Genomic DNA, 72089 nt, shown 5'->3' with positions numbered 1-72089 from the left:
TGTCAAACACAGACAGGGGTGGGGGTCCTAGACAAAGGGTTGGTATCCGCCCAAGGATGAGCTGCTCAGATGTTTTTGGCAGGAAGCTTATGATGCGATTAGGGATGCCTAGAATCTGCCTTTCAAAGTTAGATTGATTAGGAGATTCCATTCGGAAGTCTTGGCATAAGGAGATTAGGAGATTTTAACCTTATTCAAGGTTCCTTATGGTGGGTAGATTAGTGCCGGTCCCCACAAGTAACTAAAATAAAGTAACTGTAAAGATTTGCTATTTATGGGATATATAATATGAATATTTAAAGTTATATAGGGCTCGAACTGGTTTTGAAACACCCGAGTGAGGAAATTCCTTTACTTTATGGAAGGCATTGTCTTCTTCTGAACTTAAACTATGGAAAGTTGGGCAACTGAGAGGACATAACTTACTTAGGGTCACACAGTCAAACGGTGCCAGATACAGGGCTCAAAGTCTGGTTTTGAAACAATTTCCTTTGCAGGAACAAACCAAGATAAATGGTCAGTATTTAATGGGTGGGGTGTACACACACACACACACACACACACACACACACACAAACAGGAATGTGGGAGAGACCTAATTTTTGAGCATTTTCTTGCTTTTATATCTATTTTATTCCCCCTTTTGATACACATTCACTGATTCTAAGAATATATATTTCTACATACATTCTTATGGTTTAGAGGTTGCTAAAAAGTAGTATAGTTATGTTAGATTAAAATAATGCAAAAAAAAATTACAGTTTAACCCAAAGACCCTAAAACATTTTACCAACATTATCTCCTAACTTCTAACTAGACCCTGCAGAAAGAGATAACAGAAAAGAAGGACCTAACAATGCAGTCCTAAGATGTTCCTTTGGGTGGAGAAAAAGGAAGGAGAGGCGGGGAAGGGGGCGGAGGGAAGAGGGTGAGGAGTGGGGCAGAAAGCTGGCTCTTCATTATGAATACTTTGAGATTATTTTGTGTATTACTGTATACTTGCAGTAAGCACTGACTTTCTCTCAGCAGTGGCCAGAATTCCAAATCCCTTCCTCTGTTGCCCCCTCCTTCCTGCTCTGCTCTTTTGCATTGCACATATGCAGATTTCCTTTTCTATTTATCTTCTGACATAATAAAACCTGACTGCAAATATATTTATATATAACATAGATAAATTAATAAATGAATTAATAACTGAATAAATGAATAAAAGGATGAATTAATTAATTGGTTAATTGATTAAATAATTAATGAGTTATCCTCTCTCTTTCCTGGGTATAAAAATCTGGTGAATTATTTTCCCTACTAAAAAAATGAAGGGAACTAAGTATTCTAATGTATGCAACAACAAATATAATTGAAAACAAACAGTTTCACTTTTCAAGAGAGATGATGGGACTGGCAGAATAGAACTTTGTTTTCTTAACTTTGCATATTTGCTACAAGGGTTTTACCTTGGGTTGTTTTGTTAATAGAAGGGGTGGGGTGGGGAGCTAGGGAATTGAAGGAATTGCTAGGAAAGGTTTAGAATGCTTAGTATTATTTTAAGTATATAACTGTCAGATACTACGTCAGACTCTGCCCAGAGTCTTGCTTATGCTCTGCCAGGATCATACATTTGGAGTCAGAAGGGAACTTAAAAATATTCTTGTCCATTCCCTTTGTTCTACATATAAAGAAACTAAAACCTAGTGAATGACTTGCCTAAAATCACACCAAGATTCAAATCTAAGTCTCAAGAGTTCGAGTTCTGCATTATTCCCACTACACATTGGTTTCCTTACCCCTGAGGGAAAAAAACAAAGGTATTGCTAAATGTAGTATGGTACAATTCCAGAGACAGAAATCCTTGTTCAGTTATTTATTACCTATGGGTAATTTATTTCATCTTTCTGGCTTCAGTTTTCTCCTCTATCAAATAAAGGGATTATGATTAGCTAAGATGACAGGAAAAAATAATAATGATAGTTGGAGGGGAGGCGGGAAAACTGGGACACTGATACATTTTTGGTGGAGTTGTGAACGAATCCAACCATTCTGGAGAGCAGTTTGGAACTATGCTCAAAAAGTTATCAAACTGTGCATACCCTTTGATCCATCAGTGTTACTACTGGGCTTATATCCCAAAGATATCATAAAGAAGGGAAAGTGACCTGTATGTGCACGAATGTTTGTGGCAGCCCTCTTTGTAGTGGCTAGAAACTGGAAACTGAATGGATGTCCATCAGTTGGAGAATGGCTGAATAAACTGTGGTATATGAATATTATGGAATATTATTGTTCTGTAAGAAATGACCAACAGGATGATTTCAGAAAGGCCTGGAGAGACTTACACAAACTGATGCTGAGTGAAACAAGCAGGACCAGGAGATCATTATATACTTCAACAACAATACTATATGATAACCAATTCTGATGGACTTGGCCATCCTCAGGAATGAGATCAACCAAATCATTTCCAAAGGAGCAGTAATGAACTGAACCAGCTACGCCCAGAGAAAGAACTCTGGGGGCTGATTAAAAACCATTACATTGAATTCCCAATCCCTATATTTTTTCCCACCTGCATTTTTGATTGCCTTCACAAGCTAATTGTACAATATTTCAGTCTGATTCTTTTTGTACAGCAAAATAACAGTTTGGTCATGTATACTTATTATGTATCTAATTTATATTTTAATATATTTAACATCTACTGGTCATCCTGCCATCTGGGGGAGAGGGTAGCGGGTAAGAGTTGAAAAATTCGAACAAAAGGTTTGGCAATTGTTAATGCTGCAAAGTTACCCATACATATACCCTGTAAATAAAAGGCTATTAAATAAAAAATAAAATAAAATAAAGGGATTGCACTAGATAACTGCTCAAAGCCATTTCAGTTCTTCATTTTTTTATCCTGGGAGGCACTTATTTATTATATATCTATGCAATCAAAAGCATCCTCAAAACAAATTCCAAATAATTTAAAGCTAGAGAAGGCTTCCTAAGATTGCTTCATCTCTTCTGGTCCTAAAAAACTGTTTTCAGTTTACATAGACACATATAGACACTATAGAGCAAATGAAAGGGGAATTTTCCTTCTTATAACAAGCTGTCTCTCAGGAAGCAAGAGACTCAATGCTTCAAATTCAATCCTTGAAGCCAAAATACAAGCAGTTCTGCTGATTCATACTATTAACCACACTCTAACAGCTGAATTCTGCTTAAAACTCAATGAATTGAAAAGAGAGAGAAACAAAGGCCCTTCTTGTTTTAGAGAGGAATTCTTTTTAAAAACAAAAAAACTAAATAGTAGGAAAAGTGCCCCAAGAGTTTAGCATTGGCCACCAAGTTAACAGTGAGTTTTAGCCCAAGTTTTCTCTGATCCAGAAAAGGAAAAGATTTAGGGAGGGTTTTATATTTATATCCTCTCCCCTGCCCCATGCCATGCATATATAAAGCATAAAAACTGTATATCTAAGTGTATGTGTATGCACATATATATATATGCATGTATTTATATATGACTATGACTTGGTAGGTTTTCTTGTTTGACTCTTTAATTTCAAGAATGGACCCTAATTTTGAGATCATCCCCTGTGTTTTGAAGGGAAACATATTTTTGAACACTATTTTTCCCCAATTGCATGCCAAGAAAAAATTTAGCATTCATTTTATAAGATTTTGAGTTCCAAATTTTTTTCCCTCTCTTACCCTCCCAAAGATGGTAGGCATTTTGATATAGTTTATACATATGCTATCATGTAAAATATATTTCCATATTAGTCCAAGTTGTAAAAGAAACAAATCAAAAGGAAATAAAAAACATGAGAAAGAAAAAAATGGGCAAAAATATGCTTCAGTCTGCATACTGAGTCCATTGGTTCTTTATCTGGCTGTGTATAGCATTTTCCTTCATGAGCCCTTTGTATTTGTCTTGGATCATGGTGGTGTTTAGAAAAGCTGACTCAACCATAATTGATCATCACACAGTGTTATTGATACTGTGCACAATGTTGTCTTGGTTCTGCTCATTTCAATTTGTATCAGTTCATATGAGTCTTTCTAGGTTTTTTCTGAAATCTGCCTATTCATTATTTCTTATTGCACATTTGCATTCCTTTGCATTCATTTATTGTAGCTTGTTCAACCATTTTTCAATTGAGGAGCACAAGGGGAAAATTATTAAAGAAGGACCCTATAATTTATGATTGGGAACACCTTGCATAAATATCTGAAACTAGGAAAGAAAATATAACCCTATTATTGTAATGCCAAAGTTCTCTTTTAATGGGGTGACCAGTTCCTCCATTTGTCCTATTTCGTAATTCTGCCTTAATGTTATGACAGTCCCCCTTAATGGTTGAGATAAAGGTGTTATAGACATTCTTTAATGTCATTAGAATATCAGTAACCTCCATCTATGAGGTTATACCCACCTCGGTCTCTGCATTATATCATTGTTCTTGTTATTCCATAAAAGGCTTGCTGTCCTGATACTTGGGGCTAGACTCTTTGAGATGATAGTCTCCTCTAGCCCTGGAATCCATTGGTCCCAATATTTCTCTCCATTTAATAAACTATTGAATTGGTCTCTAATCTGTCTTGCTCAATTTCTTTTGGCATTACATTTGGAGGCCCCGGTGAGATACTTAGAAAATGAGCAGGATTGAAGATGAGACTTTTGGGTCTCTGCCTTGGGTGGGGTGGCTGCAAATCTGAACTCTTGGCCTGGAGAGGTGGGGCCCTCCTGGATTTCTTTCCAGAGCCTCTGGAAAAGAGAGCAGTTTCCAGCCACAATAGCCTGATGGTAGACAACTCCATTTCGGCCACAGGAGAGTAAGTTTGTCTGGGTACCTTTTGGGGTACCATGTGGTTATGTCTTAAGATTTGTTTTGTTTGTTTGGTTTGGTTGATGAATAACCGGACTCACCGGGTTGCATGGTTGTACGGTTGTCACTTTTGGGTGCCCTTGGGGTACCATTGGTTTGGTTGATTAGTGAATAACCGGACGCAGTTGTCACTTGGGGTGCCCTTTTTGGGGGTGCCATTTGCTTAGTTGATGAGTGGCCTACTGGATGCAGGGGGGTCACTACTGGAGTGTGAAATATGGAATTTTGGACAAGTTAAAAAACTTTTTCTTTCCTTATCTTGTTTGGAGTTCTTGGGAGCTCTGGCACAATTCTTTAGGAATTGCTGGGGCTCTATCTCTAAAAAGAGATACACGGGAGGCTGCAAAGGTTGGGAAAAGTAAGTTTTTACTTGTCTGCAATCTAGACACTCCGCCACCTCAAAACTGTTTTCCTGGAGCAGATGCTTTGCTTGAGGAAACTCTTTCTGTCCAATTCTTTTCCAGAGACAAAGACCTGTCCTTTGCATTTCTAAGAGAGGTCCTCCCACTTCTTCCATCGAGTGGGAAGTATATACATTTGAAAACGGGACTCGGTTTCCCTGATTTGGTCATCCTGTTAGATGGAGTAATGCCGGCCCCTCCCGCTTTTGCATGCTCAGCGGGCTATCTACAAAGACTGGGGGTTTTCAAAACGCCATTTGGTCTGGCTTTAATGTTAGTGTCCTACTAAATGTTGTAATTGTTCAGTCTAAATGTGATCAGTGTTCTGTATGTCTTGTATGTTATTGGACAGTCTAGTTGTGCTCTGTGTTCCGTGTGATTTTTGTGAAATTGTTTGTAATTTGTTTGTCTGTTTTGGTAACTTAAGAGGTCTGTTAAATTTAAGAACAATGATCAAATTTGGGAATTGGTTATTTTAATACTGAACTCCAGCTGGTGGAAACATTTGATAAGGAATTTAAAGATGATTCTAAATTTGGGAAATGAATTGGTTTTCCTTAAGTATAAGATCTTAAAGGAACAATAACTTGTTAAAGAAGTTCTGTTAACTTGCCTGAAAGAGGTCATGTGCCTCTAATTTTACCTTAAGTATGTAACAAGGACTTTTCTGAAAGCTTCATCCCTGGCCAAGCTGGGCTTAGGAGAAGTCTATTGGGAATAATGGCCACATGGGGCCAGAAGGAGAGAAAGAAACTATGTTGTTTTATTATTTGAAATGAGATAGAAATGGATTATATGCTTTATATATCCAGCTTTGCTGGACATGTAGGTTTTATGGGATTCCCCCACCCACCCACTGATTTCTGCTACTTTAAATGTTGGGTGGGGTAGGGATCTTTTGTAAAGATTTAAACTCAATTCCCCCCATTCCCACCCCCCATGCTACTTCAGCTATAGGAGCATTTAGTTAGCTTGGAGTGACTTCCCTCCCATCCTTGTGGAGTTGGGGGAAGGATAGTCACATGGAATTCTATTCTCCCCCCTTCCTCTAAACTGTTCCAGATATTTTAAAAGCAGCAAACTGATAAGGTTATGGTAAATATCTGTTTAGGATTTGTTACTAGAGGTAAAATATCTTGGGTTTATAGTTAATATGCACTGCATTTTTTCCCTCCTGTAACTGATTTCTATAATGGTCAATAAGAAATTGTTAATTCAATTATGTCATAACTTGCTGTTTCCATTCTGGTTATGTATAATCACTATATCCTAAATACTTGAGCAAATAAGTATTTAGTCTGATCATCTATTGGTTACCAGATATTGTGCATGGATATTCAAGTTTTTTTTTAAGGTTTTTAACTAATGAGAGGCTACATCTTTTTACAATCCTTGTGGACCGGTCTTTCTGTCTCAGACTGTTCTAACTTTGTTAGATTTGTTTTTATTTCTAGATTTGGTCAAATTGCAGATATATTGACTTGCTTCTGGGACCTAGATCAAACCTTTGTTTGTCACCTCGCCACACTACAGACCCATCCCCCTCGTGGACTGAGCATCGTCCCTAGCATCGTCCCTGTTCAGCTTGAAGAAGCAAATGACAGCCATCACCCACTTTTCCTGATGTAATTCGGACCGATGGGGGGGGAGTGGGAAAGTGGTTGACTTGTTAGAATTTTCACTGTATTATTGTGCTGTGTTTAAGACTTGGGATGAAATTGTTAAACTTTTGTAACTATTGCTATTAGGTTTGATCTGTTATGTATATACATACGTGTATGATTTGTATGTGGGATGGTCATTTGATAATTCCTTTCCAAAAAAAAAAAAGGGAGGAGAAGAAATAGGAAATTGGGAAAACTAGTATCTTGCTAGTTCAGATTTAATTGGAAGTTGGGAAAACTAGTATCTTGCTAGTTCAGATTTAATTGGAAGTCCTTTTCCTTGCTTAAATTTAGTAGACTACAATTTGCTGGTTGTGCTTTAACTTGGAAATCCCTTATTCTGTTGGAATTGCCGTGGCAGACTCGGTTTTTGGGATTATTTTTTAGAAACAACCAGAAATTGGATACCTGTCTTGGAACTGGCAGTCTCTCTGAGCTGTTTCTCCACTCCTGTTACCCCAGATCCTTAATTAGTAGTTCAGTGTACTTAAAAGGACCTTGTTGATATCAAGGCCTCTAAAAATTTGGGGTTGCCTACCTTGGTCTAACTGTGCATAATCTGCTCAGAAATCTGTATTCTAGTAGCAGCCCTGTTTTTTCCTCTGGGCGGGACAGGTGGGGCTACGCCAAGTCTCACCCTTCTCTCCTGGAGCTGGCCCTCTGAATGGGCAACACAACTGCCTTGAGCCTGGTGCTCTCTGTAAGCAGAGGCCGAGTCATGCACAAATGACCACAGCTGTCCATATGCTTTCCAACTGCAGAGGATCTGACAATTGATTGTCAGAAATAATTGAAATAAGGAACTTTGTGTATTGCTGATTAATTCTGGGGTTATCAGGGAGAAACTTGTCCTTGCATTGGTCTAGCTTTATTTTGATTTTTATTTACTTCACATAGGGTTGTTCAAATTATAGTGCAAAGGCCTTCTAGAGGAATGTAATTCAAAGATTTGAATAGTTCCAAGAGAAAAAGGAGGGAATGTAATGCCAAAGTTCTCTTTTAATGAGGTGACCAGTTCCTCCATTTATCCTATTTCGTAATCCTGCCTTAAGGTTATGACTGTCCCCTCTTAATGGTTGAGATAAAGGTGTTATAGACATTCCTTAATGTCATTAGAATATCAGTCACCTCCATCTGTAGGTTATCCCCACCTAGGTCTCTGCATTATGGCATTGTTCTTGTTATTCCATAAAAGGCTTGCTGTCCTGATACTCAGGGCTAGATTCTTTGAGATGATAGTCTCCTCTAGCCCTGGGATCCATTGGTCCCAGTATTTCTCTCCATTTAATAAACTATTGAATTGTTCTCTAATCTCTATCTTGTTCAGTTTCTTTTGTCATTACATTATGTCCATTTTGTAAATTTCCCCAAGAGTGCTTCAGTGTTTTTCTCAGGCTAATGATGCCTGGGTTTTGAAGATGCTCTTAATTATCTAAACTTGCTATCACTAACTGTTAAGCATGGGGTTCTTTTCATTTTAACCGCATAAGTAGTTCCTAATACTATAAGAATGATCTAAAATCTTTCAGTTCCAAATCTTCTAATTAGATTTCTTTCTTGTCATGGGGGTAAGGAGTAGCCACTGAATAAGTGACATATTTTCCTTTTTTACCACATGAGTCTTATTTATCAGACAGACAGCTGGTCAGTCAGTATGTACAGTATATGTGTCAGGCATTCTGCTAAGGTTTTTTGAGGGGGAAAGAAATGCAAAAACATAATCCCTAACCTCCAAGGGCTCACCTTCTAATGGGAGAGACAACATGAAAATATAAATGCACTATAAATGGGAGGTAGTTTCAGAAGGAGGATACTAACTCTGGGGTAGATTGAAAAAGCCCTCCTTTTAAAAAAAAGAAAAGTGAGATTTGAGCTGAGCCTTAGGTAATCTTTGTGGGAAAATATTAAGATTGAAGAAACCTGGGAAAGGCTTTATCAAGAAGATGAAACTCTAGCTGAAACTTGAAAGAAGTCAGGGAAACCAGGAACTGGGGATGAAGAAAGAGCATTTCAGACATGGGGGACAACCAGAGAAAAGACCTGGGGTCAGAAAATGAAATATCCAATTATAAGAACAGCAAGAAAGCTATTGTCACTGGATTACAGAATAGTATAGGACGGTTCTCATAGGGAATCAATACAATTTTTTAAAAAAGCATTTGTAACTAGTTATCGAGAACCTTTTGCCTTTAGCACTGATCTCAGAAGTTTCTTTTCTAAGAAACCGAGTCCCCTACCTTGAAAATATGGAACCAAAGTCCAAGATAGCATACATGTAATAAAGGATTATAAAAAACACTCCATTTGCTGACTTATATCATCTCCATTTATATCTTGTAATAAAGCTGATTAGGAAAAAAAAGAAATGGAGCCAGTTTACATATTGAAAAGCAATAATAATAGCAATTAATTTAAAGAAAAAAATTCTATACATCCATGTATAATTTATTTATATGGCATAGGAAAACATTCCTAGTGATTAATTTCACTCCTTCCCTCCTTTCTTTCCAGGCACAAGAAATTGCAATCTTCAGGCCCTTTCTGACCATAGGGGATGAGCACTCTGTTCTTTTGAGATGGCTCTTCTCTCTCTTCATATTCCAGAGATCACAACGTGCTTCTGAGTCAGTATCATCTGTTCTCAGAGGACAAAGCCTTACAAATCCAAGAAGTACTGTTCTCCCATCAGCTAGGCTTTAGCCTTCCCTCATGATGTCTGTTCCTGAATCAATACCAACTATCTTTTGTTGCTCAGCTGATATGACCACCAATCCAGAACTCAGAATTTAAATTTTTTGAACCCCTCTTTAACCAATTATCCCCATTCCCTCTCATGTAACATTTTCCACTTAGATCTCATATATGTTGTACTTCTCTGAAACAGTTTTTCTTGGTGGGGAGTGTGTGGGACAGATGCTTGACCCCTTTTCCCAAATTAACTAATCAGAGACATCTTCAGGTACAAAGAGAAAGCATTTATTGAATCCCAGCGGGGAGAGGCCTAGACACACACTGGGAGCTATTCCAGCTCCCACCATGGGCTCAGGAACTGGGACCAGCTGGAACTAGAACACCTGGTTAAATAGGAAAAGAACCAAAAGGACACAATCATCCTGACCAATGGTCACCAATGTTGTCCGCCTCCCACAGGCCACATCACTTCCTGCAACTTCCCCTCACCTTCTACAATGGTGGGTCTGACCCTCCAGAGATCACGTGACCCCTTATGGTTTCTCCAGGACCCAGAGTCCAAGGCCAGATCTCCCAGCTATGGGAATAGGGATCTAAACTGAGAAAGCTTCATCCAATCAGTTCCATTCAGGAGGAAAGAGAGAAGGGATAAGGACAAGAGGATTTCATTCAGCTTTGAAACTCATTTTGGAAAATCCTTCTGGTAAGAATGTCAAAGAAATGAGAGATGACAGCTTGTCAAAAAAATCAATATATGAAGTAATTATTATTGAGAAGAAGAGAATAAGCATATTGTGCTAAGTGCTTTATACATATCTTATTTGATCCTCACAACAGCTCTGGGATAGAGACATAGATTATTGCTATTTGTTTAGGATAACATCTATAGTTGAAAAAATCTACACGTCATCTAATCCAGCTCCTTCTTTTTAGTTTTTCACTTTGTACTTGGAAATTGAGGTAGAAGATCTCATTTCTCCTTTAAAACTTTACTTTGCTCAATAAATTCAATATAATAGCATTTACACAATGAATTTAATAGGTATATAAAAGGACAAGACAGTGTAGTAGAAACTAAGGATGCAAAGATAATTCACTTTAAAAAACTTACAGTATACCAGGTAGTGGGTAAGATGCATATACAAATAACTATAAGCTACCAGAAAATGAGCAAGTATATAAGAAAGTCAAACAGAGTGGCCTGATAGATTGAGGTATGAGGAATCACTTCTGGCTGGAAAAACTGAGACTTGGGGGAAAAACTATAGGAGAGGAAGGGGTAGAGGAAAAGTATTGAATTAGTCCATGAAGAGTAAGAGTCCAAACCAGGTATTACTTGAGACCTGCTCCGCCCATTAGAGCAGCAATTCAAACTATTGGCTCACTATCTCCCTAACAATGAATTAAAGACATAATTGAGAAATATTTAGGTTAATCTTGATAGAGAATGCATTTGACAGGAACTAGGCATTTCAATTGTACTATTTACCCCTTAACAATGAATTAAGGACATACCTGAGGTAAATATATTAGTATGCTAATTTCTGCTATCTACTACTGTTTTGACTAGTACTGTGATAAGGAAAAACATCACAACTATTTAAAATTCTCTTGGTATTGATGAGAATCATAACTATGCTATTTATAATTTTTCATTGATAAGTACCTTGGTATTAATAGTTAAGGTGGTTACTGAAATGTCAAAGTATGGTTTGTGTATAAACCCTGGAAAGTATACGTTGTGACCTGAAGGTAGCTAGCGATAATGTAACACTAGTCTAAAGGCAACAGGAAAGCATTGAAGGTGACTCTGAAAGAAGAAAAGGATTTCAGCAGTGGAAAGAAAGAGCCCATCTGGAGATGGGTTGTACAAATGTATGAAAATGGAAGATGACAGTGAACATTAAGGGAAACATTGTTGTGTATATTAAGAAATATAGTATGAAATTATGAAAGGCTGATTGGAGTCATATAGTGGTGAAACTTGAATACCAGGCTAAAAAATGTCATTGTTATTTTGTAGACATTAAGGAATAAATAAATGTTGTGTAGTATGGAAACAAGTAGTTGGACCTGTCCTATGAGAAGATTAGTATATATGGAAATATGTGTCAAATGTTTGTACATGTATAACCTAATCATACTGCTTGCTCTATTAGGAAGGCATGAAGTAAACAAAGGAGAAAAAAAATTGAGACTCAAAACCTTTCAAAAATGAATATTGAAAACTAAATAAATGTGTATCTAATTTATACTTTAATATATTTAACATCTACTGGTCATCCTGCCATCTAGGGGAGGGGGTAGGGAGGGGGAAGGAGGGGAAAATTTGGAACCAAAGGTTTGGCAATTGTCGATGCTGTAAAATTATCCATACATATAACTTGTAAATAAAAGCTATTAAAAAAAAGAAAAGAAAAAGAAAAAGAAGAAAAATAAAAATATTTTTTAAATGTTAAAAAGAAGATTGTTATAGAAGTCCTATAAAAGGCTGGAAAGCAAAGAAATTGGAGGCAGGAAAGGAGGCTAGCCTTAATGAGGCAGGTGACCCAGTGAGTGGAAAAGAAAAGATAGAGAAAAAAGATAGTGCTAATATGGATGGATTCAAAAACACTTGGTAACTGATTGAAAATAGGGACTGAAGAGAAAAGCAGCATTTATGGTGATCTGATAATATGAGACAGAGTGAAGAACGGGGGAAAAAAGAAAATGAAGAAGAACAGGTTTGGTGAAGAAGATTAATTCATTTGAGACATATTGAGTTTAAAGTGATAATGGAATATCAGGTGAAGACTTCCTGTAGTTATGGAGTATTAGAAGTATGGGAAAAAGTCAAAACATGATATAGGATTAGCTAAAGTCCTCAGGAACAATTGAAACCTTATATCCATTGGGTCTTTTTTTTAAAAAAATGTGTTCATATTGTCTATGATCAATGGGATTAGGAGATTGGAGATCTGTACCAGGAATATGACAAAGGCTAATTTTTCTTTAGAGTTCTCCAATTGGTAAAACTATAGGTGACTAGACTTTAGTTAAAGTTATTTGTAAGGGCTAGATTAGTGTTATCTCTTTACTTACCCAAGCACAGAGATATAACCTTTAGTTGACTTAAGACATATCAGGGTTATCTCCCTTGAAGCCTTCCTTTCCTGACTCATGGCAGTCCCAACTAATCTTTCCTATATGTTCTCTAGTGCCCCATTAATTCTTTACCAACTTGCTCTTGCTTATGTTCTCCAATTATATCACTTAGCTATATCCCATTTCCTCTAGTCAGCTGTAAAAATTCCTTGAGTATGATTTTTTTGTGTCCTTCACATTATCTGATGGTCACATGGTGACCAAACTCTCCCTCAAGTCTGGAATGCTCTTCCCCCTCCTCTCTAACTCCTACCTTCTCTTGGTTCCTTCAAGTTTCAGCTAAAGTCCTACTTTTTGCAAATAGCCTTCTTAATGCTAGTGCTAACCCTTTAGAATGATATGCAATTTATCTTGTATATATCCTGTTTTTTACATAGTAGTTTGAGTGTTGTCTCTTCACTCCCACTCCTCTATTAAATGGTAAGCCCTTGAGAACCATAAGTGTTTTTGCCTTTCTTTGTATCCCAATACTTAGCATATTGTCTGGCATACAATAGGTGCTTAATATATGATTGTTGGTAGATGCTTGATAAATATTTTATAGTATTACAAACTCCCAAAATGTTAGAGCTTATCCAACCCCTTCCTTTTGCAATTCAAGAGACTGGGGCCCAGAGGGTGAAAATGAACTGCATGAGAAAGCTGCATGAAATCATAGAGAAATCACAGCTACTAGAATAGGGAGAGCCTTAAGTACTACCTTTGAATGCTTATTTATTATATGATCAATGGCCACTCAGTCTCTGAGCTTTAATTAGCTCATCTGTGAAATGAGCATAATACCCTTAGTACTGAACCTCACATGAACCAATACTTTTCTACCCTTAAGGTGATATATAAATTTCATTCTGTGTTATTGCTTAAGGTCATGAAACTAAGAGGCAGCAGAGCCAGAAGTCACTCATATCTTTTGTCTCCAGAGCAAGGAACCTTCCCATTCTACCACACTAAGGGGAATAAATTGAAATGGGTGAGTTCCAGTCCACCTGTAGTTTGAGCTATTGATAAACTAGCTCCATTACAATATCTAGTGTACATCTCAGCAAGAAGTGCTTTCAACTCTGAAGCTAAGCAAGGAGTTTTTCAAATGGGGAGAAATGCACAAGTGGAGCTTCCAAGATTCAAAATGAATAAGAAAATAGAGTAAATGTCTTTTTTCCCCTACTAATATGGATAGACTTTCTTCAAGCTAGTTGTTAGGTGTGTCCAAACTTATATGTCATTTCCCAATTGCACCCCTTATAACTGAATAAAAGAGAATTAGTTAGCTTAATATCAGTAGCACAACCTGGTTTCAAATACTCTGGAGAATGTGTGATGCAATGGAAAACACACTACATTGGGAGTCAGGAGACACAGTTTCAAATCCTAGATGGGCTTCTTACCATCTCTGTGAATTCAGGCTTCCCATGACAAATGAAGATATTGGACTTGGTAACTTATTAAGATCATTTCTGATTCAAGTCACCTACCATCTCAGTTGATTGATCTTCTTAAGCAGAGTCATGGATGGTAGCTGTATCTTACTAAAACTGATATGGTTATTTATAATTCTGTGAGGTTCAGAAAAGTGACTTGCCTGAAATCAAATTGCCAATAAAAGATCGTGAAAGAGCTAGAAACCAGGGCTTCTTACACCAAGACTAATACTACATACTATTTTGTGTACCCTACTACAAGATAATGCAAGATCTGGACTTCTGTACTAGAAGAAAAGGCTAGAAAATATATGCTAAGCTTCTAAAAAGGGAAACATAATATGATCCTGAATACTTGGGTAGGATGGGACAGAGAATAAACTGTAATGGGACATAGAAAAGAAACATTAAAATATATGTAGTTTTGCCCTCCCGCCTAAAATCATCCCATTCAGATTTGGAGATTTAATGTTAGGCTATCAGGGTCAACAGGTTCTATCAGCGTTTCTTGATAAATCATTTTTCTCTTAAAATGCCCTTGAATTAGTCACAGTGAGTTTAATCATTTATGAAGAATAAAAAGACCATATCTTCTACCAAACGTCCTTGTAATCACTTGGGTAAATAGTCTGGAACCATTTGCCATACACATAATAGGATAATGAGTTTAAAGTTATAAAATCTAGAAATATTTTACTACAAGAATGCTGCTCTCTGCAATTCTCACAGCATATTACCTTTGTCTGTATCCTCAGAAGTTTCCTCTAAATCAAGAACCTATACAGATTCAGTGATGATGTATATTTGAACGTACTGACTTTGAGTCAGTAGGGTTGGGTTTGAATTCTGGCTCTGATGCGTCATAACTGTGTGACTTCAGACAAGTTGCTTTACTTTTCTAAGCCTATAAAAGAGTCTATAATAATCATACCTGGCATAGTGGTTGGCTAAGCAACTGCCTGATTGAAGCCACAGGGCTATTCTAATTGCTATCCTTAACCTGGCTTCAAAGTTTGCCCTGGATTGAATTGCTCTATTCCCCAATAGGGAAATTACCCTCCCCAGTTCTCAATTTAATTGTTTCCTCCTCCCCACACCAGTTATTCTTGGGGAATTGATTATGTGATCTAGTGTTTCCTCCCCCTCCTCAAAAGGGGAGATAAAAAGGGGAGATTAAACGTAAAAATAAGGCATGGAACTAATAGTTTATTCCCACACAGAAAAAAGTAATGCTAAGCAATGAAGAATCACAGAATGATTAGAATAGAATTCAACAAATTATAGCTCCTTGTACAATCAGTTGAAAGCCTTGTAGGGATATAATTTCTTTACAAAGTTGCTCATTAATGGTAATTGCAGAAATATGTATAGAAGATTGTGCATGTTTAACATATGGGGGGAGGAAAGGAAGGGAGTAAAAAATTTGGAATAGAAGGTTTTGCAATGCTGAAAATTATCTAAGCGTATATTTTGGGGAAAAAAAGCTTTAATAAAAAAAAAAAACATAAAAAAATCAAAGTTGCCAGTTAGCCACTTTTTATTTCAACTCCTCTGAGTACAGGCCAATCAAACACTAAGCAGGTTTGTCTTTCTGGAATTTCTCTTTCTTTTCTGATACTAATGTTATCCTTAGTGAAAACCTAATCTTAAGACTGAAGTTGTCATTGAAACTATTCTGACAGATGCTACCCTTGAAAATCACCAGCACCAGCATTGTCTTTTGATGATTACAAGGTTTATGCTAGTAGAAAGGAAACATAAATGGAGAGGCAAGGCAGGCTAAGGCTTCAATACAAACCCAGCTTCTTAGACAAATGCTCTATGTGAGGAACAGGTTCTTAGAAACCCCTGACCCTGCCATTTTGGCAGGACAAAAAAGGATCTTTGAGTCGTCTATCACCAACTAATGTTACATCTCTTCTCAGTGACTTCCACCAAGTAATCTCTCAACCGGAAGTCATCTCCTCTCTCCCACTGTGATACCCCACTTCCTAGTTAGCAACTAACTGGAGAGACTCAATTCAGTAATGAGCAATCACTTGGAAGCAACTGGAAGCAGGCAGAATATACTTATACATGCTCATTTACACAGAATACCTAGAAGTAGAGGATATCTGCATGATCCAATATGAGAAAGTCTGAACTCTTGACTAGAATGCTCTAAGGGGTGAAGTAGTATCAATAGAGAATATACCATAAAATACAAAATCATTTTCAATAAAAATTCTTTGCAAAGAATCATTAATATAAGTTGCTAAATGGTATAAATGTATGCTATTGTTTGGTTATTTCTGCAACTTGGCCAAATGTTAAAGGTTTCTTTAACAATTTTTTAAGGCTCAAATTCAATTCACATGAACAAACCTACTGTATGTGGATAACTATACTGAGTGATGGGGATACACAGACAAGACAAAACAATCTCTAGTCTTACAATCTTGAGGAAAAACACATGCACACTTAAGCACAAAATATAAGATCAATTTGTTTAAAAAGAACAAAGTTTCCAGGGGGTACAATTAGAGTATAAGATAGAGTGGACTAATGGTACCATGTGATAGAACTGACTTGGATAGGTATGAGGGAGTAAGAACGCTAGTGAAGTCATTCAGTTAAGGTAGCCAACAACTCAGAATTGTGGGAAATCTGAATAAAGATACAGGACAGTAAATTGCCATGCCCATCATACTAGCAGTAGTTATAATGATTTGATTTTTAATCCCTGAGAGAGGTAAAAAGGGAAGATGTCCAGTCCATAATCCTGTTAGATGGTCAAGAAAATGTTTTATGGAGACCTGGGGTCAAGCTGCTTATAAAGGGAGTGAAGGATTCTTGAGAATTCATTAGATCAACCTTGCCCTAGTACTTATTCACTATGAAGCAGATTATCACCTCCAATATGTCTCAGAAAAAGAGAGATAAGATTTGGCTTATGGGATAATCAGCATTCCATCTGCTATGATCATGTTTGCTATACTCTTCTAAGTCAAAAATTATTTTTTTTTCAATTTCAATTGTAAGTAATTTCAATTAGGAAAGCATTGTCCATATTCACGAGGTTCTTCAGCTTCAAGACTCAAGGCAAATTACACCTCCTGGTCTCTCTCTATCCCTTCTACCCACCCCATTGGTCTCCCATCTTGGACTTTCTTCCATGTATCTTGTACATATTTATTAAAATTGAGCTCCTTGAGGACAAGAGGATGTTTTTTACTTTTCTTTGTATTTCCATCACTTAGCACAGTGCCTAGAATGTAGTAAGAGCTTATTATAGACTTGTTAATTGACTGACCAACTACCAATTCTAACAATTAGGGGAAAAAAAGAAGAACATTTATAACAATTAGAAAAATCTACAAGAGAAATAAGCTGATTTTAAAGGTGATAAGTTAATCCTCATTGGAGATCTTCACTCAGAGGCCAATGATGATAAATACTTGTTTATGACATTATAGGGAGGGTTGTGGGGTTTTTTTTGTTTTGTTTTGTTTTGTTTTTGTCTAGCTTGGATTAGATGGCTTCTGCTGTCCTTTCCTACTCCCAAATTATGCCATTTTGGGAAAATCTAAACAAAGGCATGGAAATGGAAGATGGAATGTTGTATGACAGGAAGAATTAGTAGATCAGAAGAGTTTTTTTTTTGTTTGTTTGTTTTTTTTTTAATTTGATGTCCTCACATCTGTGGGCTTTTTTTTTTTTTAATAGCTTTTTATTTACAAATATATGCATAGGTAATTTTTCAGTACTGACAGTTGCAAATCCTTTTGTTCCAACTTTTTCCCGTCTTCCCCCACCCCTTCCCCCAGATGGCAGGTTGACCAATACATGTTAAATATGTTAAAGTATAGATTAAATACAATATAAGAATACATGTCCAAACAGTTATTTTGCTGTATAAAAAGAGTTGGACTTCGAAATAGTGTATAATTAGCCTGTGAAAGAAATAAAAAATGCAGGCAGACAAAAATAGAGGGATTGGGAATTCTATGTAGTGGTTTATAGTCATCTCCCAGAGTTCTTTCCCTGGGTGTAGCTGATTCATTTCATTACTGCTCTATTGGAACTGATTTGGTTCATCTCATTGTTGAAGAGAGCCACGTCCATCAGAATTGATCATCACATAGTATTGTTGTTGAAGTAAATAATGATCTTCTGGTTCTGCTCATTTCACTCAGCAATCTGTGGGCTTTATGAGGCAGCAATTGTCAGTCCAATTTTGTAAATAGATAATGGACATGGATAAAAGTACCTAACTAAAGTCAGAATATTAACTAATAGCATCCACCAACAAATAAAACTGTGTATAAAGAATCATGTTAGGCACTGAGGAAAATATAAAGGACCTTGCATTCTAGACTGAAATGAATGAAAAGGTACTTATAAAGTTATAATTATTTTTAATTGAATACATTAAAAGAAAAATAAAAGTATATTCATTTTACAGCAGAAAAGAACACCGACTCTAGAATCAGAGGTGGCTGCTGTTGTTCAGTCATGTTTGACTTTTCTCGATTCATGGACCATAGCACTCCAAGCCTTCTTGTTCTCTGTATGGGTCAAAGTCTATCCTAATTCAAGTTCATTGTTTCCACTGAATAAGACTATAGGGATTTGAATTCCACCTCTGATTCTTATTACCTATTTGACCTTGATGTTCATTACCCATTACCTTAAATGAGCAATTAATCTTCCTGGGTCACTATTACCTTGTTTGTAAAAATAAGGAGTTGGCTATATCAGATGGTTTGCTATCTTGGGGAGGAGTAAGAAAGGAAGAAAAATTTGGAACAAAATCTTACAAAAATGAATGTTAAAAACTATCTTTACATGTATTTGGAAAAATAAAATACCATTGAGAAAAAAAGATAAAGAGTTGGACCAAATGGCCTCCAGAGTCCCTTCCTTCTTGAAATCTATGGCGCTATGAATTGATGAAACCAAAGAGTTGTGACAGTTTTGAGTTTCTTTGGAGGAAAAGAAGATTATTTTGCAACTAGAAGAGATCAGGACAGACTTCACAGAAGAAGTGGTATTAAAGCTGTACCTAGAAATTCAAGTATATTTAAATAGTCATAGATAACAGGGAGAACATTCCAAGTGAAGGGAACATCATGAAAAGAGGCAGATTCTGCTTATGAAATGATGAGCAGTCCAATCTGTCTAGAACACAGAGCCCATGGAGGGGAGCAAGGTTAGATCCATTGGGGAAAAAAAGGATCAGACATTTAGATCAAGAAGGGGTCTAAGAAGGCAATTAGTCCATTCCCCTCATTTTTACCTCTGATCCCTGAGGAAACTGAAGCCTAGAAAAGTTAAATGACAAGATCATATAGGTATAACAAGTGTCAGAGACAGGATTTGAACTAAAGTCTCCTAATTATAAATCCCATGGATTGGTATCTATTTATTTGTTTTTGCTGCTTCTTTCCTTCTTCCTTCCTTTTCTTCCTCTCTCTTGTTCTCTTTCTTTTTTCTTTCCTTCTTTCCTTCCTTCCTTCCTTCCTCCCTCTTTTCTCTCCCTTTTTTCTTCCTTCCTCTCTCCCTCCCTCTCTCTTTCCTTCCTTCCTTTATCCATCCCTCCTTCTTTCTTCCTTTCTTCTTTCCTTTTATTTTTTCTTTATTCTTTTTATTCTTCTTATTTTACAGATGAGGAAACTGAGTAAGGCAGACAGAGGGTCAGTGATTTACTTAGGACTACACAACTCGTTATTACTTTGAAGTTGAATGATGAACTTTGGTCTTTCAGAATGCAGATCTGATTCCCTATTTCACTGTACCACTAAAAAATTTGTTGTTTTCAAAAAGAAGACAATTCAGTCTATATAAAGATTATATCCATGAACTTTTGTCTCTTTGGCAGTTCCTGTTACAATCCATCATTTATAACAGGGCTATTAGGAATACCAATGATTGATTTTCTAGAATTTGAAATAAAAAGATAAGCAAAGCAATTAATAACTACTATATTTGTCTACTTCCAATGTGCAATGTGCTACTGGAAATCAACAACTATGTCATTGCCCTATGATTCAGTGAGCTTTCAACACAGAGTTGGAAGGGACAACCTCAAAGATCATGTAGGTCAGACATGTTATATTCAAATAGAAATGGGGTCCACTAAACCATAATCAAGGATCCCTGAGGCCTACCCATTGACTTGGAAAACCACATATTAATATTATCTATGTTCTATTATACTTTTACTTATTTTGTTAAATGTTTCCCTATTATATTTTAATCTGATTTAGCCGCATTCAAAATTATTGTTGGTCACATGTTCTACATCTCTGTTCTAAATCAACTCTTTTCCCAGTGCATACATGAAAGTATGAAAAAGAATTTTTAACATCTTTCATTCAATTTTTTATTCCAAATATAACACTAAATACAGTGTTCATTTCCATATATGAGATAGAATAGAAAAAAAGCATCATGCATAAAACTACAAATCTCTATTAAACATTGCTTGCTTTTCATGTCATATATATAATGAATTCAACATGCAATATTCAAAGCTGGTCTACTTGGCTTTATTTCTTTCTGGCTTTCCTTCTGTTCTGTTTAATGTTTTGTTTTGTTTAAACATAATAAATGTTTCAATTGCTAGTACTTGTCTGTAACAGCCCTGAGAAAAGATGCATTCAGCCTCTGTTGGAAGATGTGTAATATCCTCTCTTAGACTATAAGGTCACTGAAAGTGGGAACCTCTTGTTTCTGCCCTCTACTGCCAGCAGAATAAATTTAATTCCACTTCCACATGTCAGCTCTTCAAATAATTGAAAACAGTCATTAAGTCCTCAACTTAAGTCTTCCTTCTGCAGGTTAAAAAGCTTGAGTTTCTAGCCAGAATTTTGCATATGGTTTTTAGAAGTCATTATGGCTAAAAAAAAAAAAAAAAAAAAATTATTCCCTCTGTAGGGGGCATAGTGATGTGCCTCCCTAGTCTTAACTAGGCTTTTCTTCAATTGGCAAACATATCATCCACTTCTGGGTCAATACTTAAAGTCTTTCCAACTTAATAGTACCTGCCAATACCTTTATAACCCAGGGTCACGAAGACTCCTCCCAACTATCATTACTTTTTAAAATTAAATATTTTTCCCAATTACATATAAAAATAATTTTTAATATTCATTTTTTAAAATTTCACATTCCTAATTCTCTCACTCCCTCTCTTTCTCCACCTCATTGAAAAAAACAAGCAATTTGATAAAGGTTACATATGTGGAGTCATGCAAAACATTTCTATGTTAGTTATATTGTAAAAGAAACAAATCAAAACAAAAACATAAAATAAGAAAAATAAAGTAAAAGAAAAGTTTTCTTCAAGGAGGGAAGGAAGGAAGGAAAACAGAAGGAGGGAAGGAAGGAAGAAGGAAGAAGAGAGGGAGAGAGGGAAGGAAGGAGGGAAGAAAGGAGGGAGGAAGGGAAGGAAGGAAAGAAGGAAGGAAGGAAGAGGAAAGGAAAAGAGGGAAGTGTTAAAAGGCTGAAACTTTGAATAGGTGCACTTGAATCAGATAACCAACCGCTTAAGGCTAATTACCAATTTGAAATAAGACAATGACTATTAGTATATGTTTGGATAAATGGCTCTTCTCACCATTGATGCTGGCTCAATATTTGGTGTAAAGATAATTGCAGGCAAGGATTAGAGGGTGAGGTGACAGAGGCCAGAACTCACTAGGAAAGAGGACTAGGAGGAGAAAGGTAGGGATTCTGGATTCTAGAATTGAGGAGAAATCCTTTGCAAAACTCCTGGCAATTTTGTACATTTCCTTCACTTCTCCCCCTAAAGATTAAGGACTTTTGCTTATGCTGACTGGCTGATTGTGAGGCCTCAAGGGATCTAATCTGGACTTTACAGGGAAGGAAGGAAGGAAGGAAGGAAGGAAGGAAGGAAGGAAGGAAGGAAGGAAGGAAGGGAAGGAGAGAGGGAGGAAGGAAGAAAAAAAGGAAGGAAGGAAGAGAGGAAGGGAGGGAAGGAGAGAGGGAGGAAGGAAGAAAAAAAGGAAGGAAGGAAGGAAAGAAGGAAGAAGAAAGGAAAAGAGGGAAGGAAAAAGGGAAGAAGTGGAGGAAGAAGAAAGGGAGGGAAGAGAGGGAGGAAGGAAGGAAAGAAGGAAGGAAGGAAGAGAGGAAGGAAGGAAGAAGAAAGGAAAAAGGGAAGAAGTGGAGGAAGAAGAAAGGGAGGGAAGAAAGAAAAAAAATTATTTTTGTCATGATCATTTAATTATCTGATTAACTGACTATGGCCTTTGGAAAACTACAATTAGAATGTACCATCTTTACTACACCTTTGTAGGAAAAATATACTTTTATCTATATTGAAGCTAACGAGCATTTATTAAGCATTTACTTTGCTAGATGTGAGATAGATAGGTATAGCTATAAATAGATATATATAATGTGTGTGTGTTTATATGTGTATGCGTATATGTAGAAAATGAAATCTGAATTCTTAAAGAACTTGTGACTTGGATGAAGAGAAAAGACTTCAGACTACATTAGGATTTTTTTCTTCAGAATTCCCAAATAAAGCAATTCCTTAAATGCCCTGGAACGATTAGGACCTTGTATAAATATACAGAACAGGTGGAAAATATACATAAGAAAACAAAAAGATCCTTGTAGGGTCTAAAAACATTTTTTAAAAATTTCAAATCCATATATAGACTAGCCAGAGTTTACAAAATTAACAGTCTCACAAATATATGCTCAGCTAGCTTTGGTGTTAATGTCTGTGGTTTTTAGATTAGAGCCTCTGCTACATGAAAGAAAGGCCAGTAGTAGAGAAGTCAGAGGGAGTCAAAGCAACACAGGGGTTAATGGCTTATCAAGTTAAAAAGGAGGTACAAGCATCAGCTTGAAGCTTAAAAATATGGAATAGATTTGGATATGATGAGTCAAGCCCACTGCAACTGGAGAGCAGAGATAGGAAGTTTATACCTCCAGATGGCAGTTGTACAACTTAGGAATCAGAGATAACCACTATCAAAACTTTCTTCTCAATATTGTACTGAACCAGAACCCTGTAACAAATCTACTACTGCCTCATGATGATGTATAATTCCTGTTTTTATAGATTTCTAGTATTGTGGGCAGAATTCGAGCACTCCAATAGAATCACAGAATGGTAAGGATAGAAGTAAGTTTAGCAAATTATCTATTTCAACACTTTCATTTTACAGATGAGTAAAATCTCTTAGAGAAAAGAAGTGACTTTCATGAGACCACATATCTAATTTAAAGAAAAACCAAGACCTCAGATTTCCTGACTCATATTCTAATTATTTCCGCCACATTATGGAAAACAAATGGATATAGAATATAACTGAATAACTGATTGAGACAACAATATATTTGAGTTGCAAGCCACTGAGGTAATTGGCCTATTAGATAAGATCTGTCCATTCCTTCTTATTTAACAATAGCATTAAAGGGGTAGGGAATTTCCCTTTCAAGGATGTCCTATGTGATCTGGAAAAAGATCATAGATAAATGCTGGGTCGAATTCCAGAAGTTTTCCTTTCTCTGAAAGTGCCCATCACCTGCAAAGCATTTAAGAAATTCTAGTAATATTTGCCTTGCAGCAGGAAATTTATATCCTACAGACAACCTACAGATAGCACAGATGCCCTTCTGCTTGACTTGACTCATTTTTCCCTCAAGAATTTATATCTACAAGATAGGGGTGAGGAGGATAGAGAGAGATGGAGACAAAGAGACAGGGACAGAGATAGAGAACATGATGGAGATAAAAGGCAGACCCAAAGAAAGATGAAGACAAAAAGAAAAATAATAAAATTGTAGACAGATATGTTTGTTATTCCCTCTCTCTGCTATAGGCCCTCCTGTTTATTGAAATCTACACTTGTCTAAGGGTGATTTCAATGTCTCCATTGCATTTGAAGAATATGTCTGCTCTTCCTCCTCTCAAACCTTAATGTGGCTGAAGAGGGAAATGTGTCTCCAATCCGTTTATGTAGATCCAAACTTCTCCTAGGACCTTTATCCTTGAAAACTACTCTAGGATTTAGTGAATGCCTTGTTGACTTGTTGAAAATGGAGGAGGTGGGGGAGGCGGGGGGGAAATAGGTGATTTAGACATTAGAGAGAAAGCACCAGCCTCAAAATCAGGAAAACATGAGGTCCAATATAACAGACACTTACTAGCTTGTAATCATGGACAAGTCACTTAACCCTGATTGCCTGCAAAAGAAAAGAGGAAAGCTAAAATTATAACATTGAAAGGACAGGGAGCAAAGGGTCATCAGGATTAGAAGAATTTGGCAATTTCATTGCCATTTGCTATAATAGATCAGTTTTCCATGGTCAAAGGATATGAACAGACAATTCTCAGATGAAGAAATTGAAACTATTTCTAGTCATATGAAAAGATGCTCCAAGTCATTATTAATCAGAGAAATGCAAATTAAGACAACTCTAAGATACCACTACACACCTGTCAGATTGGCTAAGATGACAGGAAAAATAATGATGATTGTTGGAGGGGATGCGGGAAAACTGGGACATTGATGCATTGTTGGTGGAGTTGTGGACGAATCCAACCATTCTGGAGAGTAGTTTGGAACTATGCTCAAAAAGTTATCAAACTGTGCATACCCTTTGATCCAGCAGTGTTACTACTGGGATTATATCCCAAAGAGATTATAAAGAAGGGAAAGGGACCTGTATGTGCACGAATGTTTGTGGCAGCCCTTTTGTAGTGGCTAAAAACTGGAAACTGAATGGATGTCCATCAGTTGGAGAATGGCTGAATAAATTGAGGTATATGAATATTATGGAATATTATTGTTCTGTAAGAAATGACCAACAGGATGATTTCAGAAAGGCCTGGAGAGACTTACACGAACTGATGCTGAGTGAAATGAGCAGGACCAGGAGATCATTATATACTTCAACAACAATACTATATGATGACCAGTTCTGATGGACCTGGCCATCCTCAGCAACGAGATCAGCCAAATCAGTTCTAATGGAGCAGTAATGAACTGAACTAGCTATGCCCAGAAAAAGAACTCTGGGAGATGACTAAAAACCATTACATTGAATTCCCAATCCCTATATTTATGCACACCTGCATTTTTGATTTCCTTCACAAGCTAATTGTACAATATTTCAGAGTCTGATTCTTTTTCTACAGCAAAATAACGTTTTGGTCAGGTATACTTATTGTGCATCTAATTTATATTTTAATATATTTAACATCTACTGGTCATCCTGCCATCTAGGGAGGGGGGGGGGGTAAGAGGGGAAAAATTGGAACAAGAGGTTTGGCAATTGTTAATGCTGTAAAGTTACCCATGTATATATCCTGTAAATAAAAGGCTATTAAAAAAAAAAAAGAAGAAGAACAAATACAGAACAAGATTATCATGTAAAAAAAAATAATAATAATAATAGATCAGTTTTCCAAGATTAGCCCTTACCAAAAGGGAAAAGAACTCATCTACCAGATTTATAGAGATGCAAATTTTCAGCTAATCTCTTTTTACATGGTAAAAGAGAAAATCAAATTCTTTCTGGTTACTCTATAATCCATATGCACTCATTGTTGGGGGAGGGGTAAGGAAGTTGTCCTTCAGCTTCAGATTCCCACTATCTTCAAACTGGATTCACTGAATTTAAGAGGAAAGGAATCAAAAATGACACCTAGAGAACGAGTGTCCTCTTGTCCACACTTCCTCCATTTAACTGCCGTCTCTCCATCTTGTTCACAAGCATAGCATGAAAGCCTTTGCTGAAATCCAGCAACCCATGATATATCAATCTGGTTTTGCTTTTTTAAATTTATTTTGGTTTGATTTTGATCCAAATATTTAATGGAAATGATGCTACCGGACCTCGGTTTGAATTCTGTCTGAAATTCTTGGGATTTTGACTAAGTTTTTGACCAAGACATTCTGGGTCTGCTTTTTCATTCATTAAAAAAAAAAAAAGGAGGTAAGATTAGATAGTGTCTAAGATCCTAACTCTACATCTTTAGCTAACTCTTTTCTCTTTTCATCAATTTGGAAGTTCTCTTCATTTAGAACATAAACAACTCATCTGTATGTAGCTTACAGATTCAAAGAGTTGCCTGGGTCATTGAGAAAGTTGTCTTCCCCATTTAGACTTATCCATGTCAAGTCTTCCTAACTTCAGTGTTGGCCTTTTTACAATATACCAGGTTGTCAAAAAGGAAAATGAAGTTGAATCAGTATTTATTTCTTGATGAAAACTGTCTCTTGGTGATCTCTACATGCTGTACTTTCTCAACCAGTAAACTCTAAAATTCACAGGGTAGTATTAAAGAACTAAGAATATTCAAACATTCAGACTTATCAGTACCCAGGTCTTTCTAAATAAAATCTCAACACATTCCTAAAGTGCTTTGAAATTGCTATGAAGCATTATACACATGAGGGATTGATGATGAGCAAAACAATTAAAAATAAAGAGCTTTTTAATTCTTGTATTTGATTAGATGCCCTGTAGTGTATAGATATGTCCTCATGTGTGTGTATGTGCATGTGAGCTGGTGTGGACATATATGAACTGCACTTGAAAGAATATAAACAATGCTAAAATATTGATAATCTTAAGGAGTAGCTGAGCAATTGGATTACTATAGTAACTATCATGGATAGCACCAACTCAGTCATCTCAAAAAGCTTGCATCCACAAACACATCTTAGTTCTGTTTTTATTTTAAAAAATACATTTTTATTGTAGCACCATTAAACATCCACCACTTTAAAAAAAAATACACATTAATGCATATAAATTATTGGGAAATTTCACATGCAGGTTAATAACAAGTTATCAAACCTTAGCATTGGAGAGATTTATAGAAAACTTCTCCCTAATGTCAGTTACATTTTGGAAGAATAAAAACTTTTAGGCAACAAAACTCCACAATACTGTAACAAAAGCTCACAATTTCACTAAGATTTCCTTCTCCCCCCCACTCCCCACCCTGCCTTGGAAAAATATTATACTGTTCAGATGGGCCTCCACCACAAATCACAGCCCAGGAACAATTTCTGGGTATCATTTCTGATTCCTCTCTTAGGAGGATAAAATCTTCTGGACCAGAATAAAATACCCGACCTATCAAACACTAAACATATATCCTGCATTAATGAGACTTTAGCATAATCCAAATTTTTAAATGCTACAGGAATGTTTACAGTTTGACCATGGTTTTGTCTGTCAGTAGTTCCCCCATCCTATCCTACTTGAAAGGCACAAATACATGGAATAGCTCAGATAGAAGGCACAGAAGCACTATGGACCTGCAGAAAAACATACGCAGGGATCGACTGATCACATGCCTGGGGAAAAAAAAAAATCTAAGAAATTTTTCCCTACTTTGAAATTTTGATTCAACAGAAGATAATATAGATACTGAATATTTGAAAATAAAAGAATGGGGAAAAGGATAAAGTTAAACAAATAACTGGGAAGTTTTTTGTTTTATTTTATAAGATAGCAAAATTGGATGTTTCTTCGATATCTTACAAAAATAGACAATAAGATTAATTATTTTTCTGTCTTTAGTTGGGCTAAATTGACCAGACAGACAATATTGAATTTAAGTTATTGATCATGAAGCACTGAGGTAATTAGCTGAATTCTTCATGTCTATGAAATAGATGTGTGTATTTTGTCAACTTCTAGCTTTTTGTTTCAGTGCTTAAATAAAACAGATAAGAGCATGATCAAAATCAAAAGGTTACTTCACAATAAAAACATTTTTGAAAATTAAATTCTCCAGAACAATGATTATTTTTTTTAAAAAGAATCTGTTCATTTCATAAAATCAGATCATCAGAATCGAAGGGACTTTGTGTCATTTAATTCCAATGATTTGGTGCAGATATTTCCAACACACTACCAAGTTTCTACTTGAACACTCCTAGTGACAGAGGCACTATTATAAGACAGGCCATTATATGTGAACATCTCTAATTGTCATAATTTTTTTTATATTAGGTCAAAATCTGCCTCATGTGTTTACTCCTTACTGGTCTTAGCCCCACAAATTTTCCTAATTCCTATGTCTCTTGATTTATTAAGAAATAGTTTTTTTTTAATCAGGGAAGAAAACATGATGGTAAATATATAGACATTATAAAGTTTGTGACACAAGATATCAACAGGATCATTCAGTAAAATACTTTTCATCTTCCTCCTATTTTATAGATAAGAAAAATAGGTCCCAGAGAGGATGCAATTTGTCCAAGGTCAATCCCAAATTCCAAACCAAGCTCTCTTTCCACTATGTCAGGTTGCTTTTACTTAGTTACCTAATTTTGAATTGATCATTTTCTAGAACTGGATGCAATACAGGCCATCTCTTTCCTAATATATTTGCTTAAATAATTTGTCTCCTTTTTGGATAGACATTTTATTAATAACATGGGAAAGAGTATGATGTAATAAAATTGCTTTGATAGAAGTGAAGCACAATGGTACTAATTCTGTATCTTAACATTTATTTAATAAAGAGCCACCTATCATTAGGGATCTTGTCTTTAGTCTACAGGCAGCACAAAATACATACAAGAATACTCCCAAAGCTCTTAAATCAGATTACTGACATTCAAATCTGCCTCAGCCCAGGAGGCAGAGAGTGTGGATCCTGGAAGAAAAGAGATAAGGAAACTGGGACAGAGGACAGAGAAGAATGGAAGCAAGACAAAACAATCTGATCAAGCCTCGTTTAATTAGTGCAATAGTACAGATATATGTCACACCAGCGTAGCAAGAACTTAATACAGGGTGGGGGTCCTAGGCAAAGGATTGGTTTCTCGCCCAAGGATGAGCTGATCAGGTGTCTTTGGTCACTTAGGAAGCTCCAGGATGTGATTAGGAAATGTATTATCTGCCTATTCAAGGTTAAGGTGGTCTTTGGTCATGTAGGAAACTCCATGACGTGAATAAGAGATTCCTATTCAAGGTTAGGGCAGTCTTTTGGAATGTGCCCTTAAGTGGCCTTAGATTAGTGCCAGCTACCCACACAAATCCTGCCTATAATTAATTACAACTTGTGTGATCTTGATCATAGGAAGTCATAGAACTTCCTGTTTCCTCAACTACTAGATGATGGGGATTGAACTAGATGGTTTCATAAAAACCTTTGCAGTACTACATCTCTTCTTATTCTAAAAATAAAGTTTGAAGATAAAAGCAGACTATTTTTTTGAACTGGTGCCAAAATAATGTAAAGGGTATTTTTTCTCGTGTTAAGTCTGATGCATGATTATTAAGTTTCTGCTTGAATACTCTCAAACAGAGGCAGTCCATTCTGCTTGTAAATATCTCCTTTTGTCATAAAAATTGTCATGTTAAAACAAAATCTGCTTCATATAATCCCTCAGTATTGGTCCTAACTCCACAGATTTTCTTGCTTCTTGTACTTCCCGATTTATATTGACTATGCTTGACTAAGCCAAGCCATGAGCATTTTAATAAGCACCTACTATGTGTCAGGCACTATGCTAAGGGCTAAATGTAACCCACCAGATAGCTGTAAGATATGAAATAATGCTATACTCTTATTGTATGACAAACAGCGTGATAATAGCAGCTAACCTCTAATTAACCCACATCAAAGATTCTTACAGAGTTTATGAAAATCATTTGCCTTTAAAAAACAAAATCATTTTCAGGTATCCCCCTAGACAAGAAAAAAAAAAAATCAAACTGAGAGATATTTGCCTGGCTTTAATTTTGTTGCTGTTGACAGGGATAGTTCAGCAGATGGAAGTAGGATGGGGAAGTGTCAAGATTAGAGGGAAATTCTCCTACATATAAAGGCAGAGGTACAAAGTGGAGAAGGGGAAAGTCAGACAAATAGAGAAATGTTAAGTGCAATGTTTTACCACATCAGAAAAAAAATCTATTTAACCAGAAATGTAAAAGAATGTATTTCATTATTGTCCAACTATTTAGCATTCTTGATGGTATCAACCAATGTGTCAAACTGAATAGAAGCAGTGCATTAATATTTGTTAATAAATTCTTTAATTTTACTAGTAGGAACGGGAGATATTTTCTTAGGATGTCCTTAACTATCTTGGAGATAGTTTCCCCTTACATTTCAAAATAGGTTTCCCACAGAATTTAAAAATATATATCTACATATCTATATATCTATATACACACATATATATGCACACACACACATAAACACACGTATATATATGTATATACACACATATAATTTTAAAAACTATTTGGATGCAAGCCAAAATACAATATATTAATACAGTTTTCACATAAAACTATGCCACATCAGTGTTGACAGAATGTTGGAAATGTTAAATTCTTATTGAAATTAGTAAGAAAAGCCCAGTTGTTTCTTTGGTTGCAGGCTTGCCACTCTTGTGAATAATATTTAAAGTAGTAGAATGTGTCCAAAATATTCGCACTATTAACTTCATATGGTTTCCCTAGTTTGTATCCATTTCTATCATGCCCTTACATTTTTTTAAAAGTTCAACTGTGCTAAAGAAACTTTTTGAAAGCTATAAAGTGCATATTGCAATCTCTACCAAAAGGGTAGAAATACTCTTTGGAGGATAAAAACCCATGCAGACAGTTTTCAATTTATCTCTCTCATGACAGAAGACGTGAGAAAATAAGATATATTTTTCAAGAAGTAACAAGTGGGCAATTCCATTATTTTATCTGCACTAGTGTAATTGTTCCTGCCTCTAAAACTCACTAAGAGAATAGGAAATATGCTATATTAAATTGGAAAAGCTATTACCTTTACCAACTTTGCATTACAGGAGTCTTTTTGTGCATAGTAAGAGAACTCATTTAAATTCCCTAAAGACGTTTTATCTTTCATCTAGCCTGTCATCTGTCCTGGGAAGCTGTAAGTTTATCTAATTCCTAAAACTTTAGTGAAACACTGTCCTTATCTTTATACCCCATAAAAATACTGATATTTGAATAATAATTAACACCTTGGAGTGGCCTTCAACAATAATAAAATTGGAATCCTACTTTAATTGTGTCTATTTCAATTGGATTGGAGGTTCAGAAACAAAAGAAAATTTCAAACCCCTCAGAATATATTCAAAATTGAAATTAATATATCTGAATTTTCCCTTCTAACATAAGTTTCTATCAAATTGCCAAAATAGGAAGTTAAAATAAATATATGAAAATGTGTAATTATAGGAAAAACAATCATCTGAACTGGGCATGAAAGTACAAAGTAGCTTATTTATTCAGTAGGAATGAAAACTAAAATGTTTTATATTTTAAATCTGGATAATATCCATCTTCTCCTAGTAAAGACATATGTAATGTGACCCATATGCATGGATCCCTGTACTATGGAATGACTTCAGATGAACAAGTAGGACTTGGCCAAAGAAATAAATGAGAGCAGCTCAAATGGATTGACTGTTGAAAACAAGAAATGCATGCTGCCTCAAATATGACTTTATTTTCCTGCAATGTTAAGTGAAAAAACTTTACTCAATATTTCTTGACCCTATAGCTGTGGTTGTCTTCATTAAAAAAAAAAAAAAAAGAAAGACAATCACTTTTGTTTCTCCACCTCTTAAGCAAATATATTATGAAGAAAAAAAAATTTCTTTTATTGAACTCAATGATCTCTTCTACTGTTCCAGTCTTTTCGAGCTTATTAAGACCCCATTTTATTCTCTATCAAAGAGAAGATGTAAGAGAGATGGAAGGACAGAATAGAACACTACTGTGAAATTCATTATTGATGATTCAGAAAAGCACAACAGAAAAGCTTATATTATCCAGAGTTCACCTCAGTAGACTAAAATAACTCAGTCAAAAATGATTCCCAAAAAAGGGTCAGGGTAAGGAGGAGAGAATATTCAAATCCCAGTCCTCCAAAAATATTGAATTAGTCTCTAGTTCACATTGTCTCTACACTTTTTTAATTTACTTCAGGAAATAAATGTTCAAACTAATGTTCTTGACTAAAGGGAAGATGCTCAGATAAACACATAGGTTTACAGGTTAATAGGTCAACAGGGTAACAATATTCACCTGTATAGTTTAGGTAGGGTGGGGTAGGAAGAGCTTGTGAATCTTAAAATTGCCCAAATTTTTTAAAAGGACTTCATCCCTTATTTTAACACATTATTACATTACTAATTTTGGTTATTGGTCATCATTCAGGAAATCTGTCCCACAAGAATTAGCATGAGGTGACTGGTGGTTAAGCTGCTTTTCTCAATCAGTTGACTTTCAAAGCTGAGACCAAATTAAAAATGGGTGCTATTGACAAAGATCAGATCTCCTTGTTTCTCTTTAGCGGCTGGCCCACTATCACCATGACATTCTGTTTGGATGATAATTGCAGCTGTGTCATTTCGACTTAAGCCATCACTCCTATATGTTGCAGTTGGAGGACAACCATTGGGCTCTGCACAAACATTGATGTGAGTAAGGGATTGCATCTCTGGAGGGCAACAGAGATGATTCACACATGCTTTGGAGATGCACGGTGAGTTACAGAGGAGCATCAAGTCCTGATCCAAGGATTCCTCCTGGTCCACATATTCTGGCTGGATGGTTACATTATGGATCCCTGCACTGTGGAAAATTTCCCGCATTTTAAAATTGGCATCTTGGTAATCTTTGCTCTTTTGGCACTTGATGTGGAGAGTGGCAATGTTCTTCCCACTTACAAGTTCCCAGATGTGCATTTCATGTATGCTGCTAACACCAGGTACATTGGACAGCTTGCCCACTAGAAGAGAGAAGAACAGATAGTATACAGATGAGTACCAGAATTAAGAGTGACTATTTTATAAAGATATCAAAGAAAAATTATTAACCAATAGTTCTGTCCAACAGCACTACAATATATGGAGCCCATTTAAATGTTCCTATCTCAAATAACTTGTCTTGATTTAAATCAGCCCTCACCAGGTAAGAAAACACTTACCTCAGGAAATAAATGTTTGAACTAAAATGACTAAATAGGAGATGCTCAGGTAAACACATCAACAAGTCAACAATATTCAGCTGCACAGGATAGTTATAGTGGAAATGGAATGGTTTGTGAATCTTCAAAATGCCAAAACATTTTTAAAAGGACTTTATCCTAAGAAAATTAATTGTGCTCTAAACAAATTAAAATTTTCAAAGCACTTTGTTTATAATAATCCAAGAAGTACATCATACAAGTATTATTGTCCCATTATACAGATAATGAAACTGAAACTCTGGTATAAACGATCATTAGGCATTATAACTGAAATTTGAATCCAATGCCAGGTCTCAGTTGCCTCTAAGTCTAATATCCCTTTCACTAGAGCTTGCTGTATTGAAAAAAAAAATTTAACAAATATTAAGTGCCTACTATGTTCTAGCCATTTGTATTAGGCATTATAGATACAGATATAACAAATAAAATTATTTCTACTCACAAAAAGCTTATATTCCAGTGGGGAGACAAGTACATATATGTGGAATATATATGGAATATATGTGGAATAAATACAAAATGGTTTGAAGGGGTGGGCATTAAAGAAAGGCTTCTTCATATAAGGCAATGTCTTGATTGTGTTCAAAGTGAATTCTCTTTTTCTCCGAACTCTCACAGAACATAACAATGCCAATGCCAATTTTTGCATGTCATGATAGCTTGCCTTATGCTGTTATTTAGCCATTTCTTATGTGCATTCTTTTGTCTAACTAGCTTGTAAGTTCCCAAAGGCATCATTCATTCACTCAAAAAGCATTGATTAAATGCCTACTATGTGTCAGACACTCTGCTGGTTGATAAAAATGCAGCTGCAAAAAAAATGAAATAGTCCTTGTCCTCAAAGTGGTTTACATTCTATTGAGGGGAAATAGTAAGTACACAGAAAATCCAATACAAAGTATATATAGTACAGATACAAAATAATTTCTAGGAGGATCTCAGCAACTAGGGAGTAAACATAGATTTCCTAAGGTAAGCCTTACAGGAAACCAGAGATTCACTGTGGTAGAGGTAGTATAGGAGTACATTACAGGCATGGGGCCAGTCTATGGCCCATGCATAAGATTAATGACGTTGCAGTGAAATAAAATAAGACAGGACTTTTAGATCTCTGCAGTTTTAGCTCATAACAAAATCTTTCCCCTAAGGAACAAGAGTTAAGGGAGAAAACTAATCAGTATCATCACAGGAGGAGATACTAATGACCCTGGAAGATATTTTTATAAATACCTTATTAACAACCTCACAGGTAGGTACTATTATTCTGCCTCTTTTATAGTTGACGAAATTGAGCTAAATAAAGATCCAATGACTTGACCAGTGTCACACAGCTAGAAGACCTACCATTCTATCCATTGTGCCATCTTGGGCTTAAGAAATGTTGGTTAGGAGACCAGCTCCACATTTTACGCAACATTGATGAATACAACAAAAATAAATGTGCACAAGCCAAGAAAACGACATATACTGTTAGGCGACTCCTAACCTGGCAGTATCTTTCCTTACCCAGTCACCACACCCAAAGAAGGTTGCAACAAGCAGACTCTATTTGGTACAGCTCATGATGTCTACTTCTCCCTCATCCCTTATCCCTTATATCTTTCCCCCAATTATCCTGTTTCCCCCAGGTCACATTTCTCGGCAATAGTCCTTCCAGTGGAGGGGACTTCATGCCCTATTCTCAGCCAGTACTCGATACATGACTGTGACTTATTTCTCTGGCTGGAACACCTACTGCACACCTGTCAGCAGAATACATGCCCGGGTGCCTCAAACCAATGCTAGTTTGTACTATTAGCCAAAGCATTGTGTTATAGGGGTCATGGAAAACGGGTGGAGTGGAAGGTTTCAGGGCCCAACAATATACAATGTAAAGGAAAAGAATAACCACAAAACAATGGTGAATGTTGAAAAATCACAAACAAGTCTGGTTCCAAAGAAGATATGAGAAGACATTCCCATTCCCACCCACTTGCAGAGGTACAACATCCATGACTAGGGTACACTGCAGAGATTTTCAGATTTTTAAAAATGTATTAATTAATTTAGCTTATTTTTCCCTTTCTTTTTTCTTTAATTATATATATATATAAAATGACTTTCTGGGAGAAGGAAGGGGAAGGATACTGGGGAAATTTTTGGTTATAGAAAAAAAAAAAAGGCACACAACCCTGATGGCCTCAGTTCCTTATCTGTAAAATGAGTTGCCACAAAGCACTCCTAATGGATTCATGAAGAGTTGCACACAACATAAACAAATGAACAGTAGCAGTAGAATGTGGAGAGGGAAAAAGTGGAATTGGGACGGTCTGAGGTCTGTTAAAAAAATCAGATATCCTGAGTGTATATTCATTTTGTAAACTATATCACAAAACACTGACTGTGTCTTATCAATATTTTCAATACCAAAATTAGAATGAAGAGATATTTTGTGAATTAAAATGTTTGCCAAACTGAAAAAGGACACAATTTAAAATTTTACTAAATTAAAAACCTGTACTGTATGGAATATTTTCCATTTTCATAGGGCAGTTACAGTTTGAAAAATGGCGTAATTATTTTCCCCTATCAATGTTTGGATTATTCCCATTAAATTATTTTGTTAACAATATACATATATATATTAATATACAATGCAATATACAAACATATATACTATATATATAGACATATACACAACCCACACACATAGACACATTCACATCTTGAACTCAGATTTATATCAAAGTCAAAACTAATACTTATAGGTTGTTTTTAACCTGAGGCTAAGCAAAAAAAAAAACAAACAAACAAACAAAAAAAAAACAGATCAATCCAAAAAGAGGTCAAGAATGATCTGAATTTTAAACCAACTGTTTTCATGTGCTATAATAAATTGAGAACCTTTGCCATACTTAAAAATTCAACTAGCAACTCTGCAATATCTGAAGCAAAAATGCTTTTCAGATCACTGAGAGCAGCAAGACAACAAGGATTCTTGACAAAAAGGGTATGGCAAATTAAAAGAAATCACTTGGTCTATCTCATATGGGTGAAAAGTACAAGTGTTGACTCTTGAGTTCCATATTTTCAAAATTCATAAAAATACAGGACAGAAAATGTAAAGTCTTACATAAGGGTCACATAACTAGAATGAAAATCCATGATTGAATTTCTACAACCCCAGAGAACTGAGGAATTCAGAATATATAAATAAAAATTTTCCCCAGAAATACCACACATATAATTTATGTCATTAACATTAAGAAAAAGTATGGCATAATGGATAGAGAGCTGGCCTTGAAGCCAGGAATACCTGGGTCATTTAACATTAATATGGTCTAGATGCACAGTAATGGGAATGTCCTTATCTGAGATTTCAATAAAATTGTAATTTCAATTCATATGTCTATCTGTATCATTAAAATTACATTGATAAAGGCACCACAAATTAAAAGTAAATTCAGCTTACCCAATTCCTCCAAATTGATACCTTTAGGAACCATTTGTAGTAAGATGGATGCTGTCTCCTTGATGAGTGGAAAAGCAGATGACAAAATGATGAAGACCATGATAATAGTAAGGCTTGGATCAATGTAGCACTGCCAGTTACATGGTTTATCTCCCTCCAGAGGAACCATATAGGATATGATAGCAGTAATTACTACAACCACAGATCCCAGTGCATCTCCCATTACATGCAATAGAACACCTACCAGAAAAACAAAAACAAAACATGTGAAAATCACAAACGCCATCTCAAGCCTATCAAGATTTTTGCACACATTACCTTATGAGAAAAGTATGATGGCTCAGAAAGACATACAAATAAAGTCATTCTTTAGAGAATCAAGTAAATAAGCATTTATTATATACTAAAATACTAAGAAAAGCAAAAATGACACTGCCTTCACAGAGCATACAATCTAATCAGGGAGAGAAATGCAAATAACCATCTACAAATAAGTTATATAAAAATCAAACAAAAATAATCAACAACAATTGAACTTTTGAACTATGAACAATTGAAGGCACTAGTATTGAGGGAGAAATAAGAAAGACTTATTATAGCATTTCAGCTGGAACATGAAGTAAGCCAGAGAAGCTAGAAGGCAGGAATGAAGGGGAAAACTCCATGCATGGAGGTCAACTAATGAAAATGTCTGGAGTTTTAGACTTGGGAAGTAAAATGCCATCTGCATCCAGAGGAAGAATCATGAAGATGGAATACTATTCATATGAAGCATACTATTTCCAACCTTTTGGTTTGTTTGATTTTTCTTGTGTTTTTTTTTCCCTTTTATTCTGACTATTTTTAAGAATATGACTAATATGGAAATATATTTAAAATAATTGTGCATGCTGACCTATATCAGATTGCTTGCTATCTTGAGGAAGGAAGGAGAAAAAAATTAGAATTCAAAATCTTACAAAAAAGAAACTTATTTTTGCATGTAATTAAAAATAAAATACTATTGGGGGAGGGGAAAGGTATCATCAAAAAAAAAAAGAAGAAGAAGAAAGAAAAAAGTAAATAAATAAAAAGCAACAGCAAAGAAGCAGGTGTTAAAGGAAATAAATAAACCACCTTGACTATGATCCATTATAAGTAACCAAAGTGGACAAGTGAATCTATAGATGTCTATTTTAGATTAGTCTTGAATATTTTAGAAGGATAGTGAGGTCATACTAACTGTATGAGTCTGGGCAAGTTATTTAGCTATGTATCTCAGTTTCCTCATCTGCAAGATGAGCTGGAGAAGAAAATGACAAACTACTTTAGTATCTTTGCCAAGAAAACACCAAATGGAATTCAAGAGAATTGGACACAACTGAAAATGACTGCATAACAGTTACAAAAGGTGATGCAAAAAGGGAAGTTTTTTTCGTTACCTTTCTTTCTAAATAAACTATACTTTTCCATGTAAAGACTTGCCTACAACTTATTCAATTTTTATATTCTAAAACATTAGATTAAAACATCTTCAAAAATAAGTATTCTATCATAGCTTTGTGTTTAACAAAAGACAAACTATTTGTTCTTCAATAAATGAAGAGGTACTAGAGGTATTAAAGTTAACAGAATGTCTTTAAATGCCCTTTAAGGAAGGAAATACTAGACATAGACATGTATCCTAGGTCTTAGGAAAATAGACTTCAGAAAGTATAAACAAAATATGTTTAGACTGATAGTGTAGAAAAAAGTGTTCTGCTTTGTCTGTTTCCCTCCCTTCCCTCTTCTATCTCTTATCTCCCATCGCCCCCCCCATCCACCTCCCTCTGTCTATCTTTCTCTCTCTCAACTCAAGAATTATCTAGAATATTTCACAATATCCAAAAGAAACCTAATCTTTAGACCTAATCTTTAATGCTCAAGGCCAAAGCAATTCCATAAATTTCATGTATAATATACAGTCAGGTAAAAGGGAGGAGAAAAGTGAATTTCTGTTTATTATTGTTTTTCAAAATAGAGAGGTGTGTATGAATGGAAGGTGATGGTGGGGGTAAAATGTTGCCTGAGGTCACTATATTATCAGCTGTACTTAACTATTTAATTTTGTTACAAGAGAACTATACTAATGTAGGAGTAATCTGTAAAGGATTGTAATGTAAAAAAAGGCAGATCCATAAAACTTTTCTCAAAAAGAAAAAATGCACACTTTGTGTGGGTTCACTATCTCCTTGTATTCATTTGATAACTTTAAACTACCTTAGCCATTTTTATTTTTTTCCTAATTGTTTCCTAAGTGTTGTCATTGTTATTTTAATTAGATTGCAGACTCCTTAAGGGTAAGGGCAATATCTTACAATTGTTTTATTTTTTAAATCATTATGCCCATCACAATGTTAAACATGGAGAAGATGTCCAATAAATATTTTTGCCCGATTTCCGTCAAAATCCTTCTGATATGGACCGCTCTTGTCAATATGTCATGAATGTAGATATCAGATATGAAATCCAAAAATTGATGTTTAAACCCAAATTCTGACAATTACTACTTGTGTGGCCATTGGTAAGTTATCTAATCTTTCTGGGCCTCAAATTTTTTTATCAGTAAAATGAGAAGGTTGAACCATATGATCTTAAAAGCCCTTTGTATCTCTGTGATAAAAGTCCTATATTCAGGTTTTGTGTAAAACTTTGGAGATATCCTTCCATTTCCCCTAAGAATGATTCAGAGCTCAAGGGGCTCTTGGAATCAGAATTTCATAGATGGAAGGCACTTCAGGTCATGAAGTCCAACATACCTGACAGTAAATTAGTTATCTCAAACCCTTATTTTTACAAATAAGGAAACCAAGGATGAGGGAGAGAATGATTTTCAAAGAATCACAGAATTTTAGATTTATTAGGGACTTTCATAGCCACCTAATCCAATCCATACCTGAAAAGATACCCCAACAAGTAGTCATCTAGTCTCTTTTTAAAGACTTCCTATGGGGGGAAATCTACTACTTGCTAAAGCCAGTTATAAATATCTATTATTGACATAAAACCTACATTTTATTCTCTTCAACTTCCTTTACCCATTGCTTTTTTCCCAACCATTTAATTTTTTAAACTAAACTCACCAAGCACTTCCTTTTATCTGAAATACTGTGCTATGCTTAGCCCCCATACAGTTGGTGGATCTTAATAGCTATAGCAACAAATGCAGTGACAACCTATTTTATAGACTAAGATTGTTTGGTAGAGTTCAATAACAGTTCATCACTTGGAAAATGACTTAAATCACATGGCTAGTCACAATGCTGCTAAGTATTCCAAAGATGGAATTTCTTTCTATTACCTTAGTTGCTAGCAATGTAAAAAAGAAAAGAAACAAACTGAACAATTAAAAATCATGAATTAGTATCAAATAACACTCCTTGTCTTTGACATCATCTCTGCTCTGGGAAAATCCTGCATTTTGTTGAATTTGTTGATAAACTAGAAGTCTTTTACATCAGCATGTCAAACTTACTTCTTTGTGTATTTTGATGAAATTAAAAAGTACTGTTATGCCATAGTTCTCTGTAACTGTTCTGACTTGGTTTCCCTGAACTAGTTTCCTTTGTCTCAGTTTCCTTAACTGTTCTGTCAAATCCCCTTAAAAACCCACTCTGGTCCATTAAGATTGGGAACCATTTACTCTAAGGTTATAAATTGAGAGTGAGATGAACAAGAGAACAGAACTCCTGACCCTCCCCTGTTCTCAAGAATTTACAATATCCCTCTTAAAATATTCCAAGATACCTCACTGACATCTTTTTCTCTGGGTATTCAAACATCCTGTCTCTGGGCTTTTAGGATTTATGGTCTCCCCCCAACCTGACAGAAACTTTGGCGCCCTTAGTGGTTCTTTGTCTTTAGAAAATATTTAAGAGGTTGGCTTTCTCCTATTCATTGCTGGAGGCTGGCTGCTAGATGCAGCATGCTGGATTCTTTGAGATGACAGTCTCCCCAGCCCTGGGACCAACATAGATTCCTTGGTCCCAGTATATATCTTTATCTGACTGGATAATTTGAGACGAGAGTCTTGTCCAGTCAATTATACTCTCCAATTAATAAACTATTGAAAACTCTCTAATCTCTCTCCTGCCTCAGTTTCTCCGGCATTACAATTTGGAGGTCCCATGGAGATAAGGGGAAACTGAGTCATGGATTGGAGATTAGAGACCTCTCGGTCTCCACCTGGGCCTGAGAAGGCTCAGGATCTGGGTTTATTCCTTAGGAAAAGATCAGTACTCTGGATACCTCCAGAGCCTCCGGGGAAAAGGAAGAGGTTCTTCAGCCTCAGTATGGCCTAGGGTGAACAATGGAATTGATTTGTCATTTGGGAGAGTAAGTCTGTCTGGGTACCTTTGGGTACCATCTAGTTCTGTCTGGGCTGTTGCTAGCAACCTGGTGTCAGAATAAATGCTGATGGGTTTACAAATTTTGAGACGGATATTCTTCCAGGATGCTGGAAAATATCCTCTGGGTTTGTGTTAACTGTGTGTTCTATGTTCTGTGTGATTTGTCTGTCTGTTTTGTTAGTTGAAAAATTTTTAAGAACAAAGTTGAAACTGTGCTTAGTAAATTGGAGCTCAACGTGTGTTTGTGTGCGTGTTTGCTTTGCATTTTGTGTGTCTATGTTAAAAATTAGCAAGCTTGTAAGAAATGAGAATTTAGCCTGTGTTGCAGGTTTAGAAAACATCAAGAAGCTTGAAAAAAAAAATCTCTCTCTCTCTTTGTCTCTGGGTGACTTCAGCAGCCTGTGAGAAAAAGAAAAGGGAGAGAAGGGAAGAAAAAAAAAAAGGCAGTGTTTAAAGATAGTAGGAATTCTCCCCCTAGTGGCATAAGACTAGATAGTCTTATTAACTCAGCCAGGTGAAACTCTGCTTCAAAAACACTAACTCCACTTGAATGTCTTCTTAGTCATTTTTCTGAGACATTTAAATATCATGATTATGGAATATCGTGGAGAAAGAATAAATTAAAACTGTTTTGCCAGAAGGAGTGGCCTTCCTTTGGGGTAGGATGGCCTCCAGAAGGCACATATGATAAGGAAGTAGCACTGGTGGGGCACCGGGTAGTTATTGGTGAACCTGGCTGTCCAGATCAATATCCTTACATTGATGTTTGGCTTCAAGTTGTCTCTTACCCACCTTCCTGGCTGAGGGCTGCGACCATGACGCATGGTTTTCACATTTTGGTCACGCAGTCCCTGAGAACAGACAGGGAGAGTTGTAAACTGCCAGAAGAAAATCCTACAGGATTCTCTGGAAGACCCCTGGGTTTTGGTCTGTATCCACCTTTGCCTGGAAATTCCTCGACAAATTGCCACCTGAGGGATAAAACTTTCCTGAGCCTAACTTTTCACTGCCTGGCCCTTTGCCTCCTTCTGTCCTCCCCCTCCCCCCCAGTCTCTTTTCCTTCTCCAACCAATAAACAGGGGCTTGGTATGGCTAGCACTGAGGTGCTAACTCCTGCTCAGTTGCCTTCTCTTGTTATCTTAGCTTCCCCTGCGTTGCCTTCTCCTGCTCCCTCCTCTCTTCTCTCTCAGCTGAAAACTAATTTTGTAAGTAAATGGAATTTGTTCCTCTCTTTGCTTTTCAATGGATAGATCCCCTAGGGGAATTCTCAGGGCAGCTTACTTGGACTAGGCTGCCACAGAGTTTTAAAAACTCCCCTACCCTGTTTGGAGAAGCTCTCCATCTGGACCTCCAACCCTTTCACAAGGAGCATTCTTATTGCTCTCTGGTCCAGTATGTAGATGATCTTCTCCTTGCAGCCCCTGATAAATTCCTCTGCTTGCGGGCAATTCATGCCCTTTTGCAACTCCTTCAATTCTTAGGATACAGAGTTTCTGCTAAAAAGGTTCAACTCTGCCTTCTCAAAGTGTCTTATCTGGGCTATGTTCTCAGAACTGGCCACCATTCCCTATCCAGGCTATCTTATCTAAAAAACAGGTTTGAGAATTCTTGGGAACAGCTGGATACTGCAGATTGTGGATTCCCTCTTTTGCTGAGATAGCAAAACCCCTTTATTCTGCTACAACCGGTCAGGGTCCCCTTATGTGGGACTTGGCTGAACAATCTGCCTTTGATCATCTCAGAAACGCCCTCGCCAAGGCCCCGGCCCTAGATCACAAAGCCCTTTCACCTTTTTGTGGCAGGAGCTAGAGGTAATGGGAAGGGCGTCCTGACCCAAATGCCTGGCCCCTGACGCCGGCCTGTTGCTTATCTCTCCAAGCACTTCGATTTGTTAGCAGCTGGATGGCCCCCTTGTCTTAAGGCCATAGCCAAGACTGCTCTCCTGGTAAAGGAAGCTGACAAACTTTCCTTGGGCCAGTCTCTCTCCATCTCTGCCTCTCACTCTGTTGAGGCTCTGCTCAGGTCTGCCCCTGACAGGTGGCTCTCTAATGCCTGCATTACCCACTATCAGGCCCTGCGCTTCTAGATCATCCTAGCCTCACTTTCTCCAAGTCGTCTGCCCTGAACCCTGCCCCCTTGCTCCCAGATCCTGGTTCTGACCCGGTTCCTATGCATGACTGCTTCCAACTCCTTGAGGAGTCTCAGTCAGCAAGGTCTGACCTTTCTGACATTCCGCTGAAAAATCCTGACCTGAGTCTTTTTACAGACGGGAGCAGTTTTGTTGTGGGGGACACCCGTGTTTCTGGGGCAGCAGTGTTAGACTATCCCTCTCTCTCTACTCTATGGTCTTCTTCCCTCCCCCCAGGATCTTCTGCCCAGAAAGCAGAGATTGTAGCATTGACTCAGGCACTGCGCAATGCAAAGGGTAAATCAGCTAATACACAGACAGTCATTATGCCTTTGCAACAGCTCATGTCCATGCCTCTCTCTACAAAGAAAGGGACCTGCTGACATCTGCTGGGAGGGAAATTAGAAATAAGGCAGAGATACTTTCCTTACTAAATTCTATCTGGTTGCCCTGCTCTGTTGCTATTATCCACTGTTCAGCTCACCAATCTGGTGAAACAATGGAAGGAGTGGGAAATCGGGCTTCAGATGCAGCGGCTCAGACAGCTGCCACCTCCTCCCCCACTTCTTCCCTTCCTCTGGCAATCCCTCTCCTCCCACCTGTTCCTGTCTACACCCCTGCAGAAGATTCTTTCACATCTCAGAGGGGAGGACAAAGGGAGGGACGTTGGTGGTTCATAGAGGACAGAATTTTTATTACACAAGCATGGAGCAGAATGCTGGTGAAGGACTTGCATGATTCACTCATTTTGGGGAAAAGAAAATGCATCAGTTATTGAGCAGATATTATATAAAGGATGTTAGCCAACTGATCAGAAGTTATATTTATAGATGTAACACTTGCGCTAGAGTAAATATGAAAAGAATTAAAGAGGCTCATGTGGGAATCAGGTTTAGGGGACATATCCCCGGGGAGAGATGGGAGGTAGATTATACTGCGGTACAGCCATAAACAGCTGGCTATAAATACCTGCTAGTTTTTGTAGATACTTTCTCAGGGTGGACAGAAGTCTTCCCCTCCCAAAATGAAACAGCTCTCACAGTGGTTAAGAAAAAAAAAAAACTTTTAAAAACAGCTGTATTAGTTTGGTTCAGAGTTTGTTATTCTCTGAAGTTATTTGTTAACATAAGTTATACTTTAAATCATGTGTGGGTTTTGTATAGGTTTTTGAAGGAAAAGGAAAGAGGAATGCAGGTGATTTAGGAAGGACTGATTTGTAAGGGGAATTAGAGGAATGCATGGTTTTAGGAAGGTGAAAGAAAGATTTTTGGGAGTAGGTGAAGAGGTGGGAGAGGGAGCCACCCACCCCCACTGCCTTCTGCTACTAGGTTGAGTAAATTCTTTAAGGAGATTGTTCAAGTATGTAGCTAGAGAGAAAGAGGAAGTTGGAAATGGATGGATTTGGGAAGAAACCTGATTTTGGGAAACTGAAGGGTTAAATCTTGAAAAGGATCCCCATGTAGGAAATTGAGTGGGGAACCTGAGGGAAGTTTTTTCTAGGAAGCTGGAGTGGGGGAAGGGCGGCCAGTTGGAGTTCTCTCCTCCCCTCACCCCCCTACCCTAAGTGTGTTTCTGCCGTTTTTTCTTTTGTTGTTCAGTCATTTTCAATCATCTTTATCTATTCATGACACTGGGATTTTCTTGGCAAAGATACTGAAGTGGTTTGACATGAACTTCTTGTTTTACAGATGAGGAAACTGAAATAAACAGACTTAAGTGCTTGCCCAGGGTCACACAGGTATAAAGTGTGTGAAGCCAGATTAGAACTCGGGAAGATGAGCCTTTCTGACTCTAGTCCTAGCACTCATTGACCCCTTAATTGCTCTTTCTAGGAATACAAAGATAAAAATGAAACCTTGATATTCTTCAAATTTCTTGGGTCCTACTGGAATTTTGTCAAGTGCATCCATTATCACCTCTATACACCCTTCTCCCCATCTGTAAGGAATTTAGGGATTATAATAGATTTACTGATTTTATGGTGGGAATAAAATTAAATAACTGAAGGAAAATAACCCAAACAATACTTAAATAAATACAAATGTAAACTGATCTAGTTTTTCAAGATGAATTGGGGAAGGGGATAAATTATATTATAGAATTTACTACAAAATCCTATTAATAGTGAATTTCCTAACCACACCAAATATGTGACTTTAAAAAAAAAGTTATATATGGTTTTTGAAGGGGGACCCCTGAACTTGGAAAATCCTGGAAGGAGAAAATCTTAAATTCTGTCTCAATAAGAGACTTTGCCCCATGTCTTTTTTCTTAAATGAATTTAAGTTCCAACTGCTTGAGGGGGGAATGATGTGGGAAAGACTCCTATTTTTGATTCCCAAACCCCTCTAGTGAATATAATTGCCCTTTGGCTCACAAATCATAGTCCCTTTGAATTCCAATAGAAGATCCAGACCTGTCACAGCCCCATCTGCATCTGAGCCAACTTTGGGGCTACACCCAAAAGCCCCTCCAACTAAGTCTCCTATTATAAAAGGGCCACGCTGGGAACCCCTCTTTGGAGAGATTCCAAACATGCTGGCCATGTGAGGACTCTCTGTCCACTGGACCCTCTGTCCAGTGTCCTCCTTATCTTTACCTTCACCTATCTCCTACTTCTAAACTCAATAATAAACCTCTTTTATCAATCTAGCTCTCCAGCTAATAAATGCTTTTATTAGGGACTTGTGCCGCTACTAGACCTCATTTACCGCCATATCCAAGGGGGTTGCAGGGGAGTTGTTTGACTCCCTGTACCCCAAACCTGCCACTAGACCTTAACTAAACCCTAATTTCATTTAGGTACCCCAAATCTAGACCTCAACATTTGGTTCCCTGATGAAACAAACACTGGGAGCTAGATAATTTGGTGACCAAACCAAACCCCAACCTTTTCAGGGCACTTCGAACCAATCTGGGTTTTGAGCTGTTCAGGCAGTATTCTTCTGGGAAGAATCTGCATTTTTCAGGGCACTTCGAACCAATCTGGGTTTTGAGCTGTTCAGGCAGTATTCTTCTGGGAAGAATCTGCATTCCTTCTTTGTCTCACTCTATCTCTAAGGTAGTGGGGAGAATATCTGAGTTCCATCTCACCCTACTTGCATTTCAGGTGAAAAAATCTCAATTCTTACCAGGCAATCCGGAACTCTGGACAAGGTAAAAGACTTTTTTTCTTTCCTTATCTTGCAGTGGACACCCAAAGCCCTCTCAGGCTTGGGTCGTTGTTGGAAGCTTTAAGCTCTGGCACAATTCTTGAGGAATTGCTTTTACCTGTCCACAATCTAGACACTCCCCTGCCTCTAAAATCTTTCCTGGAGCAGATGCTTTGCTTGAGTAAACTCCTTCTGTCCAAATCCTTTCGAGAGACAAAGGCCCTTCCTTTGCATCTCAATGCATTTCTAAGCTTTTTTCCTCACTAGAAAGCCCTGCTCTCAGGCAGAGACTGAGACAAGAGAGGAAGTGTCTCTTTAACACCCCCCCCCCCCAGACTAAGGAGACACATAGGCGTTCTGGGGACCCCACCCTTCTCGGGGGTCCCAGGCCAGTGCTCTCTTTGATCTGTTCTGGAGAGATAACCAGAAAAATGTAAGAGGAGCTGTGTTTGAGCCCTTCTCCCACTCCACTGTTAAATGCATGGAGTCTCTAATGGTCAGGCTCTAGCCACTAGGAGAAAGATCACTGACTGGGGGTGAATTTAGAGAATATGTCTGCCCACGGCTGCTACTCCCTGGACAGGGGTGAGTGGTCTCTCCTTCAGGTCTTGCTCTCCCAGCAAGATTTGGGGGCTTAGATGAGCTGCCCTGCCCTCAAGTTCCAGTGTGGAATTGCCAGAGGAGCCCTCGCCATTCCAGACGTACCATGCTGGGTAAGATGGCATCTCTCCCTCACCCTCGCTCTGGCCTTTCCTCCCCCCTTCCATGGAGTGGGGAGTATAGAACTCGAATTCTGTTTCAGACCTCTCCCATGTGGCTTGGCAACCTGCCATTTAAATGCTCCTATTCTATCCCCTTCTTGGGGTTACTGTACAGTGGGGAGATTGGGGACTTACTCTTAATCTTCTCAAATCTCCAGAAAGGTTTTAAACTTTTAAAAGAGAACTTTGCTGGCAATCTAGACAAGTGAGCCACACCCCTCCTAAACCTTTACCTGGCTCTTAAAGCTGCAGCTTCCAGTCCTCAGGAAGCATCCCATACCTTTTAAAACGGGACTCAGTTTCCTTGATGCAATGCCCCTCCCAGCACAGCCTTTTAACTGTAGAAGCCTCAGAATTATACTTTTGCATGGAGGCTGTCTACAAAGACTGCTCTCGGTTTTTTTTCTTAGCCTCAGGGCACTACTTAAAACCTTTTCTCAGCTGCTCCTGAAGAGATAACCTAGGTAAACCAGGCTAGGTCTGTCTCTCTCACTTTCCTACCTAACTGTACAGGTGGGAACTCTTATGCTCCTAATTTTCTCAGTCCTAAGACCTTTTGCTCTTAGCATACTGTTCTATTTTCTGGATTGGCGGTCTATGTCCCTGCCAACAATTAAAAGGTTTTTTTCTGGGCTCTAACCCTGGCCAGGTTGTAGCTTCAAGAAAGACCTTTGGAATGATGGCTGGGGAATAAAATTCCAGGTCAAGGCAAATTAAATTCTTTAGAAGATGGCTTTTTTTCTTTTCTCCCCTCATTCCTTGACAGCAGCAAGAAATGAGTTAATGGGAGAAACTGAAGCCATTTAAGAATTCGATGAACCCCTTTAGGAAAGAAGTCTGTCTTTCCCGTCATGCTTTTCTCAAGCTCTCTAGACTTGTTCTCTGTTTTCCCTCCCCCATTCCTTGAGACACTATGGCTCAGGGAGCCTGGGGGCTATAGAATAAGCACACTGTCTAGAGTTAAGTGAGGAGTTGTTCAAATGAAGATCATACCCACTCCTACACCACACCCACTCCTACCACACCTCTCCTTTACCTTGCCCTCAATGTTGGTGGCACTCTTAGGAGGTTTCCACTGAGGCAAACCCACCACATCGCCCTTCTATAATGGGGGGCGGCTCAAAGTCCCAGGCTAATTTGAGCTTGCTCCCAGGCTCCGGGAGTCTCTGGAGGAAATTAGTTGACTACGGGATGCTGTGGGAATGAAATCCTGGTTTTTCTTTGGCAAACGGCCTTCTAAGAGGCCCTTTGTGACACCTTCTAGAGAGGTCTATGAAGGTTACGTTATAGAATGGGAAAGTCTTTGGGTTTTGCAATGAATTGGCTTCCCTCCCCCATCCCTAGAGATTTTAAGCTGTCTTAATGCAGAGACAAACACTGGGCTTGAGAAAAATGCCTCAATCTCAACACCTGAACTCTGAATAGATTAGCTGAATTCCAATCTCTCTCAAGACAAGTCCATCCTTTGCTTTTTTTCTTTCAAATCCTGGGACTGATTAACACTTGTGCCCTCAGGCAAAAGCATACCTAGCACACTTGTCTCTTTTAAAGCTGAAAAACTCAACCTAATGAAACCTAGGACCCACCCACCTCCTCAACTTTTTCCGGGTTCAAAACTCGATGTTTCTTCCACTCTGCTGGTAACAGCTGTTTGTTGGTTTCCCTTTACCTCCAACCTGAGACTCAGCTCTTTTTTTCTTCTCAGGGCAACTTCTGCCTCCTGAAAAAAACACTCTGGAGTGGAGCGGAAGTGCTTTTTAATACAAATCTTTCCCAGACTTAGACCTGTAGGTGCCCAGGAAACTGTCCGAGGAGACCCCAGTCTCTATCCTGAGTCCGAGCAGGAGGAACACTGGAGAAACTGTGTCACACCACAGGGGCTGAAATGGCCCCCAGCATCCTGCTCCCTGGTAGGGAATTGGGGTCTAGCCCTGTTTCCCCTTTTATCCCAGGACAATCCCAACACCTCGGGGGCCAGTTAGCTGGGTTGGCAGTGCTGAGATACTTTACACTCCCTCTGACCCCTTCTACCTCCTCCCCCATAAGAGTGGGGAAAGTGGGGGGAAGGCTCAGGATCTTTGCTTATTGAGGAACCAACTCTTAAAGAAAAGCTCTTAGAAATCTCTTAACTGTGCTGCCCAAGTTGCATTCTTATCTTGACTAGATATTAAGGCCTCTTGCCTACCCTGACTTCTTAGTCCACACCCTTTAATACCAACCCCTGGAGAAATTAGCTTTCCTGGAAATTAAGAAAGAAAGGGCTAAGCTAGGCTACTTAACACTTTTACTACTGACAAATAATCTTTTGCTCCCAGCATTTTCTCCTACTTCTCTTTGATAGTTAGATTGGCCATCAGCATTCTTACAAGCAACCCACGGAAGGGAACTGACCCATTTCCTGCTGTATCTCCACCCTGGATGACACTCTGGTTTTAACCTGGGATGGGCTTCAATCTTTGGACCCTCTTTGAACTGCTCTTTAACCTGGAGAACATGGGACCAACTGACTGGGAATGAATGACCGGGACAAACACTCCTTAGATGCCTTGCTGCCAGCCCCAAACCCCACACCTCATGCCTCACCTCCTGGCATGAACCCCCAAATCTCTACAACCCTTGCCAGTTCAAAGCAGTTAAGAGATCAGGGCCCCTTTTCCCACATGCTTTTTTTTAATTTAATAGCCTTTTATTTACAGGATATATACATGGATAACTTTACAGCATTAACAATTGCCAAACCTCTTGTTCCATCCCACATGCTTTTAGAGGTGACTGCTTGAGGTCCCCCTCATGAAGGGGGACCCCTGAACTTGGAAAATCCTGGAAGGAGAAAATCTTCAATTCTGTCTCAATGAGACTTTGCCCCATGTCTTTTTCCTTAAATGAATTTAAGTTCCAACTGCTTGAGGGGGGAATGATGTGGGAAAGACTCCTATCTTTGATTCCCAAACCCCTCTAGTGAATGTAATTGCCCTTTGACTCACAAATCATGGTCCCTTTGAATTCCAATAGAAGATCCAGACCTGTCACAGCCCCATCCGGATCTGAGCCAACTTTGGGGCTACACCCAAAAGCCCCTCCAACTAAGTCTCCTATTATAAAAGGGCCACGCTGGGAACACCTCTTTGTAGAGATTCCAAACATGCTAGCCATGTGAGGGTTCTCTGTCTACTGGACCCTCTGTCCGGTGTCCTCCTTATCTCTACCTTCACCTATCTCCTACTTCTAAACTCAATAATAAACCTCTTTTTATCAATCTAGCTCTCCAGCTAATAAATGCTTTTATTAGGGACTTGTGCCACTACTAGACTTCATTTACCACCGTATCCTTACGCTGAATCCAAGGGGGTTACAGGGGAGCTCTGTTTGACTCCCTGTACCCCACACCTGCCACTAGACCTCAACTAAATCCTAATTTCATTTAGGTACCCCAAATCTAGTCCTCAACATAATCATTACTATGTTTCCCAAAGTCAAGAATAGGTTTTTGTGTCTTTGAGGCAACCCAGTCCCTAAATGTTGGCTCTAATGCTGCTAAGGGAAGGTTGGGACAAAATTCTACCTAGATAAAAAGTACCCTAGAGCAGAAAATTTGAACTTTGGGATGGGAGGGGGGAGCATTATTTTGTGGCAGAAAGATGTTTTTAATGCAAAACAAAATTACAAAAGGAAAGGAATTATATTGAAATAATCAATTTTTTTCTTTCAAAATATCAAGTAGAGAAACCCTGCCTAAACCAATTCTGATTCCATGATCATGAGTTTAGATGGCAGGACAACTCAAAATATAGTGGTGGAAACATTAAACCATCAACTCTCGACCTTCACTGGGACCTTCAGGGTTGTACTTGAAAGAAAATTTGGATTCCAGTGCCTCAGGGGTCTGACACTCTAGAAAAAACTGCCTTGGCAATTCCCAGGGTCTCACATTCCTGAAGATGAAGCTGAAACTGGCCAACTGATGAAAATACTAGTCTTCAATATATCATAGATTAAAGGTGGAGTCCAATTCCAACACACACACACAAACACCTTAGAGATGAGTTAGAAGCACAGAATAGTCAAATAACTTGCACAATGTGATTAATACAGATAGTAAGCAGAAAAAGGAAAGATTAGAATCCAGCTCATCCAACTTTAAATCAATAGTCTTTCCATTAAACTACAATGCTTCTATGATTCTACCAAAAAGAGACTATACTATAGGATTAGGGAAAATTAGGAGAAGCAAAAAGAAGAGTAATAATTAGCAAATGTGTTCAACTACGGGATATGATCAGTGTCACTCTAAAATTGAGCTATAATATCCCTTTAGAAGCAATGAGGAAATAAGAAACTAGGGGAACCAATTACACTGGTAAGTGCAATTAGAATATTTTCAGACAAATTTCTCCTCTCCTGAAAACCAAATGGAAATAAAGAACAATTGTGGAAGTATGCATTATCGAAAAGATTGTCTGTTTTGTTTTGTTTTTTCATAAAGATCTTAGAATAACATACCTCTGATATTCAGGGCTTGCGACTTTTTCTCTTTTTTCATAGTCTCCTCTTGAGGTTCATTCTGGGTGTTATAAGAATCACCTGCATTCAAAGAAGAAACCTTGCGTCGTGTATAATTCCACAAACAAGAACCAAGGGACTCAAAAACAATTTTTAAAGCTTTATCAGAATAGTAGGGTCCCCTTTATCCTCCATACACAGACGCACCCACATATGCACAAAAAGCCTCCCTCCATTACAAATAGAACAGTGCTGGTTGGCTTTGAAATAAGCCGTGTGATCAGCTGTGGACTCTTCCATTCAAGTTAAAACCAATTCAAAGGAAACAAACAACAACAACAACAAAAAAACCCTCCTCCCCTGCCCCTAAAACTTGAGAAATGAGAGAAGAAATGATCATCCTTATAAATTAAATAAAAAAGAATGCTATTTTTTCAAATTTTGAGTATGTGTGATAGAGATGAAGAAAGGCAAAGACAAAAAAAGGAAAATAAAATCCTATGAATTGAGTTGAGTGCAGTAAATTAAGACGAGAAATGAATGGGGGACCAATAGAAGGGGGAAAAAAGGAAAGGAAAAAGGGCTGAATGGGAAGAAGAAAAGAAGGATAAGATATCCAGAGGATGCAACTGAAAAGCACCTGCTTCACGCGGCTGCAGAGTCACCCCTTTCTCCGCCTTCAGAGGGTCGGAGGCCACCCGGAGAGTTAGGGCCGAATCCGAACCCGGTACTTCAGCAGTTGGCACAGACAGCTGCTGCTGCTGCGCGCTTACTGCCTCCGGAGGTGCCGAGGGACCTCTTTTGCTGCCATTCAGACGTCGCCGGCGGCGGCCACAGGTGAACCAGGAGGAACAGTCCTGGAAGATCAGCAAGCCCACCACGTTGACCGCCAGTCCCAGGGCCCCTACGATGAGCACTAGTTTTGGATCATCAATATGCTCTGGCCGGGCCAGGCGCAGGATGGCCTCCACGAAAATGGTGAAACGCAAGGCTATGAGAAAGACGGCGTTGCTCAATGCCCCCACTACCTCTGCTCGCCTGTAACCGTAAGTGGCTCGGGAACCTCGGGTGTGGCGGCGAAGGATGAACTCGGCTGTGAGCCCCACGCAGAGCGAGATCAGATCGGACAGCATGTTAAAAGAGTCCGAGATAAGAGCGATGGAATTGCCCAGATAGCCCGACACCAGCTCAGCCACGAAGAAACCGGTGGTGAGCACCAGCATGAAGATCAACTTGCAAGTCTTGCCCGAGTAGCGGCCCATCTCCTCCGAAGCCCAGCGGCGGGAAGGGTTCGCTGACCTTCTAACTGTGGCTGAGCTCAATTATATTCACCATGCCGGCCCACCGCAGCTGGGGATTCCCTGCAGCTCACCGCCGCAGCGCCGCCTTTTGGAGAGGGGCGCAGGGAGGGGTACGTCCCGGGGTGGCTGCGGGCTATGCACGCCTGGGCAACAAGTGCGACCGCAGACCCTGCCTGACTCTGAAAGAGCCCTGAGTACTGGCCGTCAGGCTTTCAGCAGCCAACGCTGCCCTTTGGCTTTTTTTTTTTTTAGGACAGAGAAGAGCGCCCCTAGCCTCCAAACGTTCAGTTGAAAGGAGTGGCCCAGTGGCTGCTGTCATTAGGACACCGCCTCCCTTTACCCTTTAGCTCTTTATAGCGTGATGAGGAAACTGAAGTTCAGTGAGTATGCCTAATTATACCTGGCCCATGATCCAAATAGTTTAGAGACAGGATGTCAACCCCTATCTCCAACTCCAACAGCTTACTATTTCTACTGCGTCGCTCTATTCCTTAAGCCATGACAAAAAAAAAAAAAAAAAGGAAAAGGAAGGGAGGGGGAGGAAAGAGGAGACAGAAACAGATTTTTAATGCATCCAAAATGAAAAAAAAAAAAAAACATAAGGAAGGCCAGAAGAAAGATAAACAAGTCAGATCTGAAAGTTATATTTTGAATTTATAATATACTTAAAAATGAAAAGCAAGCAGAAAAGCTGTTTTAATAGATTCGTGTACAATCCTCTCATATTCTACTTTGTACATGAAAATGGTCATTTTAATTGATAGTTAAGTTTAGAATTAAAAATTTTTGAAGTTCTGTCCCTAACGCAATGACACATCAACTACACTTTATATCAAAATTTATCTCAAATAAAGCATTTTCTGGGAATATCAGATTTTGCCCCCTACCTCCACCCCCCATGCACATAAGAGCTTTGAATCCGCCTGAGGTAATGAATTTCCCAGCACTAAAGTCATTAAGTGGAGACTGGATAACTATAAGTAGGAAACATAGTATAAGGGATTTATTCCCCAGGTAAGATTAGATTAAATGATTTCTGAAGTTTTTTCCAGCTATGAGAGTCTATGATTCTATGAAGGGAAAATGTCTTAGAGACTGCTAATAGGCTTGGAAAGAACATGAGACTATGTGTACAAACTGCCATTCATCAACCAGCAACAGATGACTACCAAATGTAATGGATTATATCAGAAAACTGTATCTTCGGTCTCCCACCTTATATTTGTTCAACTGCCCCACCAACTTACAAATGTTTAGTATATGATTAACATATTAATAACCAAGTCAATAGCAGCAAGAGATAGGATAATGTTTGCAATGCTTACTTGATACAGATTGGTATTCATCATTACTAATTGGACTTTTGTGCCACTGGGCACTAGAAGAAATAACAAGATCAGCAGACCTAGATCATGGGAATACTGCTTAGTCACTACTCTAGTTACAAATAGCAAAAATTGTGTCAGAGTCTAGGAGGTGGAATCACAAGAAAGCCATTTCCCAAGGAAAAGGGGGGTCTCTAAGTTTCTTAGGTACCATTAAGCTAGGATTGTATAGATGATGAAGACAGCCTCTTCCAGAAGAGCATCTTCATTCCCTGGGAAAGACTCTCTTCCTACACATTATGCACCTTTTGGATGCAAAACCTACATTCCTTGGGAAAGACTCTCTTCCCACACATTATGCACCTTTTGGATGCAAAACCTACATTCCTTAGGAAAGACTCTCTTCCCACGCATTATGCACCTTTTGGATGCAAAATCTACTTTCCCTGGGAAAGACTCTTTTCCCACATCCTATCTCAAGTATGTTTCTTTCCGATGCAAAGCCCAAATTGTTTTGTTTCTGTATATAAGGAAGCCCTGAGAAAATGTTTCTTTGCAATTCTTTGACATTGCCCACTAAGAGAACATCTTGGTGTCTTTCTCTCTTTAATAAAGTGCCTTTTCTTATCACAGCCTTTTGTGTAGAGTTTCTCGCTGGGAACCTGCCCTTGGTGTTTTGGAGAACTAGGAGACCTACCCATATTCCTGCCACGATCCATACCTCATCATTTAGTGGCCCTTTCTGGTATTTCTTTTTACTGAGGTAAGAAGCCCACCATAATTTCTTCTATAGTGGGGGTGGGGGGGGGTGTGTTACCCCGGGGGGGTGTTATGGGGGGGGGGTACCCCGGGCTAGAACCTAAGCTGCTGACAGACTCTGGGAGTCTATTAAGAGGAAATTAGTCGCCTACAGGATGCTGTGGAGACGAAATCCTGTTTTTTTTTTTTTTTTTTTTTTTTTTTTTTTTGATGAATTGTCTTCTTACAAGAGGGGATGACACCTTTTTTGAGACGTCTACCAAGGTTATGCTATAGAATTGTAAAGTTGTTCAGGCTTGTGGCAAAAATGGGTCAGTTTTTCTCTTCCATCCCTAAAGAGTCTCCATTGGGCTATCTCTTGAGAAATAGGAACAAATTTGGCTTAACAGACTTAAAATTGAAAAGGCTTGTCTATTTTTGTAATTCTGTCTTGGCCTCACTATAAGTTAGACAATCATGAGGCATGGCCAATTAATGGCTCTATCAATTTCCCACTATTAGAGAATTGGACTTGTTTTGCAAGAAACAAGAGAAATGGATGGAAATTCCTTACGTCCAGGCCTTCATGTCCCTTTCCCAGAATCCTAAATCACGGTTAAATTGCAGGATGTTGCTGGCTAAGTCTATTGTGGAGGAAATAGAGAAAGAAGCTGATCCTCTGAATGACTCTCTCCTTCCTACTCCTTTGGAGGTGCAGGGAGCGTCTGTCCCGCCTTGCGGACCCCTGCAGGTCGCTTGTAATTCGCCTCCAAAGCCACTTCATTACGAGATGGCGGACCCAGGATCCCACGCTATCGGACTTTCCCTCCTTCCCCTCCCCCAGAGCTGGACTCTGGGGCTGAGGCTTCTTTGTTGTTTAGACCTTCCCAGAGGAGAAGAGGCACTCCCTTCTCTTCCTGCTCCCTCCTACCTCCTCCTCCTCCACCTTCTCCTCCTCTACTACCTCCTCTAGCCACTCTGGCCCCCAAGCCTCCACCCTTCTACCCCCTCCCCCAGAGCCTCACCACATCACAGCTGTGGCTCAGGACTCTGGTTTGGGGACCTCTTCTAATCTTTGCTCCCTAAGGGAAGTGGCCAGTCCTGGGGGGGGGGGAGGGGGAAGCTTAGAGTGCAGGTGCCCTTTTCCATGTTGGATCTTTCCCAGATTAAGGAGAAACTGGGCAGATATTCTGAAGATCCCACTAAGTTTACTGAGGGGTTTAGAGCTGTTACTCTCCAGAACGATTTGTCCTGGGGAGATGTTAACATCCTTCTCTCTACTTGTTGTACCATAGAGGAGAAAAAGAGGATCTGGGACCTGGCCCAGAAGTTTGGAGATAAGTTGGCCGTCACTTCCCCTGGTAGATATCAAGCACGGGCTGCATCAGTGCCTGTTGCAGACCCCAGATGGGACTATCAGCAGGGAAGTGGGGATAGAGAGAAAAGGGATCATTTCCTAACCTTCCTCATTGAGGGTATGAAAAAGGGGATTAAAAAGCAGGTGAATTACGATAAGTTTAGAGAAATCACCAAAGCAGCTGATGAGAATCCCGCTTTATTTCAGGGGTGCCTTGTAGAAGCTATTAGGAAATATACTAACCCAGATCCCACTTTTTCAGAGAGGATTGCTGTCCTCGGCATGCATTTTATCAGTCAGTCTTCCTCAGATATCAGACGGAAGCTGCAGAAATTGGAACTAGGGCCCCAGACTCCCATGAATCAATTAGTGGAAATCGCCTTTGGGGTATTTAACAACAGGGATCAGGAGGAGGACTGAAAAGTCAGAGCTAGGAACAGAGAGCACACCCAGTCTCTGGCTGTCACCATTTCCAAGGGTCCCCAAAGCTTGTGCTTTAGGTTCAATCAGCCCGGCCATTGGGCGAAAAACTGCCCTTAGAAGAACCAGCCTCCAGGCCCTTACCCCAGGTACAAACGAGAAGGACACTGGAAGAGCGACTGCCCGGAGAAGGGGAGAACCACTGCCTCCAGCCTCACCCTCCAGGCTTCTCCAGGCCGAGACTGATGGGGGCCCTGGGCTTGGCCATGGATCCCCTACCTCCATCATCGAAGCCAAGCCTAGGGTGACCTTGGACGTAGGAGGTACGCCAGTCTCTTCTCTTTTTTGACACTGGGGCTTCTTTCTCTGTTCTGCTCGAGCATTCGGGTCCTACTTGCCCCTCCCCCCCATAAGGTGATGGGAATTGAAGGGAAAATTAGACATTGTTTGGAAACCCTCCCCTTGCCTTGTCGGTTTGGGGACCTGTTGTTTCCACATTCATTCTTAATTATCCCTTCCTGTCCCAGCCCATTGATGGGTAGGGACTTGATGATGAAATTGAGAGCCCAAGTCTCTCTGGTGAGGCCTCCAGATAATCTCTGTGCACTCCTCTCCAGACCCCCCTACATTCCCTGTGAAATCTGGGGGGAAATAGACTCTTCCGTGTGGGACAATGTGTGGAAAAATTCTTTCTGTCAGAAATCCGAACGGAGATTACCGGCTAGTACAGGATCTTAGGGCGATTAATGAAATGGTTGTCCCAACCCATCCCATAGTGGCCAACCCGTATACAATTCTCCCACAAATTCCAGGGAATACACAATAGTTTTCCACCCTGGACCTTAAAGATGCCTTTTTCTGTATCCCTCTAGAGACATGAGGACTGAGATTCCTTTTTGCTTTTGAATGGGCTAAGCCAGGGGAACTTCCCCATCAACTAACTTGGACTGTATTGCCCCAGCGCTTTCAGGACAGCCCACATTTATTGGGCCAAGCCCTAGCTAAAGATCTGCGGGACCTTAATCTGTCCAGCAGCAGTCTTATACAATATGTGGATGATATATTACTTTGCAGCCCAACCAGAGAGGAGTCTCTGATAGCAGCCACAAAGACCTTAAACTTTCTAGCCTCAAGGGGGTACAGGGTCTCCCTACCAAAGGCCCACATTGCCCGCCAGTTGGTCAAATATTTGGGCCACAATCTCACCCCCACCTCTCGATTTCTGAGGAGAGGAAACAGGTTATTTTAAGTCTCCCAGATCCTGCCTCAAAAAAGCAACTGAGAACCTTTCTTGGAATGGCTGGTTTCTGCAGGATCTGGATGCCTAATTTTGGGATTATTGCCACATCCCTCTATGATTCTATTCAAGGACCTGATAACCTTCCTCTTGAATGGGGACCGGAGCAGGTCAAAGCTTTTAAAACTTTGAAAGCCAAACTGACCTCTGCTCCCGCTCTTGTCCTGCCTAACTTACAGAAACCTTTCACTCTGTATGTAGATGAGAGGTGTGGATAGGCATTGAGAGTCCTTACTCAGCTTCTAGGGCCCGACCCCAGACCCTTGGCCTATTTTTCAAAGAAACTAGACTCTGTCTCCCTAGGATGGCCTTCCTGTCTCAGAGCAGTGGCTGCCACAGCCCTGTCAAATGAGGAAGCCTCTGAACTGACCCTGGGTCAGCCATTAGAGGTTTTAACCCCCCACAGAGTCCAAAGCATTTCAGAAGCCAAAGGGCATCAGTGGCTCTCAAGTGGGAGGCTTACTAAGTACCAGACTCTCCTGCTGGATACCCTTGACCTGTCCCTCCAAGTCTGTCCCACTTTAAATCCTGCCACTCTTCTCCCTGACATCTCTCAATCGGAAGAGATTGTCCATAATTGTGAGGAAGTTATAGACTATGTCTACTCTAGCAGACCTGATTTAAAGGACACCCCCCTTGAGAACCCAGACGGGGAGTGGTTCACAGATGGGTCTAGCTTTCTCAAGAATGGGGAGAGAAAAGCGGGCTATGCTGTGGTGTCTCTTCACGGCACCTTGGAGGCCAAGCCATTACCTTATGGCACCTCTGCACAGAAATTGGAATTCATAGCATTAACCAGAGCGTTAGAACTTGGGAAGGGGATGAGAGTCAACATCTACACTGACTCCAAATATGCTTTCCATATCTTACATGCTCATGGAGCTATTTGGAAAGAAAGGGGCTTGTTGACAGCAAAAAACTCTCCCATTAAACATGAGGGAGAAATTCTTCACCTATTGCAATCTGTCCGTGAACCTAGAGAGGTCTCGGTCATATTCTGTAAAGGGCACGAGAGGGGAGATTCATTTCAGGCCATGGGAAACAGGCTGGCAGACTTAGCTGCTAAGTCTGCTGCCCTTTCACCACTGACTGTGGCACCTTTAATTCCTCAGTGCCTGAGTTTTTTGTTCCTTCCTATAGCTCACAGGAAACAGCTCTAGCAAAGGAATGGGGGTACAGCTGTAATGCCAAAAGAAACTGAGCAAGGCAGAGATTATGTGGGGAGCCAGCACTAATCTACAGCCACATAATGCTAACCTTGAATAGGTTGAATCTCCTAATCACATTATACCAAAGACTTCTTGAATAGGAATCTCCTAAGCACATCATACCAAAAACTTCCTGAATAGGAATCTCCTAATCACATCCTAACTTTGAATAGGCAGATATCTAGGCATCCCCTAATCACATCATAGAGCTTCCTGCCACCAGAAACATCTGAGCAGCTCATCCTTGGGCGGGATACCAACCCTTTGTCTAGGACCCCCACCCTGTACTGTGTTTGAACTACCCTACCTTCTTTTCTACTGCTATATATATCTGTACTATTGCACCCATTAAAATGAGGGTTGATCAGATGGATTTGTCTTGCCTCCATTTTGCCCCTCCCCTCTCTCTTGCCCTTATCTCTTTTCTTCCAGGGTCCACACGCTCTGCCTCGAGGGCCAAGGCAAGATTAGAGACCAATTCAATAGTTTATTAAATGGAGAGAAATACTGGGACCAATGAATCCCGGGGCTAGAGGAGGCTATCATCTCAAAGAGTCTAGCCCCAAGTATCGGGACAGCAAGCCTTTTATGTAATAACAAGAACAATGACATAATGCAGAGACCTAGGTGGGGATAGCCTCATAGATAGAGGTTACTGATATTCTAATGACATTAAGGAATGTCTATAACACCTTTATCTCAACCATTAAGAGGGGACAGTCATAACCTTAAGGCAGAATTACGAAATAGGACAAATGGAGGAACTGGTCACCCCATTGAAAGTGACTTTTGGCATTATATTCCCTCCTTTTTCTCTTGGAACTATTAAAATCTTTGAATTACCTTCCTCTAGAAGGCTTTTGCACTATAATTTGAACAACTCTATGTGAAGTAAATCAAAATAAAGCTAGACCAATGCAAGGACAAGTCTCTCCCTGATAACCCCAGAATTAATCAGCAATACAAAGTTTCTTATTTCAGTTATTTCTGACAATCAATTGTCAGATCCTCTGCAGTTGGGGAGCATGTGGACAGCTGTGGTCATTTGTGCATGACTGGCCTCTGCTTACGGAGAGCAGCAGGCTCAAGGCAGGTAACTGTGTTGCCCATTCAGAGGTGCAGCTGGCTCCAGGAGAGAAGGGAGAAGCTTGGAGTAGCCCTACCTATCCGCCCAGAGGAACAAACAGGGCTGCTACTAGAATGCAGATTTCTGAGCAGATTATGTACAGTTAGACCAAGGCAGGCAAGCCCCAAACTTCTTAGAGGCCTCGATATCAACAAGGTCCTTTTAAGTACGCTGAACTACTAATTAAGGATCTGGGGTAACAGGAGTGGAGAAACAGCTCAGAGAGACTGCCAGTTCCAAGACAGGTAGCCAATTTCTGGTTGTTTCTAAAAAATAATCCCCCAAAACTGAGTCTGCCAGGGCAATTCCAACAGAATAAGGGATTTCCAAGTTAAACCACAACCAGCAAGTCATAGTCTAGTAAATTTAAGCAAGGAGTAAAGGACTTCCAATTAAATCTGAACTAGCAAGATACCAGTTTTCTCAACTTCCAATTAAATCTGAACTGGCAAGGTACCAGTTTCCCCAATTTCCTATTTCTTCTCCTCCCTTTTTTTTTTAGAAAAGAATTATCAAATGACCATCCCACATACAAATCATACACATATGCATATACATAACAGACTAAAAGTTCCTCTAACATAATAGCAATAGTTACACAAGTTTAACAATTTCCATTCCAAGTCTTAAACACAGCACAGTAATACAGTGAAAATTCTAACAAGTCAACCACTTTCCCACTCCCCCCCAGCAGTCCAAATTATATCAGGAAAAGTGGGCGCGGGTGATGGCTGTCATTTGCTTCTTCAAGCTGAACAGGGACGATGCTAGGGATGTTGCTCAGTCCGCGACCGGGAAGGGTCTGTAATGTGGCTAGTTGACAAACAAAGGTTTGATCTAGGTCCCAGAAGCAAGTCAATATATCTGCAATTTGACCAAATCTAGAAATAAAAACAAATCTAACAAAGAAAAGTTAGAACAGTCTGAGATAGAAAGACTGGCCCACAAAGACTGCTACAAGATGTGGCCTCTCATTAGTGAAAAACCTTAAAAAAAACACAAAAAAAAACCAAAACAACTTGAATATCCAGACACAATATCTGGTAACCAATAGATGACCAGACTAAATACTTATTTGCTCAAGTATTTAGGATATAATGATTGCCGATGACCAGACTGGAAGGGTGAGGAGCAAAGTCAAAGTAAATTTCACTCCAGGCTAACTAAATGCTCCTATAGCTGAAGTAGCAGCAGTGGGGGGTTAGTTTAAATCTTCACAAAAGATTCCTACCCCACCCAACATTTAAAGTAGCAGAAATCAGTGGGTGGATGGGGGAATCCCATAAAACCAACATGTCCAGCAGAGCTGGATTTAAAGCATATAATCCATTTCTATCTCATTTCAAATATAAAACAACTTGTGGCAGCCCTTTTTGTAGTGGCTAAAAACTAGAAACTGAATGGATGGATGTCCATCAGTTGGAGAATGGCTGAATAAATTGTGGTATATGAATATTATGGAATATTGCTGTTCTGTAAGAAATGACCAACAGGATGATTTCAGAAAGACCTGGAGAGACTTACACGAACTGATGCTGAGTGAAATGAGCAGGACCAGGAGATCATTATATACTTCAACAACAATACTATATGATGACCAGTTCTGATGGACCAGGCCATCCTCAGCAACGAGATCAACCAAATCATTTCCAATGGAGCAGTAATGAACTGAACCAGCTATGCCCAGAAAAAGAACTCTGGGAGATGACTAAAAACCATTACATTGAATTCCCAATCCCTATATTTATGCACACATGCATTTTTGATTTCCTTCACAAGCTAATTGTACAATATTTCAGAGTCTGATTCTTTTTGTACAGCAAAATAACGTTTTGGTCATGTATACTTATTGTGTATCTAATTTATATTTTAATATATTTAACATCTACTGGTCATCCTGCCATCTAGGGGAGGGGGTGGTGGGGTAAGAGGTGAAAAATTGGAACAAGAGGTTTACAATTGTTAATGCTGTAAAGTTACCCATGCATATATCCTGTAAATAAAAGGCTATTAAAAAAAAAAAAAAACCAAATATAAAACAACATACTTTCTTTCTCTCCTTCTGGCCCCATGTGGCCATTATTCCCAATGGACTTCTCCTAAGCCCAGCTTGGCCAGGGATGAAGCTTTCAGAAAAGTCCTTGTTACATACTTTAGGTAAAATTAGAGGCACATGACCTCTTTCAGGCAAGTTAACAGAACTTCTTTAACAAACTATTGTTCCTTTAAGATCTTATACCTAAGGATAACCAATTCATTTCCCAAATTTAGAATCATCTTTAAATTCCTAATCAAATGTTTCCACCAGCTGCAGTTCAGTATTGAAATAACCAATTCCCAAATTTGATCATTGTTCTTAAATTTAACAGACAAACAAATTACAAATAATTTCACATAGAACACAGCGCACAACTAGACTGTCCAATAACATACAAGACATACAGAACGCTGATCACACTTAGACTGCACAATTGCAACATTCAGTAGGACACTAACATTAAAGCCAAACCAAATGGTGTTTTTAAAACCCCCAGTCTTTGTAGATAGCCCCCTGAGCATGCAAAAGTGGGAGGGGCCGGCATTACTCTAACTAACATAGGATGACCCAAACAGGGAAACTGAATCCCATTTTCAAATGTATATACTTCCCACTCAATGGAAGAAGTGGGAGGACCTCTCTTAGAAATGCAAAGGACGGGCCTTTGTCTCTGGAAAAGAGTAGGACGGAAAGAGTTTCCTCAAGCTAAGCATCTACTCCAGGAAAAGAATTTTGAGGCGGCAGAGTGTCTAGATCACACTCCAGTAACGACCTCCTGTGTCCAGTAGACCATTCATCAACTAAACAAATGGCACCCCCAAAAGGGCACTCCAAGTGACCCCGTGTCCGGTTATTCACTAATCAACCAAACCAACCGGTACCTCAAGGGCACCCCAAAAGTGACAACCGTACAACTGTGTAACCTGGTGAATCCGGTTATTCATCAACCAAACCAAACAAAACCACATGGTACCCCAAAAGGTATCCAGACAAACTTACTCTCCTGTGGCCGAAATGGGGTTGTCTACAATCAGGCTATTGTGGCTGGAAACTGCTCTCTTTCCCAACGCTCTGGAAAGAAATCCAGGAGGGCCCGACCTCTCCAGGTCAAGAATTCAGATTCGCAGCCACCCAGCCCAAGGCAGAGACCCGAAAGTCTCATCTCTAATCCTGCTCATTTTCTAATCATCTCACTGGGGCCTCCAAATGTAATGCCAAAAGAAACTGAGCAAGACAGAGATTAGAGACCAATTCAATAATTTATTAAATGGAGAGAAATACTGGGACCAATGGATCCCAGGGCTAGACGAGACTATCACTTCAAAGAGTCTAGCCCCGAGTATTGGGACAGCAAGCCTTTTATGGAATACAAGAACAATATCAGAATGGAGGGACCTAGGTGGGGATAACCTGATAGATGGAGGTTACTGATATTCTAATGACATTAAGGAATGTCTATAACACCTTTATCTCAACCATTAAGAGGGGACAGTCATAACCTTAAGGCAGAATTAAGAAATAGGACAAATGGAGGAATTGGTTACCCCATTAAAAGTGACCTTTGGTATTACACAGCCTTTCTCCCTCGGTTGGTTTCAAACGCCCTCAGACCACCTCTTAATCCCAGAGGCAAGTTAGGGAAACTGATCTCTGGTCTCCACCAGGCCACACACCTGGGGAGAAATGCTCTCCATTCCCTGGTGAAACGCGTATTCACGGGCCACAAGCTGGGGTAAACAATCAAACAGGTGGGCCAGGCCTGCCCAATCTGTGCCCAGGTAAATCCTGAGGGAGCTGTTAAGCCCCCACCTCTCCTGAAGCCAGTCCAGAGGAGAGGCAGGTATCCTGGGGGGGATTAGCAGCTAGACTTCATGCATATGCCCCCTTGTAGAGGTTTTAAGTTGCTTTTGGTATTTGTTCATACATTCACAAACTGGGTGGAAGCTTTTTCCTTCCAGGACTGAAAAAGCCCATGAGGTATCTAAGTGTCTGCTGAAGGAGATCATACGAGTTTTGGGTTGCCCAGCTCCTTGCAGAGCGATAATGGGCCAGCCTTCATTTCTCAGGTAACCCAAGGGATAGACAAGGCACTAAACATCTCTTATCATCTCCACTCTGCCTGGCATCCTCAAGCCTCTGGGAAGGTAGAAAAAAATGAATCATACACTTAAGAGGGTCCTTACCAAACTCTGTTTGGAGACTAGGGAGGACTGGATAAAGAATCTCCCATTGGGGCTACTTAGAGTGAGAATCACCCCCCAGGAAATAATTAAACTAAATCCTTTCGAACTTCTGTATGGGAGGCCTTTCCTAATCACTGACATCCTAGTAGATGAGGACTTGTAAGGAGTCACTCAGTTTGCTACTCAGCTCAGTGCATTTCAAAAGGGGCTCTCTGAATACCCAAAGGAGCACCTCCCTATGCCCTTAGAAGCGTAGATACTTGAACTGAGTTGAAAATTTTCCTGTTTTGAGAAAAACTGATTTTAAAAGTCTAGATTTTTGAAATAGGTAAATTAAGATGGTAAAAGGAGATAATTTTTCACTTTAACAAAGAAATAGTGAAAATTTATCTTTTTAATATGACAATTCTCATAATGATGCTAGATTGTTCAAGCCTTGTTCATCTCTAACACAGATTATTATAATAGTTTTTTAATGGCCCCCCCATGCCTCAAGTCTCTGTCCTTTTTAATCCATTTTTGAATAGCTATCAAAATAATCTCTTAAAGAAAAGGTTTAAGTCTTTTTCCCTTCAAATACCATTCCCTGCTCAAAAACCTTTCATGGCTCCATATTTCCTCTAGGAAAAAAAACAAAAATCAACTGCTTAATATATAAGGCTCCCCATAATCCAACTCCAGAAGACTAATCAGACTGTTGTATCTTTGGTACTTATTTAATTTTTCAACAATCAATAATAAATAGAGCTTAATAAGATGTTCCATATTTTCTCAAATATATATCTTCATAGATAAATTGATTAGTAGATATACATATATCTTCTTGTTTCAATTCCAGCCATATTTAATATTATTTCTCTTCCCAAATTCTATATTCTAGCCAAACTGAATGACAAGTTGTTTGTCACACCTGACATAACTAGCATATATACTCTTTCCTGATTCTGCTTTTTAAAATTCTTCTCTTCCTCAAGGCAGGTAACAGCTCCTCTATAATCTACCTTTATTCTCACAATTGAAAATTGCTTCTCCTTCCTCTAATTCTTCTGGAGTTATTTGTCTGGATCTCTCTTTTTCTCTCTTCTTCCTTCACTAGCTTTCGTCAAACTTATTGGTATACCTGCCATATCCTCTAATAAAACCTAGATTCTTTGAAAGAAGTGACCATTGTAGTCAATCTTTTTATTCCCAGTACTTGCACAGATTTTACAAGTCAACAACCATTCATTAGGTGCTTACTCAATATGAAATTAAGTGTTCAGTGCTGGAGATACAAAGAAAGGGAGAGAAAATTATCCCTGTTATAAAGAAGTTGCCTTCTAAAGCTTAATATATATATAGTATTTGAAAGGCACTCTCAGAAGGGAAGTCATTAGCAGGTAAGAAGACTAGGAAAAGCTTTCTGGAAAACTAAAAGTGGGTCTGGAAGGAAGTTTGGAATCAAATTGGTCTCCTGAAAGAGGAAGTCTGACCACCTCATGCCGCAGCTCAATAAACTCCAATGGTTCCCTACTATCTTTATGATCAAATATAAATTCTAGTATTTAAAATCCTACTTATGACATATACAATACAAGATAAATGTAAGATAAACATCAAAGACAAGGAATTCAATAGTATAAATTGCCAAAGACAGGCCAGTTGTATTGGCTCTACCAGTGACCATGGAAGCAAGAAAAGAGAGAAACACTGGTGTTTATGGTCAAGACATTTATTGTAGCTAAGCACTCTCTATTTAAGCTCTGTAACTGCAAGGTACTCTGGAAATTTAATGCAGATAAATCAGGCAGGACATGAAGAGACAGTGTATTTTTGAGTTTCAAGGAGAAACCTGGCATTCTCTGTAAGAAACATCCTCATCCCCAGCCATCCTGTTTACAATAGGCACCCAGCATACTTGTTCCTGATCCACCCCAGTCCTTGCTGGTCTGCTGGCTGGGACTTAGAGGGGCTCTAAGCCAGGTCAAGATGACCTTGAGTCCTGCAGTTAGGCAGGTGCATTGGCCTGGAGAGGCACAAATAGGGACAAGCCATTTATTTTTTATTTATGAAAATGTAAACTGAATGTAAAAGATTGTCATTAATAACTGGATAGTTAAAAAGAAAGATTAAAGTTGAATATGAAGTAATTTTTAAAAAATTATTTATTTTTAATATACATGGCTTTTTGATTTACGTTGGGAGAGAAAAATCAGAGCAAAAGGGAAAAACTATGGAGGAAAAACAGAAAAAAAAATGAACATAGCATGTGTTGATTTACATTCAGTCTCCTTAGATCTTTTTCTGGAGGCAGATGGCATTTTCTGTACAAAGTCTATTGGGATTGCTTCAGATCACTGAAATACTGAGAAGAATCAAGTCTTTCATAGTTGATCATCACACATTGTTTTTTTTTTAATTTTATTTTTTTATTTAATAGCCTTTTATTTACAGGTTATATGTCTGGGTAACTTTACAGCATTAACAATTGCCAAACCTCTTGTTCTAATTTTTCCCTTCCTTCCCCCCACCCCCTCCCCCAGATGGTAGGATGACCAGTAGATGTTAAATATATTAAAATATAAATTAGATACACAATAAGTATACATGACCAAACTGTTATTTTTCTGTACAAAAAGAATCAGACTCTGAAATATTGTACATTTAGCTTGCGAAGGAAATCAGAAATGCAGGTGGGCAAAAATATAGGGATTGGGAATTCAATGTAATGGTTTTTAGTCATCTCCCAGAGTTCTTTCTCTGGGTGTAGCTGGTTCAGTTCATTACTGCTCCATTAGAAATGATTTGGTTGATCTCGTTGCTGAGGATGGCCTGGTCCATCAGAACTGGTCATCATATAGTATTGTTGTTGAAGTATATAAGATCATGACACATTCTTGCTGTTATTGTATACAATGTATTCCTGGTTCTGCTTGTTTTGTTTGGCATCAGTTCATGTAAATGTTTTGAGGCCTTTCTAAAATCAGCCTGTTCATTTTTTCTTTTTTATAGAACAATAATATTCCATTATCTTCATATGCCACAACTTGTTCAGCCATTTCCCAAGAGCTGGATGTCTACTCATTTTCCAATTCTTCGCTACCACAAAAAGAACTACTAAAAACATTTTTGTACATGTGGGTCCTTTTCTATCCTTTATGATCTCTTTGGGATATGGACCCAATAGAGACACTGCTGGGTCAAAGAGTATGTGCAGTTTTATAGCCCTTTGGGCATAGTTCCAAATTGCTCTCCAGAATAATTGGATCATTTCACAACTTGACCAACAATGCATTAGAGTCCCATTTTCCCTGACTCTCCTACAGCATTTACCATTATCTTTTTTTTTTTTTGTCATCTTAGCCAATCTGAGAAGTGTGAGGTAATACCTCAGAGTTGTTTTAATTTGCATTTCTCTAATCAATAGTGATTTAGAGCATTTTTTCGCATGACTATAGCTGACATTAATTTTGTCATCTGAAAATTGTTCATATCTTTTGACCATTATCACTTGGGAAATGACTTGTATTCTTATATATTTGATACAGTTCTTTAGATATTTTAGAAAGGAGACCTTTATCAGAAACACTGGCTGTAAAGATTTTTTCTCAGCTTTGTAGTTCCTTTTAATTTAATATAATCAAAGTTGTTATTTTGCTTTTCATAATGTTCTCTGATTCTTCTTTGGTCATAAATTCTTCCCTTCTCCAAAGATCTGATAGATAAATTATCCCTTGCTCTTCTAATTTGCATCTTCTAATTAGAAAATGCTCTTCTAATCATCTTTTATTGCTTTTAGCCTACTTATGAGCAGCTTTGCCTGCCTTTATCTCCCCAAACTGCTCCTTCACCATATTGAGAATTGCTTTTGTAGAATCTTTTGTTCTTTCTCCTTAGCCCTCCACTGTTATCTTCCCTCTCTAGAATATAAGCTCTTTTGGGGCAGGGACTGGCTATGTTATGAGGAGTGGAGATTCGTATTTTGTAACTTCTGTAACATCTAATGGATAGGGAATCCAAAAAGGAACTTGTGCTTCAGAATAGGAAATAAAATGCTGCCTTTGTAGTTTCAAAGTTGTTTCTACTCACCTAGGCAGCCATTCTTTTTTTTTTTTTTAATTAAATAACTTTTTATTGACAGAAACTATGCCAAGGTAATTTTTTACAACATTATCCCTTGCACTCACTTCTGTTCCGATTTTTCCCCTCCCTCCCTCTGCCCTCTCCCCAAAGATGGCAAGCAGTCCTATACATGTTAAATAGATTACAGTAGATCTTAGATACAATATATATGTGCAGAACCGAACAGTTTTCTTGTTGCTCAGGGAGAATTGGATTTAGAAGGTATAAATAACCTGGGAAGAAGAATAAAAATGCAAGCAGTTTACATTCATTTCCTAGTGTTCTTTCTTTGGGTGTAGCTGCTTCTGTCCATCCTTGATCAATTGAAACTAAGTTAGATCTTGTCTTTGTTGAAGAAGTCCACTTCTATCAGAATACATCCTCATACAGTATCGCTGTTGAGGTATATAATGATTTCTAGGCACCCATTCTTGCAAGAATGTAAAACAAATCTTTCCTGCATTCATGAGAGAGTCAATGAAGTTCTTGGTAAAATATTTTGTTTCTTACAGTAGTATTTATAAAGTGCTTTAAAGTTTGTAGAGTGCTTGATGAATATTGCTTCATTTTATCCTCAAAACAATCAGGGAGGTAATTGCTATTATTCTCATTTTATAGTTGAGGAAACTGAGGCAATAAAGAGGTTAAATGATTTGCAAAACTTCATGTAACTGAGGAAAAATTTGAACTAAGGTCTCTCTGACTCCAGCTCCAGCCCTCTTATCCTCTGAGCCACCAAGTGCCAATAACCATGTTAATTACCAATTATATGTAAGGCACTAGGAAACAAAAATGAAAAGATTATAGTCCCTGACCTCAAGGAGCTTACAATTTGACAAGGAAGCTATGTTACATGCACAAACAAGTATGATCCAAGATTGAATGTATTTGTTTAGCCTACATCAGATTGTTTGCGGTTTAGGGGAGGGAGCAGGGTGAGTAGGGAGGCACAAAGATCTGGAACAAAAGTTTTTCAAAGATGAATGTTGAAAATTATCTTTTCATGTATTTGAAAAAATTAAAAAACTTTCAAAAAAGAATTGCTTTTGAAATATATTGGCATATGTATATGAACATATTTATATATGCATATGTGTATTATTATATAAAATGTATGTTTTATATACTCTATGCATATATTAATAATAATAATAATATTATTATTATTATTATTATTATCAAATAAATAGGATTTAAATACCAGAGTCTATATTTGATCTTAAAGATAGTAGGGAACCATTGGAGCCCCATCAATTTTCCAGTCTAACCTTTCTCCCATACTTTGTAATCCAATAACACTAGCCTCTATGCTATTTCTCAAACAAGACACTCCATCATCCAACTCTGGATATTTTTATTAGCTGTCCCCCAGTTCCATTCCAAGAATTCTCTCCCTGGACTAGACTAGACACAATGCCCCATATGTACTGTGAACAAAACTATGGATAGAACAATAGACTATCATTTGTTCTTAAATATTTACTTTTATTATTAGTATCTAAGCTTGCATTTAGTTTGTTTGGTTACTATTGTCACATTACTAGTCATGCTGAGGCTATAGAACCCACAGTCTTTTTCAGATAAACTGTTATAGCTCACAAGTAATCCAAGATGTAAGAAAGAAAAGACTAAAGAGAAATTGTCTCATCAAACAAGAGGAAAACAAAAGCATCTTCAAAGCAGGTTGACTTGGGTTAAATCCTGACCAGTACAGCTTTTTGAGAGGCAATATATTATAATGGATGAACCACTGGACTTGGAGTCAGAAAAACTGGAATTCAAACGCTACGTTAGACACTTTATAGCTGTGTGCCTTTTTTCAAATCATTTACTCTCTGCCTGTATTTATTCTTCTCTCAAATGAGGGACAGCTAAGTGGCACAGTGAATAGCACACCAGTCTTGGAGTCAGAAAGACTCATGTTTCTGAATTTAAAACCTTGCTTCTGATACTTACTGACCATGTGACCCTAGGCAAATCCCTTCACTCTGTTTACCTCAGTTTCCTTATTTCCTGTGGTTATTAGAAGTTTTCAACCAAAGTCCTACTTTTAAACTCCTGTTCAAAAGTTCCACATTTGGGTTCTAGATCAATCCATTTATAGGCAAAGTCACTGGAAATACTCCTAGGTCCACAACCAGTTTCCTTCCTAGTGTCACCAAAATCGCAAAAATCTCAGAGTCAACATGTCTAAAGCAGAACTTCTTATTTTTCCCCCAAAACTCACCCCTCTTCCAAATTATCTTATTTCTATTGAAGGCACCATGATTCTTCTTTTTTTCTGAGACTGATACTGTTGGTATCACCTTACTCAACATATTTGGTCTATTGCCAAATCTTTCTTTTTTCTACCTTCATGATATCTTTCACATTCTACCTTTCTCTCTATTCACATAACCAGTCCTTTAGTTCAGGCCTAATTTTCCTGTCTTCTAGACTATTGTAAGTAATGGCTACTTACTTGATCTCCCTGCCTGAAGTCTCTACCTGACTTTGGGCCAAAGGGACTTTCCTTAAGCACAGATAGGATTATTTTGCTACCCTACTCAATAAATTCCAATGACTCCCTTTTGTCTCTGGAATCAAAAATAAAATCTTCTAAATCCTTTACAACCTGTCCCCAATCTATTTTTCTAGATCATTGGATATTACTCTCCTTTTTGCAGTCCAACCATACTGAGCTTGTTTTTTTCCTTCTGTTCCTCACACATGGCATTGATTCATACTTTTGCACAAGTTGTTCCATATCCCTGGAATTCAGTGCCTTCTCCCTTTTGCCTAATGTTACTAACCAATGGCCAGCCCTTGGCAGGTAAATTCAAGAATGCTGGTAATGGGAATGTTCTCCTAACCCAGACCACTAGCCCTTGTTCTATCACAGCCCTGGCAGGCAGCCATCCTCCAGGGCAACAACCCTAGCAGTAACTACTTCTGCTGATGTTGGAGCCTCCACCTTCTCAGCCTTCACAGCTAGACAACTCAGAAAAAATATTTCTTCTCACTGGTTCAATGTCAAAAATAGATATGATTTTATCAATGCAACTAACAAAAAGGAAGTAATTATCACCTGCTTTGCAGAGGACCACAGGAACTCACCTTCTGGCTTGCAGCTGAAAGCACCTATGATGTGCTGTGTCTCCTTTTAGAATCTGAACTTCTTAAAAACAGAGACATTTCTATGGTTTTTCTATAATTATTTTGTTATTTGTACATAATAAACGTGTAATAACTTTTCAATTATTCAATCAATGAATTCATTCATTTATTTATAGAATTTCTTTTTTTTTTCAAAACTCAATTCAAGCATTTCTGATCTACTGAAGTGCCGTCTTTCCCAGGCTACTTTGTATTTGCTTGTATTTATTCTCTATTTTTCCCTTGAATATCCTTATATATGCACTTCCTGTCTCCACTGAAAGAATTATGTTAGATGTGAGTAAAGATTGTTCTATC

At 38.5% G+C, this 72089-nt stretch overlaps 1 protein-coding gene across 1 annotated transcript; it reads right to left on the bottom strand.

The window, feature by feature from the left end:
- Positions 1–31757: 31757 nt before the first annotated feature.
- On the bottom strand, positions 31758–53208 carry LOC100928652 (zinc transporter 10-like). The gene is made up of 4 exons (XM_031937384.1): positions 52183–53208; positions 51543–51623; positions 36635–36874; positions 31758–32943 (listed from the first exon to the last, which is right to left on the bottom strand). Exons 1-4 carry the CDS (start codon positions 52802–52804, stop codon positions 32456–32458), a joined length of 1431 nt encoding a protein of 476 aa, XP_031793244.1. The 5' UTR covers positions 52805–53208; the 3' UTR covers positions 31758–32455.
- Positions 53209–72089: the final 18881 nt, after the last annotated feature.

Source organism: Sarcophilus harrisii, chromosome 4 (genome assembly GCF_902635505.1).
Source record: "Sarcophilus harrisii chromosome 4, mSarHar1.11, whole genome shotgun sequence".
NCBI classification, from domain to species: domain Eukaryota; kingdom Metazoa; phylum Chordata; class Mammalia; order Dasyuromorphia; family Dasyuridae; genus Sarcophilus; species Sarcophilus harrisii.
This window is presented reverse-complemented; position numbering and strand designations above follow the sequence as displayed.

Bases quoted from the DNA above. Each gene is read 5' to 3' on its own strand.
- LOC100928652 (XM_031937384.1), bottom strand. From the start codon at position 52,804: ATGGGCCGCTACTCGGGCAAGACTTGCAAGTTGATCTTCATGCTGGTG. The intron at 51,624-52,182 runs GTGCTTTTCAGT...CTTTGAATGCAG, and splicing joins TCTGCAGCCGCGTGAAGCAG to GTGATTCTTATAACACCCAG. The intron at 32,944-36,634 runs GTAAGCTGAATT...TCTCTCTTCTAG, and splicing joins TATCAATTTGGAGGAATTGG to TGGGCAAGCTGTCCAATGTA.